A 72,089-nucleotide genomic window follows, 5' to 3' on the forward strand; every position below is an offset into this window, starting at 1 on the left:
TAAGATAATTTAGTTTATATGTTTCTAAACACAACCTAAATAATAACTAAGTTTTAGCTTTGTTATAGATAAGTACCTTATTTAAAAAAAAGATTTTAAAACTTCAATTTTCAATTTGTTCCACTTATACACCTCAAAGTTAAATACTGTTTCATTTCTATAAGAAAATTTCTTTTTGACCTGTAATGTTGTTTCTGAGGTAAAAATAAAAGGTTTTATTTTTTGGTTTCTCTTTTATTGATGATTTGGAAAAAGTAAGGGCTATTTGTTTAATAACTCATTTGACCTATATTCAACCCTTTTACCTATTTATATTTCCCACTATTTATGTATATTTTAAATTTTTATAAATCATGCACAAAGATGTTAGAATGTTATTAGTAGTTTTATCTTTATAAATTTATAAATATAAATATATAGAAAGGTAAAATTTTCAAATCAATTGAAAATAGTACATTTTTGCTTTTAGAAAAAATCGTCGTCTTACAAACAAAAAAAGACTTCTTTCTAGAAAAAAAAAATGCAATAATCAACTTTAGATTAAAATATAAAACTTTATAAAAAAAACTTTTATTTATAAATAATCGCAAAAACTCGTTTTAGATTGAAAAAAACAGAACGTTTAATTTTACGAAGGAATTAAAGGAAACTTAGTTGTTTTTTTTATTCATCATTATGTAAAGGCATTAATTAAATTAGTTATGATCTACAAGTTTTTGAACATGAAATTTATTTTTATTAACATGCTAAAATATTATTAAATTGGGAAAGCTCTCAAGTGTTTAGTTAAAGAAACCTAAAACTTAGTTAATATTTACTAATATACTAACCTTTTCTGTCAATACCTTGAAGAATATATGTTGATTAGTAAATGGACTAACTAACTTTTTTTGTGAAGATTACTCATGTTGGAGAATATATACATCTTTTTTTGTAAGAAACAGGCTCTATTTATTTTTAATACATACAAAAAGCTAATAATAGTTCATTATATAATCACCATGCTTTAAATACAAGTATGACATATACAACTACACCAGCTAATCCTTAAATTATCTTAGACAAGTTCTAGCCATTTGTTTAATCCCACCATATAACGCACACATATTTTTTCTTTGAAAACATGTAATTAAAATATGATGAATATTTAGTTTGAGTAAACTAATGTATTTGATCGACAATAGATGAATACGCTTCGTTGAAATTAAGGTATCGAAATCATAAATAAATATTTGTTTGTAGTTTGTGATGACATGTCATATGTTCAAAAACTCAAAATAACTATATATACAACACTTGTTCCAAAAAAAAACTATATATACAACATGAATGTAAACATGGAACCAGAGTAACAAACTAAGAAGCCCAACATACCCATATGCTACATACTCCAAAGTCAAACAAAGCCACTATGTTATGTTCTTTAGAAAGTATCCACATCAATGTCCCAACAACCACTAAATTCTGACTTTTTTTTTTTTTTTTTTTTTTTTTTTTATTTTTTTAACACTTACAGCAACTATGTAGTAATACCTTGATTTAGAACTTATAAATTAATTAAATAGCTTTTGGATCTATCTTAAAACCGTGTAAAAGTCATTTTAGCACATGGCATAAGACTTTCGATGCCATCCAATTATTCATTATCTATTCAATATGAGAAAAACGATTATAAGCTGTCACTTAAACCTTCTTACTTTTCTATCAATGTCGGACGAGTTATTACACATATCATATTTGTATTTGTAATTATTGTGATTGATTTTATTTAAAAAACATATTATTAGTATAGGAATCTCAAAAACTTAGACATTTTAATCTTTGTAAAATTGTAACAATGGTGTCTAGAATGTAACTTTTAAGATAAACATTGTAGCTATAGAACTTGGGATGTAAATCGAGTACAACTAATACAAATGCTCATTACTCTTTATTTAGTTAGCGATATGTTTAATTAAAATAGTACTCAATATATACAATAGGACACCATTACACACCATTGGTTGGGAACTGTTAGTGATTTGTATCTCTATTATTGAAGTGTAATGAGATGGACTTGTTGACTGATGTAATTCTAATAAATATTGAACAAGTAAGGGTGCCGTAGAGTATACATTTGTTTGAGTTTATTATGATTTGAAGTGCATTGGTACTTAGGGGTGAAGCCCCTAAACAACGGGGTTCGGGGGCAGCACCCCTGGTAGCGGGGTCCAAGGGGTGGCAACCCCTGACAGGGTCCAAGGGACAGAGCCCCTGGCTAGGGTCGAGATTGTGTTTTCAAACCCGATTTTTTGATCTTGTATTTAAACTCGATTTTATAGTAGTTAAGTTATGGTTTTGTAATCGCTTTATGACAATTTTCGCCAGTTTCAACCACGAGGTCATTCGTTCTTTGGTATACATATCATAATATTCATCATTCTTTGTTCAAGAACCACTGACTTTTATCCGGTTGAATTTTCGATTGTACCATCGAAATACTTCAATCTAAAATTGTATCACGACTCTCATTGAATCCAAGCAATTGAAACACCCAAGATTTCTAACATGAACAACTATGGGCTACATAATATTGAACTAATTAAGCTAAATACATACACAAATCATACAATCTAACCCCCCATCCCACATAATTTTATCAGGAGAAGTCTTACAAACGATTAAAATAGACTTGATGTTGTTAAAAAGAGAAGTGGAGAGACCCTTTTGTAAAAATGTCGGGGAACTGTGCGGTTGATGGAACATGTAAAACAAAAATATGAGTATGTGACCCAATGCAACTTGGTCTCGAACAAAGTGAATGTCAATTTTGATATGCTTTGTATGTTAATGTTGGACCAGATTCGAAAACATGTAGATTGCACTGATATTGTCACAATAGACAATGATGGTTTTAACTGTCGAACAATGGAGTTCACATAGAGGGTTACACAACCAACACATCACGACAACTGTATTTTCCACCCCACAGTACATGAATTATGCACTCCACCAAAAGATAAATCTTTGGCATTTTGAGGATCAAGAAACAAGATTTTCCCCATAAAAGGCAATATCTTGAGGTGGAGCATCGAGTGTTGGGACATTCGAACCAGTCAGCATTCGAGTAATTACAATACCTGTAGAGGTGGAGACACGAGGCTCAAAGTCTTGGTGAATGGTGCCTCCAAAGTATATCAATATGCGTCAATTGGGTGAATGTAAGGTACTGAAGTGCGCCTGCTAGACTCTGGTACAATGTAACATCAGCGTCACCTGCAAATTTAACATGTGGGTTTTCATGGGTTATACAGTACCATTTGGAGAAGAGACTCAGACATTGTACCTTGGATCCACACCTTAACAATGGAGTCGATCTTCATCCATTCCGATTCTACAGGTTTACGGTTTGGATCTGTTAGAATATCTAAGCCAATAACTAAATTAGTATATTCTTGAATTAGAAGCAAGGTCCTTTTTGGGCTGCCCTCAAAACCGATAACTGAATAAAATGACTTTTGGAGAGAGAGAGGATGATATGTTAATTTATTATATGATTAATAAATTGTAACAAATGATTTATTAATATATTATATGATTAATATATTAATTATAAATATTAATAATTAATTAAGAATTAATTGGAATTAATTTCGGGTTAATTACAATTAATTGGAAATGCAGGGACTAAACTGTAATTGTTTAATAGTTGAACAAAATATGGTTTCTAGAACCTTCTAATCATGGACTGTTTTTGCTAGGGATTTTAGGGTTTCTAGATTAATCATATTGGATAATTAAGGAGTTGGATAGTTACCTAATTCAAGATATTATTATTATATTCAAATTAGGGTTATCCAAGGCTTCCTCTTCAACTATAAATAGGACCCCTAGGGTCTCATATTTTCATCCACTCATTCTAACTCAAAAGAGCCAGAAATTTTCTCTAAGTCTCCCTTCTCCTCAAGTATTCTAGTTGCTAGGGTTTTGGGTACAATCCATTAGAGACATCCAAACTTTTGACGCTTGCTTTCCAAGTAACTATAAGTGGAATCAAGTTGATTATTTGCTATAATAATCAAGAGGTATGTCATTCTAATCTTTATATGATTTTTGATTTTCATAGGCTCTCTCTAGGATTTCTTGATATTCATTGTTTATTGCTATCAATAGAGAAAACATAGATTCAAAAATGGCTAGGGTTCTTGAAACCATAGCCTCCACCCTTAATTTTGAAATGCTATGGTTTCCCTCAGGGTTTCTACTTTCCTTAATTACAATTTTAAATGCCTTATGTTGGGTCTAAGTGTTGCGTCTTTGGGCTCGGTTAATAGTCCATATTGTTTACCCGGTTTGGGCCTGTCCAACCGTGGTTTATTATTAGGGTTAGCGTGTATAAATAATGCATGCATGTATAGCGTTAAAGGAGTCGTTCTCATTAATTATTTTGCATTGTAACCCTTACACACCTCTACAGTCGAAGTTCTTAATCGAGCTCTTCTGAGGTGTGAGATATTAATCATTCAGCACCATTTGATCCATTCTTGTGTTCTTCTCTTGATTGATATTGTTTTTCTGTTTAGAATCTGTCGATCTATAACGAAATAATTCTCACAATTGGTATTAGAGCAGGAGACTGTGTAATACATATGCATCTCTTCTGTTTGAAGAATCCATTAGGGTTTCCGCTTTTGTCGAAAACATAGAAGCTGTCTTCTTCTTGTCGACGGTGTATCTGTTGTTCGATAAAACCCTAGTCTTTACATTACAAGTATGATTCTAGCAGATTCAAGGAAAACGTTCATCATGTCTCATGATGACTCTCAAACAGCATAGGATCCACTACGAGGGTACCTATTCTCTATACTCAAGACTATGAAGTGTGGGCGCATCACTTTGAAGACTACGTCGTTGGATCCGAAGACAATGGCTATCTTATCTGGGAAGCAATCACATTGGGTCCGTTTGTTCACTCAGGAACGAACAGAACTATCAAGACTCAAAGAGAGTATAACCAACTCTTGGCTGACGTAGAGAAGATTCCTCAAGATGAAAAAGACAAGGTGTTATGCTACGTCAAAGCGATGAGGATGATCAAATTCGCTTTGCAATCCGACACTTTTCGTTTGGTAAGTTCGTGCACTACAGCTAAAGAGATATGGGATAGGTTGAAAGAACTATACTCAACTGATGAGGATCTAGAGCACTCGATCCAAACCCTACTGCTCTCTGAGTTCGGTGCTTTCGTACAAAAACCTGAAGAAAAACTGATTCAGATTTTCGATCGGTTCAACCATTTGCTCAGCAGGATGATGAAGTATGGTATTGAAAGGAAAGTGATCGAACAAAAAGTGACATTCATGAATGGATTGAGGCTCGAATGGATGGCAGTGGTCTCGACCGTGAAGGCTCGTGAGCAATTTAAATCATATTCACTGGCGAAACTAATGGGCATACTCAAATCTCATGAAAGCGAGGTGACAAAGGAAGCGAAGGTGGTTTCGGCTGTGGGTTCACTGGACCTTGTTTCCAAGAGAAAGAATGTAGCAGACGAAGAGGAGGAATCTGATATGTCAGAATGCGATCTGTCGATTGAAGAATATGCAATGATGGTTACAAACCCAAAGAAGTTCGCTCGCAAAAAGTTCCCAGTCAATAAGAACCGAACCTGGCAGGGAAGCTACAGTTCAGAAAAGGTGAAGGAAGAAACCAAGAACACTTCTCAAAAGGATGATGAAAAGACGGAAAGCAAGATTGTGGGGGACTCTGAGTACGATTGCAACTACTGTCATGGCAAGAATCACTTTGCCAAGGATTGCATGCTGAGGAAGATGGCTGAGAAGAAGGATGGTGAAGATGAAGAAGCGTACTACATGAGGAAGCTAGAAGAAATAAAGAAGAAGAAAGCAACTAACATTTCTACAAATGCTTTGATTGTGCAGGAACATGATGTTGATAATGAGTTTGGTGGAATAGAAGTCTGGTCTACAGACTCCGAAGATGAAGAGGTTCGCAGACCCTCGCATGGAAGAGCTTATGTGGCGAGAGGAGGAGTTGCTGAGTCGGCTGGGAGATGCTTAATGGTAACAACCGAAAGTAAGCATGAGGAAGCGAAAGAAGACAAATGCTTCGCTGCCAAGCCTATGAGTGAAAAGATCAGCGATTGCGATCAACTGATCAAGAAGGTACAATCCATCCTAGAATCATTTAAAATACCAGTAACAAACTACGAAAAAGAATTAAATGAATTAAAATTCAAATTTTCTAACTTAAGTGGTAGTCTTATGCAAACTCGCTTAGCAAATTCTAACCTAACTGACCAACTCAGCAGGGAGTCTTCCAAGAGTGAAGAAAGAAGGATGTGGATACAACAGAAGGAGTTAGAGTTAGTTAGGACTAGGGATGAACTCATTTATGCACAACGAGACAATTTGAAAAATTTAAAACAAAGAAATGTTTTCTGTTTGATTGCTAAACGCTTGTATACTAACATCACTCAGTTACATCTAGATTGTGAGATAGGTAAAAAGATTCATAAAATGATTTTGCCCTTCCTTGAATTTAAGGAAGACGAAGTCATTGCTGAATGTGAATCTATAATCTCATCAGATGAGATTTCAGTAACCTACAAATATGGACTGGACAAAATTGAATCATTCATCGAGTCCAAAGAACATAAGTGCATGCTTAAGGATTTACTGGACGAAAATGATAAGTTAAAAATCAAGACCGAGACTATACAGAAGTTTGACTCATCAAACGCCAAATTAAGTTCAGAAAATAAAATTAATTTAGAAACATCTTCTGAATTTGATGAGGATAGTGAGATGAGCGAAATCTCCGTAGAAGACGTGGTCGATTGTTCAAAATTTCTGAAGAGCGAACCTGAAGCAGCAAAACCACTCATATCTGAAAATTCGGTTGAGTACGCTCGGGTGTCAAAGGATAAGTCCACGAAACTCAAGGAAAAGGCCGTTATTTATCAGCAGGTACAAACTACACCAAACCAAGTGTATGCAGTCACGGGTGTAACTAAGAAACAAACGGCAGAGTTGACATCCATGGTTGACCAAGACAATGATGAAGGCTGCGATAACTACTTCTAGTCTGCTCCTATCGACAATGCAGATGAAACAGTGGGTCTGTCAGAGCAAACCTCATGGAGAGTTAAGGGACGATACATACCTGAACCCCTCAATAAGCCCTCAAACTTTGATAAACCCAGTACAAGTGGTACAAAAGAAATACCAAGCGAACCACTGAAAGATTCAACATCAACCGAAGCTCATGAGAAGAAAATGAAACCGAAGGCCAACGTTCACTTGACTCAAGAGCAACTTGCTGAACAGAAATGCCAGAGGAACAAAAGATACATGAAGAACCTCAATGAGAGAAAACAGTTTTGGCATTCCCAAAACCCCTCTATGTTCACTCTGAAAAAGCTTCTAATCTCAAGAAGGAAGCACAGGCCAAGTCTCCATCTTGCAACAACTTCCAGTCATGCAGTCAGGTAAACCGAACTTCTAGTTTCGGTCCCAATTCTAGTAGTCACAAGAACCGAAAGTCAGGTTTTGGTCCCAATTCTTACTACACCAAGAACCGAAAGTCCTGTTTCGGTCCCAACGCAAGTGTTCAGAACCAAACATCAGGTTTCAGTCCTAAATCTCATCCTCTTCACCCTCAACCAAAGTCCAACTCCGTGAAGGATATCAAAGGAAAGGGGAAGCTCGTCTCAGATTCTGAAGTCCAAAATACCAAAAAGGCAGCTAACCCTAGGACTCCAAAGAAAAATTCAACTGCAAAACCAACTAACAATAACCTACCCCAATTAAAGAAAAATAAAAATAAAATCAAAGTTTACACCATCAAACGAAAAGATGAAACCACATTAATAAAAAGAACATATTTGGTTGATCTTTCGGTTGCAATTCCCTACTCTGTAAAAGCTTCACCAGGGCCCAAGAAACTTTGAGTTCCTAAATCTGCTTAATTTTGCAGGTAATCAGTGACGAGCAGTTTGACGAAGAATGGTATATTGACAGTGGCTGCTCGCGTCACATGACAGGGAGGAGGGAAGAGCTTAGGGAGTTTCGGTCCCTTAAAGATGGTGGATGTGTTAAATATGGAAACAACTCATACGACACGATCAAAGGGTATGGGATGATCACCAACGGAGAATTCTCAATAAGAAAAGTAGCCTACGTGGAAGGACTGCAGCACAACCTCATCAGTGTCTCTCAACTAGCCGTGGGAACCGGTTTGAAAGTCTCATTCGATGATGAGGGCTCAGAGATAATTGAAAAACGAACGAAGAAAGTTCTGTTGAAATCTGAGCGAAAAGGGGAAATGTATCCTCTAAATCTCAGCCCGATAAAAGGAAAGCCTGCAATATGCTTGCTATCGAAGGCGAACTCAGATGAAAGTTGGTTGTGGCATCGACGTCTATCGCATCTGAACTTCAAAGATATTAATAAATTGGTGCTTGGGTATCACGTGCGTGGACTTCCTGTTCTTAAATTCGACAAAGAACACCTGTGCGCAACATGCGAGTTGGGCAAACAAAGCTGAAAGAGTCACCCTTATCGCATCAATACAAAGATCATCGAACCACTTGAACTACTGCACATCGACTTATGTGGTCCTTCGGCTATCGAAAGCTTCGGTGCTAGTAAGTTTATACTTGTTATAGTAGATGATTTTTCTCGCTTCACCTGGGTTTTCTTTCTTAAACAAAAATCAGAAGCCACTCCCAAGCTGAAGATATTTATCAAGCAAGTGGAACTGCAGCTGCGAAAGGTGGTAAGGAACATAAGAAGTGACAATGGTCTAGAGTTCAAAAATAAAGACTTTGAAGATTTTCTGGCTGAAAAGGGAGTCACTCACAACTTCTCTGCTCCCTATACTCCACAACAGAATGGGATCGTTGAAAGGCGAAACCGTTCTTTGTGTGAAGCAGCCCGATGATGGGTTTTGAGCATTCTAACACTCCTAAGTGTACATGCAACCCTAAATACCTTGGATCTATGTTTTCTCTATTATACATGCAAATATGATTATCCAAGGTATTATCCTAACTAGCATACCAAAACATTGATACTAGGATACTAAAATAGATAGAATACATACCTTGTTGTTGTTGCTTGACTCCATGAAGCTTGAGAGCCTAGTGCCCCAAGTGTAACACCTCAAATGGTTTACACAACATCATGAACTCTTGGAATAACCATGAGAAGAAGACATACATGTTCAAATCGGCTAGCCTTCAAAATATGTATCACTAGTGCCAATTTCTTGAACTAAAGGGGTTCTTATATAGTGTGGCTATTAGGGTTACACCATGTAACTCATGACTTTACCCATTCCTTATGCTCCATGGGTTTTAACCTCCATGGAGTATCCATGGATCACCACATGGGTTAAACCCAACATAAAGGAATCTTGGATCATAAGCCCACATATATAAGAATGAATGATTTACACAATCAATCCCCATATATTTAATTAGTCTCTTTTTGATCACTAAATTAAGTCCAAATTAATTCTTGATCAATACTAATTAAATAACATGATTTCATATTAATATATTAGAACTTATAATATATTAATATGTCACAAAATGTCTTTTCCTCATAAACGGTCTATCCAAATGTTCCGATGCCATGCAACCCAAATGGACCATGCCGAGTCGGGTCAAGTACATACCAATTATAGTTATGGACTTAGACACTAATCCAACAGTCTCCCACTTGGATAAGTCTAAAACTATTATTGCGTATGACTTCAGGAACCAACTGGCAATCGTAGCTCTCAAAAGCCGCTGTCGAACTCTGACCTTGTAGATGAACTCTGACCTTTGTCAATGACTTGTCCATTAGATAAGGGATCATATATTCCTCCATTCTAGATATCATATGGACTGAGACATGGATTATAATCATTCTCTCTGTCCATTTGTTGTTTCCCGATTTCCGATTTATGACGACTGACTAATTGAACAAATCAAATCAGTCCTGGCTCTGCCGAGCACTTCCATTTGTCATCATCAAATCATCGAGGGGCCCACATATATCGCTTTTATCCCGAAGGTAAAAGGAATGGATAAACTTCGACTCATATGGCTTGTTCTACTACTTGTTGAATCATACACAAAGGCACGTTTTATAACACCGAGTTACCGAATGCATTTTCGTGCAATCAATGTACAACCAACTCATAGTAACAACTCATATCTCTAGGTTTGAAGAATATAAGATATTATCGTCTCATGATCACTCGTGATAAAATCCATGAAGTGATTCCAATGAGCGCGGGTTGAATCCAATACTTAGAACTTATGAGCACTCATGAGTGTTGTAGCCCCTTGTCCAACATCTTAGACCTCTACAAGCCAACCCATGACAATCTTGATTCATATCTACTTCCAACATATGACCGACTGTGGATAGTTTGAATAACTTAGTCAATCAGGAAGAACGACCTAGTTATTCTGGAAGTCAAAACATGCAAAATGAAACACACTAATAATAGAATCTAATATGGTATCAAAACCTATGAACATAAATAAAACACCTTTTATTTATCACCATATGATTACACATTATTAATTGTATACTGTTTCAGATATCAACTTTATTCTTGAATTTAAAACAATAGTTGTCCCATGCTCCAAGCATGTACACTATGTTTTCTTAACACTAGTCATGCCATACACCAAGTATGCATACTATGTTTGTCTATGATCTTCACTTTGTGAATTAGATCAATTGAACATAACTCCAATGATCCTCTTTCACAGTCCCAAATCCTTACTGCAAATGCAAGAATTCCAAATTCATGCCATTTACTGAAATCTGTTAGATTCTAAACTTATATGCATTGATCCTCCTATAATGATTATGCACAGAGTCAGAAAGACTTGACAACAACCATTACAGAGCATTCCAAGGAGATCAACTCCTTGGAAACATCCTTCTTGCATTAAGTTTCCTAATCTTACACAGATTGAATAATTTCCAACTTTGAAACATTTCCATATTCCATTTTGACTATCACTTCTGAACAAGAGTTGCCTCCTTACAGATTATGTCAATATGGTCCTTCCAGAATTAACACTATACTTCCAACTGTCCTTGAGCAACCAATCTTTGGTAAACCTTAGATTGTCCTCGACAATTGCTTAATCCTTTTAGTCATATCCAGTTCTAGACCTTTTCCCTTCTTAATGCCCCAGGCATTTGGAAAATTTTAGAAAGGGTAAATATAGCACATGTAATCGATCCTATATCCGAAGCATATGAGACACGAGTCATGATGTCTCACATAAAGACTAAACCAGTCTTTTGCTATAACATTTCCATTTCTATTTGCCAAGTTCTCATAATTCAGATTATGAAAAGGGATGTCGTAATCATAATCGAATTTTAGAACGCAAATAATGGACCCATATATAGAATTTCCTTATGTTGAGTCATTCCAACATGAAATTCATATATATATCCTTGACTAAATACGACTTAAAACCTCAATCTAAGCTTTTAGAATTGAAATGAAGTATAATTTCCTCTCCCTTAATTATAGCAAAACAACTTTTTCAACCCCTGCAGCCTCACGAATTGAAACTTTTGTTTTCTATAATTAACATTGCTAACTTGCAATCTTTATCATAATTATCATGCTCCCACTAACATGATGATTATTAGCATAACACTCATGCTCCCACTAGCTTTGACATGTAATCAGAAATCAGCTGGACTTCTAGAAATCAATACTTTATTGACTTTCTTACCAAAGTTCAGATTTCTGATACTAGATTGCTTTGATAAAACTTTAACAATATCATACACCTTATCTTAGATAGCTCACAGGTGTGTCTAAACAATTTTAAGAACTATGAAAAGGGATGCCATAATCATAGTCTCGATTATTTAGACCTTTACCACTTCTCACAAGTCCATGTTAGTGTGCTGGTTAACCACACACGCTCCACTAACGACTTTGAGAATGCAAATATCACAATTGCTATCTAGCTAAAATCTACTTAGTGAAAGTGTTTCCTCACCATCATTTTCATGAATCGGAGAGAAACCTTATGACACTTAGATTTTATGGTGTATGAGTTCCTATCCATATGAATTTTGTCAAAACCATAATCACAAGACAAGGTTACTGACAAATCCACACTTATATGGATTAAACTTGTGCAATCTTAAATTCTTGCCATTTGGCAGCTCAAGGGCCTGCCATTGCTTCCAAGTAGCTGTGCAACCAATTGAGAACTCTCAGAACTCCTATGCAAAGCCAACTTGAATAGGCACAGACATGTCGACACGATAGGTTATAAACCTCAAGTCGTGTGCTAGTGAAGAACTTCAGGTTTTATTCTTGATTAGTTCTTGAGACTTTCAAGACCTTTAAGACTCCCACTGTCCTTTTGACATATAAGACTTTCTTGTCAGATATTCAAGAGATAGTGTGGATTCTAATCAAGACAAACACTTCACACAATTGGCCTTAGTTGGTCTTTGTTTTATCCAAAACATCACAACTTACCAATTTCAAATGTACAAGAGTAGAAAACTTTTACTCTTACATTTGACAAGTGTTTTAAACCTTCTTTAAGACATGTCACTCAAGTTACAATCTTAGAGTATAACTCTAAGAATTGTTTTTGGAACGAAGTATAAATCATCTTCTTGATTTAACCACTTCAACAATTCATAGCTCCTCTTCTTAGCTACCAGAATGCACTTAGAGGATGAATTGTGATAAGGTCTCTTAATCATTAAGATGATTATATAACATGATACTAAAGTACTCTCCCATCTTTTCAGATTTGAGAAACTTTTATCTTTCTGCCTAAGTTGATTCTTCTTATTCGCTCTGCCATACATTGAAACCTTTTCCAATGTCTCAGAATTACACTTAAGCTTGTAAGTATAACCATATTTACTGAATTTTAGTAAATAATGACGAATAGTCTTAACGATTATTTGTGGTGGGCTTGATCAGTGCACAAGAATGTGTACTCGATCATTTACTTGACTCACACATCTATGTGAACAAGTAGTTAGTCTTAATTTTTCCAATGCTTGAAAGTTCTTATTCATCATGCTATACAACTTGCATGATTCCAAGTTTCTATCCAACTGAAACTTAGGTGATGAGAATCTTTCCTTATTTGGTAAATTTAGACACTACCACAAATGAAAGAATCAAATTCATATTTCCACTCTTGCTCTTAATGGAATCTTATAAGCAACAAAAGTTTTCACAAATGCCATTGTAAGGATATTTTAAAATAAATAAAATCAAAATTTTTTTTCTTTTATTTTAAAACTTTGCGGAAAAACTATCCTTACAATGCAAAAGCACATGAAAACTTTGTTGTTATTTATTCCTAAGCAATATATCATAACTCTTAAGAAGTAGCTCAAGAATCCGATCTTCAAACTATGCGATAGAAATCCATCTATGCCATCAGATTCAGCATATTCTTTCTTTAAGTTTCTTCACTTTTTCTTTGATTCTTAAAACATCAACATGTGACCCAGTCACATCATGTATCAAGAATCTCAGAATAGAAACTTAGCAGAGTTAGATAGTGGACTTTACCCGAAGTAGAGTCAAACTTATTGACTTTAATATCCTTAGGTAAATTTGGCAGCTTCGCAACCAATGCCCCTTTCTTTGGCAATAGACCCTTGATAATGAGACTATCTCAGACTTAGCCGTTCTCTTTACCATTTGGTCAACCGAGTTGACTATGGCCGATCCCTTTCCATTGGGAAGAGAGAGCTTTACTGGATATCCAATGTCATCATTGTCAATGTCCATAAAGTTTTAGGAAGTTGATCTTAGCAAATAGATAAGATCATTAAGGGTCTTGTCATAGTCTGTTTCATAGGAGTCCCAAAGGAACTCACTATGTGACTTAGAAAATAGTTGAGTCACCAACTTTCTCAAGACTTTGACACCCAACTCTCCCGGCTTGTCAATATCTGACTACATCTCCAAGATGTGATCATATATAGACCTTTGCTTGAGTGACCTTAAACTTTTCAGGAACTTGTGGGTTAGGGAGAATAATTGGAGGAGGTGAAAGAAGTATGATTTCCATGGGACATCATCTTCATTTAGGAAAGCTTGTTTCAAGAGATTTGGGAAGTTCATATTTTGGGAGATATTCAAGAGAGTTGATTTAAAGTCCTTAATATAACACCCAATATGAAATATTAAGGCTAGGACCCAACAACCTATTTATAACTGGAAGAGGGATGCTGTAATCCAAGTTATAAAATAGTTGAAGGTAGGTAAATGACGATTTACCAATTTCCACCATGAAAAACGAAATATAATTAAGTTTTAATTGGATTTGAAACTCCTAGATCTTTTGAGATACATTGAACTTTCAATGGCATGTTTGAATCTCGATTGTGCCCTCTCAAGTTTGTGACTGGGATGCCGAGGATCACAAACAAGGTGTGAATAACCATGCAAATTGACTTGGTACCCTTAACTTTATCACCTAATCGATGTGCCGGTTAACCACACACGCTCCACCGATCTATAATAGAGTCACGTTACCCTTTGCCACTCTTACTAGTCCTTATTAGTGTGCCGGTTAACCACACACGCTCCACTAATGACTTGGTAAGGTACAAAGTGTAATTTCATGGGTTAGCACCTTTTCACATTTTCCTAAGTAACTAAGATTGGGAATGTACAAGTGTTTAGTTACTTAGTATTTATCATTAATACTTTTAATGAAGGGAGAAATATAGTCCTTTCCTACCCGTTCGGCTAACGACCCTCCACCAGTCAAGGAAGCGGTGGGTGAGAGTGGACACCCATTAAACTGCCATTTTATAGGCAGTAACCTTATACCCCCTTATAGACCGGCTTCGTGAATGAGGCCTACTAACGGTAAGATTGACTTTATCTTATACATATCTATATAATTAAAATTATAATAATAGTATAAGGGTTTGAATTTTAACTTTTAAAATTCTAAGGGCTAACTTGGAATTAAAGTATTCATAAGAGAAAACTTTTCAAATTCCAAAACTTGAGGGCAAGTTTTGAAACTATTCAAAACTAATTAATTCCATAACTTATGTGTTTAAAGTAGTTTTAATTAAAAAAAAAAACTCTTCAAGTTCCATAACTTGAGGACAAGTTATGGAAGACTTTAAACTAATAAAAGAATGTAACTTTTCTTTATTTTGTAATTTATGGAATTAATTAAGGTTACACATTTTATTACTTAATGAAGTGACTCTTGAACCTCCATAACTTGAGGACAAGACTCTTCATTTTTGTAACCATTACTAACTTTTATGAGTTTTATGAAACTTAAATGTGACTTTTCATATAACTTGAGGACAAGTTACAAAAACACATTTTAGAATCAACTCTTAGATTAAAATGGATTGAAAACACATAATCAAATAACTTTTCTATTAATCTAAGCAACTCATAAGAACAAGATAATTTAATCAATCTTTTTCATGTAATTAGCCTAATCACTAAACTAATACAAAACATGAATCTATTGACAATTATCTTTGAAATTGGATTAGTATGAACATTACCACATCAAAAGCAGGATTATAGGTTCAAAAACAGCTTATGGTAATGTTCCTAGTCCATTTCTAGCCAAAAAACTCGAAGATATGCTGTCAGTGGCTCCTACTCGTCGAGTGTATCAACCTACTCGCCGAGTAGGATGATTTTCTTCATGGACTCGGCGAGTTCATCAGTGGACTCGGCGAGTCCAGTGCCCAGAATGCCCGAAATTCGACTTTTTCAACATTTTTCAGCAATTTGCATCAAGTATTATTGAAAACAAGCCTAGGCTCTGATACCACTGATGGGTTTTGAGCATTCTAACACTCCTAAGTGTACATGCAACCCTAAATACCTTGGATCTATGTTTTCTCTATTATACATGCAAATATGATTATCCAAGGTATTATCCTAACTAGCATACCAAAACATTGATACTAGGATACTAAAATAGATAGAATACATACCTTGTTGTTGTTGCTTGACTCCATGAAGCTTGAGAGCCTAGTGCCCCAAGTGTGACACCTCAAATGGTTCACACAACATCATGAACTCTTGGAATAACCATGAGAAGAAGACATACATGTTCAAATCGGCTAGCCCTCAAAATATGTATCACTAGTGCCAATTTCTTGAACTAAAGGGGTTCTTATATAGTGTGGCTATTAGGGTTACACCATGTAACTCATGACTTTACCCATTCCTTATGCTCCATGGGTTTTAACCTCCATGGAGTATCCATGGATCACCACATGGGTTAAACCCAACATAAAGGAATCTTGGATCATAAGCCCACATATATAAGAATGAATGATTTACACAATCAATCCCCATATATTTAATTAGTCTCTTTTTGATCACTAAATTAAGTCCAAATTAATTCTTTATCAATACTAATTAAATAACATGATTTCATATTAATATATTAGAACTTATAATATATTAATATGTCACAAAATGTCTTTTCCTCATAAACGGTCTATCCAAATGTTCCGATGCCATGCAACCCAAATGGACCATGCCGAGTCGGGTCAAGTACATACCAATTATAGTTATGGACTTAGACACTAATCCAACAGTCTCCCACTTGGATAAGTCTAAAACTATTATTGCGTATGACTTCAGGAACCAACTGGCAATCGTAGCTCTCAAAAGCCGCTGTCGAACTCTGACCTTGTAGATGAACTCTGACCTTTGTCAATGACTTGTCCATTAGATAAGGGATCATATATTCCTCCATTCTAGATATCATATGGACTGAGACATGGATTATAATCATTCTCTCTGTCCATTTGTTGTTTCCCGATTTCCGATTTATGACGACTGACTAATTGAACAAATCAAATCAGTCCTGGCTCTGCCGAGCACTTCCATTTGTCATCATCAAATCATCGAGGGGCCCACATATATCGCTTTTATCCCGAAGGTAAAAGGAATGGATAAACTTCGACTCATATGGCTTGTTCTACTACTTGTTGAATCATACACAAAGGCACGTTTTATAACACCGAGTTACCGAATGCGTTTTCGTGCAATCAATGTACAACCAACTCATAGTAACAACTCATATCTCTAGGTTTGAAGAATATAAGATATTATCGTCTCATGATCACTCGTGATAAAATCCATGAAGTGATTCCAATGAGTGCGGGTTGAATCCAATACTCAGAACTTATGAGCACTCATGAGTGTTGTAGCCCCTTGTCCAACATCTTAGACCTCTACAAGCCAACCCATGACAATCTTGATTCATATCTACTTCCAACATATGACCGACTGTGGATAGTTTGAATAACTTAGTCAATCAGGAAGAACGACCTAGTTATTCTGGAAGTCAAAACATGCAAAATGAAACACAATAATAATAGAATCTAATATGGTATCAAAACCTATGAACATAAATAAAACACCTTTTATTTATCACCATATGATTACACATTATTCATTGTATACTGTTTCAGCTATAAACTTTATTCTTGAATTTAAAACAATAGTTGTCCCATGCTCCAAGCATGTACACTATGTTTTCTTAACACTAGTCATGCCATACACCAAGTATACATACTATGTTTGTCTATGATCTTCACTTTGTGAATTAGATCAATTGAACATAACTCCAATGATCCTCTTTCACAGTCCCAAATCCTTACTGCAAATGCAAGAATTCCAAATTCATGCCATTTACTGAAATCTGTTAGATTCTAAACTTATATGCATTGATCCTCCTGTAATGATTATGCACAGAGTCAGAAAGACTTGACAACAACCATTACAGAGCATTCCAAGGAGATCAACTCCTTGGAAACATCCTTCTTGCATTAAGTTTCCTAATCTTACACAGATTGAATAATTTCCAACTTTGAAACATTTCCATATTCCATTTTGACTATCACTTCTGAACAAGAGTTGCCTCCTTACAGATTATGTCAATATGGTCCTTCCAGAATTAACACTATACTTCCAACTGTCCTTGAGCAACCAATCTTTGGTAAACCTTAGATTGTCCTCGACAATTGCTTAATCCTTTTAGTCATATCCAGTTCTAGAACTTTTCCCTTCTTAATTCCCCAGGCATTTGGAAAATTTTAGAAAGGATAAATATAGCACATGTAATCGATCCTATATCCGAAGCATATGGGACACGAGTCATGATGTCTCACATAAAGACTAAACCAGTCTTTTGCTATCACATTTCCATTTCTATTTGCCAAGTTCTCATAATTCAGATTATGAAAAGGGATGCCGTAATCATAATCGAATTTTAGAACGCAAATAATGGACCCATATATAGAATTTCCTTATGTTGAGTCATTCCAACATGAAATTCATATATATATCCTTGACTAAATACGACTTAAAACCTCAATCTAAGCTTTTAGAATTGAAATGAAGTAAAATTTCCTCTCCCTTAATTATAGCAAAACAACTTTTTCAACCCCTGCAGCCTCACGAATTGAAACTTTTGTTTTCTATAATTAACATTGCTAACTTGCAATCTTTATCATAATTATCATGCTCCCACTAACATGATGATTATTAGCATAACACTCATGCTCCCACTAGCTTTGACATGTAATCAGAAATCAGCTGGACTTCTAGAAATCAATACTTTATTGACTTTCTTACCAAAGTTCAGATTTTTGATACTAGATTGCCTTGATAAAACTTTATCAATATTATACACCTTATCTTAGATAGCTCACAAGTGTGTCTAAACAATTTTAAGAACTATGAAAAGGGATGCCATAATCATAGTCTCGATTGTTTAGACCTTTACCACTTCTCACAAGTCCATGTTAGTGTGCTGGTTAACCACACACGCTCGACTAACGACTTTGAGAATGCAAATATCACAATTGCTATCTAGCTAAAATCTACTTAGTGAAAGTGTTTCCTCACCATCATTTTCATGAATCGGAGAGAAACCTTATGACACTTAGATTTTATGGTGTATGAGTTCCTATCCATATGAATTTTGTCAAAACCATAATCACAAGACAAGGTTACTGACAAATCCACACTTATATGGATTAAACTTGTGCAATCTTAAATTCTTGCCATTTGGCAGCTCAAGGGCCTGCCATTGCTTCCAAGTAGCTGTGCAACCAATTGAGAACTCTCAGAACTCCTATGCAAAGCCAACTTGAATAGGCACAGACATGTCGACACGATAGGTTATAAACCTCAAGTCGTGTGCTAGTGAAGAACTTCAGGTTTTATTCTTGATTAGTTCTTGAGACTTTCAAGACCTTTAAGACTCCCACTGTCCTTTTGACATATAAGACTTTCTTGTCAGATATTCAAGAGATAGTGTGGATTCTAATCAAGACAAACACTTCACACAATTGGCCTTAGTTGGTCTTTGTTTTATCCAAAACATCACAACTTACCAATTTCAAATGTACAAGAGTAGAAAACTTTTACTCTTACATTTGACAAGTGTTTTAAACCTTCTTTAAGACATGTCACTCAAGTTACAATCTTAAAGTATAACTCTAAGAATTGTTTTTGGAACGAAGTATAAATCATCTTCTTGATTTAACCACTTCAACAATTCATAGCTCCTCTTCTTAGCTACCAGAATGCACTTAGAGGATGAATTGTGATAAGGTCTCTTAATCATTAAGATGATTATATAACATGATACTAAAGTACTCTCCCATCTTTTCAGATTTGAGAAACTTTTATCTTTCTGCCTAAGTTGATTCTTCTTATTCGCTCTGCCATACATTGAAACCTTTTCCAATGTCTCAGAATTACACTTAAGCTTGTAAGTATAACCATATTTACTGAATTTTAGTAAATAATGACGAATAGTCTTAACGATTATTTGTGGTGGGCTTGATCAGTGCACAAGAATGTGTACTCGATCATTTACTTGACTCACACATCTATGTGAACAAGTAGTTAGTCTTAATTTTTCCAATGCTTGAAAGTTCTTATTCATCATGCTATACAACTTGCATGATTCCAAGTTTCTATCCAACTGAAACTTAGGTGATGAGAATCTTTCCTTATTTGGTAAATTTAGACACTACCACAAATGAAAGAATCAAATTCATATTTCCACTCTTGCTCTTAATGGAATCTTATAAGCAACAAAAGTTTTCACAAATGCCATTGTAAGGATATTTTAAAATAAATAAAATCAAAATTTTTTTTTTCTTTTATTTTAAAACTTTGCGGAAAAACTATCCTTACAATGCAAAAGCACATGAAAACTTTTTTGTTATTTATTCCTAAGCAACATATCATAACTCTTAAGAAGTAGCTCAAGAATCCGATCTTCAAACTATGCGATAGAAATCCATCTATGCCATCAGATTCAGCATATTCTTTCTTTAAGTTTCTTCACTTTTTCTTTGATTCTTAAAACATCAACATGTGACCCAGTCACATCATGTATCAAGAATCTCAGAATAGAAACTTAGCAGAGTTAGATAGTGGACTTTACCCGAAGTAGAGTCAAACTTATTGACTTTAATATCCTTAGGTAAATTTGGCAGCTTCGCAACCAATGCCCCTTTCTTTGGCAATAGACCCTTGATAATGAGACTATCTCAGACTTAGCCGTTCTCTTTACCATTTGGTCAACCGAGTTGACTATGGCCGATCCCTTTCCATTGGGAAGAGAGAGCTTTACTGGATATCCAATGTCATCATTGTCAATGTCCATAAAGTTTTAGGAAGTTGATCTTAGCAAATAGATAAGATCATTAAGGGTCTTGTCATAGTCTGTTTCATAGGAGTCCCAAAGGAACTCACTATGTGACTTAGAAAATAGTTGAGTCACCAACTTTCTCAAGACTTTGACACCCAACTCTCCCGGCTTGTCAATATCTGACTACATCTCCAAGATGTGATCATATATAGACCTTTGCTTGAGTGACCTTAAACTTTTCAGGAACTTGTGGGTTAGGGAGAATAATTGGAGGAGGTGAAAGAAGTATGATTTCCATGGGACATCATCTTCATTTAGGAAAGCTTGTTTCAAGAGATTTGGGAAGTTCATATTTTGGGAGATATTCAAGAGAGTTGATTTAAAGTCCTTAATATAACACCCAATATGAAATATTAAGGCTAGGACCCAACAACCTATTTATAACTGGAAGAGGGATGCTGTAATCCAAGTTATAAAATAGTTGAAGGTAGGTAAATGACGATTTACCAATTTCCACCATGAAAAACGAAATATAATTAAGTTTTAATTGGATTTGAAACTCCTAGATCTTTTGAGATACATTGAACTTTCAATGGCATGTTTGAATCTCGATTGTGCCCTCTCAAGTTTTTGACTGGGATGCCGAGGATCACAAACAAGGTGTGAATAACCATGCAAATTGACTTGGTACCCTTAACTTTATCACCTAATCGATGTGCCGGTTAACCACACACGCTCCACCGATCTATAATAGAGTCACGTTACCCTTTGCCACTCTTACTAGTCCTTATTAGTGTGCCGGTTAACCACACACGCTCCACTAATGACTTGGTAAGGTACAAAGTGTAATTTCATGGGTTAGCACCTTTTCACATTTTCCTAAGTAACTAAGATTGGGAATGTACAAGTGTTTAGTTACTTAGTATTTATCATTAATACTTTTAATGAAGGGAGAATTATAGTCCTTTCCTACCCGTTCGGCTAACGACCCTCCACCAGTCAAGGAAGCGGTGGGTGAGAGTGGACACCCATTAAACTGCCATTTTATAGGCAGTAACCTTATACCCCCTTATAGACCGGCTTCGTGAATGAGGCCTACTAACGGTAAGATTGACTTTATCTTATACATATCTATATAATTAAAATTATAATAATAGTATAAGGGTTTGAATTTTAACTTTTAAAATTCTAAGGGCTAACTTGGAATTAAAGTATTCATAAGAGAAAACTTTTCAAATTCCAAAACTTGAGGGCAAGTTTTGAAACTATTCAAAACTAATTAATTCCATAACTTATGTGTTTAAAGTAGTTTTGATTAAAAAAAAAACTCTTCAAGTTCCATAACTTGAGGACAAGTTATGGAAGACTTTAAACTAATAAAAGAATGTAACTTTTCTTTATTTTGTAATTTATGGAATTAATTAAGGTTACACATTTTATTACTTAATGAAGTGACTCTTGAACCTCCATAACTTGAGGACAAGACTCTCCATTTTTGTAACCATTACCAACTTTTATGAGTTTTATGAAACTTAAATGTGACTTTTCATATAACTTGAGGACAAGTTACAAAAACACATTTTAGAATCAACTCTTAGATTAAAATGGATTGAAAACACATAATCAAATAACTTTTCTATTAATCTAAGCAACTCATAAGAACAAGATAATTTAATCAATCTTTTTCATGTAATTAGCCTAATCACTAAACTAATACAAAACATGAATCTATTGACAATTATCTTTGAAATTGGATTAGTATGAACATTACCACATCAAAAACAGGATTATAGGTTCAAAAACAGCTTATGGTAATGTTCCTAGTCCATTTCTAGCCAAAAAACTCGAAGATATGCTGTCAGTGGCTCCTACTCGTCGAGTGTATCAACCTACTCGCCGAGTAGGATGATTTTCTTCATGGACTCGGCGAGTTCATCAGTGGACTCGGCGAGTCCAGTGCCCAGAATGCCCGAAATTCGACTTTTTCAACATTTTTCAGCAATTTGCATCAAGTATTATTGAAAACAAGCCTAGGCTCTGATACCACTGATGGGTTTTGAGCATTCTAACACTCCTAAGTGTACATGCAACCCTAAATACCTTGGATCTATGTTTTCTCTATTATACATGCAAATATGATTATCCAAGGTATTATCCTAACTAGCATACCAAAACATTGATACTAGGATACTAAAATAGATAGAATACATACCTTGTTGTTGTTGCTTGACTCCATGAAGCTTGAGAGCCTAGTGCCCCAAGTGTGACACCTCAAATGGTTCACACAACATCATGAACTCTTGGAATAACCATGAGAAGAAGACATACATGTTCAAATCGGCTAGCCCTCAAAATATGTATCACTAGTGCCAATTTCTTGAACTAAAGGGGTTCTTATATAGTGTGGCTATTAGGGTTACACCATGTAACTCATGACTTTACCCATTCCTTATGCTCCATGGGTTTTAACCTCCATGGAGTATCCATGGATCACCACATGGGTTAAACCCAACATAAAGGAATCTTGGATCATAAGCCCACATATATAAGAATGAATGATTTACACAATCAATCCCCATATATTTAATTAATCTCTTTTTGATCACTAAATTAAGTCCAAATTAATTCTTTATCAATACTAATTAAATAACATGATTTCATATTAATATATTAGAACTTATAATATATTAATATGTCACAAAATGTCTTTTCCTCATAAACGGTCTATCCAAATGTTCCGATGCCATGCAACCCAAATGGACCATGCCGAGTCGGGTCAAGTACATACCAATTATAGTTATGGACTTAGACACTAATCCAACAGTCTCCCACTTGGATAAGTCTAAAACTATTATTGCGTATGACTTCAGGAACCAACTGGCAATCGTAGCTCTCAAAAGCCGCTGTCGAACTCTGACCTTGTAGATGAACTCTGACCTTTGTCAATGACTTGTCCATTAGATAAGGGATCATATATTCCTCCATTCTAGATATCATATGGACTGAGACATGGATTATAATCATTCTCTCTGTCCATTTGTTGTTTCCCGATTTCCGATTTATGACGATTGACTAATTGAACAAATCAAATCAGTCCTGGCTCGGCCGAGCACTTCCATTTGTCATCATCAAATCATCGAGGGGCCCACAGATATCGCTTTTATCCCGAAGGTAAAAGGAATGGATAAACTTCGACTCATATGGCTTGTTCTACTACTTGTTGAATCATACACAAAGGCACATTTTATAACACCGAGTTACCGAATGCGTTTTCGTGCAATCAATGTACAACCAACTCATAGTAACAACTCATATCTCTAGGTTTGAAGAATATAAGATATTATCGTCTCATGATCACTCGTGATAAAATCCATGAAGTGATTCCAATGAGTGCGGGTTGAATCCAATACTCAGAACTTATGAGCACTCATGAGTGTTGTAGCCCCTTGTCCAACATCTTAGACCTCTACAAGCCAACCCATGACAATCTTGATTCATATCTACTTCCAACATATGACCGACTGTGGATAGTTTGAATAACTTAGTCAATCAGGAAGAACGACCTAGTTATTCTGGAAGTCAAAACATGCAAAATGAAACACAATAATAATAGAATCTAATATGGTATCAAAACCTATGAACATAAATAAAACACCTTTTATTTATCACCATATGATTACACATTATTCATTGTATACTGTTTCAGCTATAAACTTTATTCTTGATATTAAAACAATAGTTGTCCCATGCTCCAAGCATGTACACTATGTTTTCTTAACACTAGTCATGCCATTCACCAAGTATACATACTATGTTTGTCTATGATCTTCACTTTATGAATTAGATCAATTGAACATAACTCCAATGATCCTCTTTCACAGTCCCAAATCCTTACTGCAAATGCAAGAATTCCAAATTCATGCCATTTACTGAAATCTGTTAGATTCTAAACTTATATGCATTGATCCTCCTATAATGATTATGCACAGAGTCAGAAAGACTTGACAACAACCATTACAGAGCATTCCAAGGAGATCAACTCCTTGGAAACATCCTTCTTGCATTAAGTTTCCTAATCTTACACAGATTGAATAATTTCCAACTTTGAAACATTTCCATATTCCATTTTGACTATCACTTCTGAACAAGAGTTGCCTCCTTACAGATTATGTCAATATGGTCCTTCCAGAATTAACACTATACTTCCAACTGTCCTTGAGCAACCAATCTTTGGTAAACCTTAGATTGTCCTCGACAATTGCTTAATCCTTTTAGTCATATCCAGTTCTAGACCTTTTCCCTTCTTAATGCCCCAGGCATTTGGAAAATTTTAGAAAGGATAAATATAGCACATGTAATCGATCCTATATCCGAAGCATATGGGACACGAGTCATGATGTCTCACATAAAGACTAAACCAGTCTTTTGCTATAACATTTCCATTTCTATTTGCCAAGTTCTCATAATTCAGATTATGAAAAGGGATGCCGTAATCATAATCGAATTTTAGAACGCAAATAATGGACCCATATATAGAATTTCCTTATGTTGAGTCATTCCAACATGAAATTCATATATATATCCTTGACTAAATACGACTTAAAACCTCAATCTAAGCTTTTAGAATTGAAATGAAGTATAATTTCCTCTCCCTTAATTATAGCAAAACAACTTTTTCAACCCCTGCAGCCTCACGAATTGAAACTTTTGTTTTCTATAATTAACATTGCTAACTTGCAATCTTTATCATAATTATCATGCTCCCACTAACATGATGATTATTAGCATAACACTCATGCTCCCACTAGCTTTGACATGTAATCAGAAATCAGCTGGACTTCTAGAAATCAATACTTTATTGACTTTCTTACCAAAGTTCAGATTTCTGATACTAGATTGCTTTGATAAAACTTTAACAATATCATACACCTTATCTTAGATAGCTCACAGGTGTGTCTAAACAATTTTAAGAACTATGAAAAGGGATGCCATAATCATAGTCTCGATTATTTAGACCTTTACCACTTCTCACAAGTCCATGTTAGTGTGCTGGTTAACCACACACGCTCCACTAACGACTTTGAGAATGCAAATATCACAATTGCTATCTAGCTAAAATCTACTTAGTGAAAGTGTTTCCTCACCATCATTTTCATGAATCGGAGAGAAACCTTATGACACTTAGATTTTATGGTGTATGAGTTCCTATCCATATGAATTTTGTCAAAACCATAATCACAAGACAAGGTTACTGACAAATCCACACTTATATGGATTAAACTTGTGCAATCTTAAATTCTTGCCATTTGGCAGCTCAAGGGCCTGCCATTGCTTCCAAGTAGCTGTGCAACCAATTGAGAACTCTCAGAACTCCTATGCAAAGCCAACTTGAATAGGCACAGACATGTCGACACGATAGGTTATAAACCTCAAGTCGTGTGCTAGTGAAGAACTTCATGTTTTATTCTTGATTAGTTCTTGAGACTTTCAAGACCTTTAAGACTCCCACTGTCCTTTTGACATATAAGACTTTCTTGTCAGATATTCAAGAGATAGTGTGGATTCTAATCAAGACAAACACTTCACACAATTGGCCTTAGTTGGTCTTTGTTTTATCCAAAACATCACAACTTACCAATTTCAAATGTACAAGAGTAGAAAACTTTTACTCTTACATTTGACAAGTGTTTTAAACCTTCTTTAAGACATGTCACTCAAGTTACAATCTTAGAGTATAACTCTAAGAATTGTTTTTGGAACGAAGTATAAATCATCTTCTTGATTTAACCACTTCAACAATTCATAGCTCCTCTTCTTAGCTACCAGAATGCACTTAGAGGATGAATTGTGATAAGGTCTCTTAATCATTAAGATGATTATATAACATGATACTAAAGTACTCTCCCATCTTTTCAGATTTGAGAAACTTTTATCTTTCTGCCTAAGTTGATTCTTCTTATTCGCTCTGCCATACATTGAAACCTTTTCCAATGTCTCAGAATTACACTTAAGCTTGTAAGTATAACCATATTTACTGAATTTTAGTAAATAATGACGAATAGTCTTAACGATTATTTGTGGTGGGCTTGATCAGTGCACAAGAATGTGTACTCGATCATTTACTTGACTCACACATCTATGTGAACAAGTAGTTAGTCTTAATTTTTCCAATGCTTGAAAGTTCTTATTCATCATGCTATACAACTTGCATGATTCCAAGTTTCTATCCAACTGAAACTTAGGTGATGAGAATCTTTCCTTATTTGGTAAATTTAGACACTACCACAAATGAAAGAATCAAATTCATATTTCCACTCTTGCTCTTAATGGAATCTTATAAGCAACAAAAGTTTTCACAAATGCCATTGTAAGGATATTTTAAAATAAATAAAATCAAAATTTTTTTTCTTTTATTTTAAAACTTTGCGGAAAAACTATCCTTACAATGCAAAAGCACATGAAAACTTTGTTGTTATTTATTCCTAAGCAATATATCATAACTCTTAAGAAGTAGCTCAAGAATCCGATCTTCAAACTATGCGATAGAAATCCATCTATGCCATCAGATTCAGCATATTCTTTCTTTAAGTTTCTTCACTTTTTCTTTGATTCTTAAAACATCAACATGTGACCCAGTCACATCATGTATCAAGAATCTCAGAATAGAAACTTAGCAGAGTTAGATAGTGGACTTTACCCGAAGTAGAGTCAAACTTATTGACTTTAATATCCTTAGGTAAATTTGGCAGCTTCGCAACCAATGCCCCTTTCTTTGGCAATAGACCCTTGATAATGAGACTATCTCAGACTTAGCCGTTCTCTTTACCATTTGGTCAACCGAGTTGACTATGGCCGATCCCTTTCCATTGGGAAGAGAGAGCTTTACTGGATATCCAATGTCATCATTGTCAATGTCCATAAAGTTTTAGGAAGTTGATCTTAGCAAATAGATAAGATCATTAAGGGTCTTGTCATAGTCTGTTTCATAGGAGTCCCAAAGGAACTCACTATGTGACTTAGAAAATAGTTGAGTCACCAACTTTCTCAAGACTTTGACACCCAACTCTCCCGGCTTGTCAATATCTGACTACATCTCCAAGATGTGATCATATATAGACCTTTGCTTGAGTGACCTTAAACTTTTCAGGAACTTGTGGGTTAGGGAGAATAATTGGAGGAGGTGAAAGAAGTATGATTTCCATGGGACATCATCTTCATTTAGGAAAGCTTGTTTCAAGAGATTTGGGAAGTTCATATTTTGGGAGATATTCAAGAGAGTTGATTTAAAGTCCTTAATATAACACCCAATATGAAATATTAAGGCTAGGACCCAACAACCTATTTATAACTGGAAGAGGGATGCTGTAATCCAAGTTATAAAATAGTTGAAGGTAGGTAAATGACGATTTACCAATTTCCACCATGAAAAACGAAATATAATTAAGTTTTAATTGGATTTGAAACTCCTAGATCTTTTGAGATACATTGAACTTTCAATGGCATGTTTGAATCTCGATTGTGCCCTCTCAAGTTTGTGACTGGGATGCCGAGGATCACAAACAAGGTGTGAATAACCATGCAAATTGACTTGGTACCCTTAACTTTATCACCTAATCGATGTGCCGGTTAACCACACACGCTCCACCGATCTATAATAGAGTCACGTTACCCTTTGCCACTCTTACTAGTCCTTATTAGTGTGCCGGTTAACCACACACGCTCCACTAATGACTTGGTAAGGTACAAAGTGTAATTTCATGGGTTAGCACCTTTTCACATTTTCCTAAGTAACTAAGATTGGGAATGTACAAGTGTTTAGTTACTTAGTATTTATCATTAATACTTTTAATGAATGGAGAATTATAGTCCTTTCCTACCCGTTCGGCTAACGACCCTCCACCAGTCAAGGAAGCGGTGGGTGAGAGTGGACACCCATTAAATTGCCATTTTATAGGCAGTAACCTTATACCCCCTTATAGACCGGCTTCGTGAATGAGGCCTACTAACGGTAAGATTGACTTTATCTTATACATGTCTATATAATTAAAATTATAATAATAGTATAAGGGTTTGAATTTTAACTTTTAAAATTCTAAGGGCTAACTTGGAATTAAAGTATTCATAAGAGAAAACTTTTCAAATTCCAAAACTTGAGGGCAAGTTTTGAAACTATTCAAAACTAATTAATTCCATAACTTATGTGTTTAAAGTAGTTTTGATTAAAAAAAAAAAAATCTTCAAGTTCCATAACTTGAGGACAAGTTATGGAAGACTTTAAACTAATAAAAGAATGTAACTTTTCTTTATTTTGTAATTTATGGAATTAATTAAGGTTACACATTTTATTACTTAATGAAGTGACTCTTGAACCTCCATAACTTGATGACAAGACTCTTCATTTTTGTAACCATTACCAACTTTTATGAGTTTTATGAAACTTAAATGTGACTTTTCATATAACTTGAGGACAAGTTACAAAAACACATTTTAGAATCAACTCTTAGATTAAAATGGATTGAAAACACATAATCAAATAACTTTTCTATTAATCTAAGCAACTCATAAGAACAAGATAATTTAATCAATCTTTTTCATGTAATTAGCCTAATCACTAAGCTAATACAAAACATGAATCTATTGACAATTATCTTTGAAATTGGATTAGTATGAACATTACCACATCAAAAACAGGATTATAGGTTCAAAAACAGCTTATGGTAATGTTCCTAGTCCATTTCTAGCCAAAAAACTCGAAGATATGCTGTCAGTGGCTCCTACTCGTCGAGTGTATCAACCTACTCGCCGAGTAGGATGATTTTCTTCATGGACTCGGCGAGTTCATCAGTGGACTCGGCGAGTCCAGTGCCCAGAATGCCCGAAATTCGACTTTTTCAACATTTTTCAGCAATTTGCATCAAGTATTATTGAAAACAAGCCTAGGCTCTGATACCACTGATGGGTTTTGAGCATTCTAACACTCCTAAGTGTACATGCAACCCTAAATACCTTGGATCTATGTTTTCTCTATTATACATGCAAATATGATTATCCAAGGTATTATCCTAACTAGCATACCAAAACATTGATACTAGGATACTAAAATAGATAGAATACATACCTTGTTGTTGTTGCTTGACTCCATGAAGCTTGAGAGCCTAGTGCCCCAAGTGTGACACCTCAAATGGTTCACACAACATCATGAACTCTTGGAATAACCATGAGAAGAAGACATACATGTTCAAATCGGCTAGCCCTCAAAATATGTATCACTAGTGCCAATTTCTTGAACTAAAGGGGTTCTTATATAGTGTGGCTATTAGGGTTACACCATGTAACTCATGACTTTACCCATTCCTTATGCTCCATGGGTTTTAACCTCCATGGAGTATCCATGGATCACCACATGGGTTAAACCCAACATAAAGGAATCTTGGATCATAAGCCCACATATATAAGAATGAATGATTTACACAATCAATCCCCATATATTTAATTAGTCTCTTTTTGATCACTAAATTAAGTCCAAATTAATTCTTGATCAATACTAATTAAATAACATGATTTCATATTAATATATTAGAACTTATAATATATTAATATGTCACAAAATGTCTTTTCCTCATAAACGGTCTATCCAAATGTTCCGATGCCATGCAACCCAAATGGACCATGCCGAGTCGGGTCAAGTACATACCAATTATAGTTATGGACTTAGACACTAATCCAACAGTCTCCCACTTGGATAAGTCTAAAACTATTATTGCGTATGACTTCAGGAACCAACTGGCAATCGTAGCTCTCAAAAGCCGCTGTCGAACTCTGACCTTGTAGATGAACTCTGACCTTTGTCAATGACTTGTCCATTAGATAAGGGATCATATATTCCTCCATTCTAGATATCATATGGACTGAGACATGGATTATAATCATTCTCTCTGTCCATTTGTTGTTTCCCGATTTCCGATTTATGACGATTGACTAATTGAACAAATCAAATCAGTCCTGGCTCGGCCGAGCACTTCCATTTGTCATCATCAAATCATCGAGGGGCCCACAGATATCGCTTTTATCCCGAAGGTAAAAGGAATGGATAAACTTCGACTCATATGGCTTGTTCTACTACTTGTTGAATCATACACAAAGGCACGTTTTATAACACCGAGTTACCGAATGCGTTTTCGTGCAATCAATGTACAACCAACTCATAGTAACAACTCATATCTCTAGGTTTGAAGAATATAAGATATTATCGTCTCATGATCACTCGTGATAAAATCCATGAAGTGATTCCAATGAGTGCGGGTTGAATCCAATACTCAGAACTTATGAGCACTCATGAGTGTTGTAGCCCCTTGTCCAACATCTTAGACCTCTACAAGCCAACCCATGACAATCTTGATTCATATCTACTTCCAACATATGACCGACTGTGGATAGTTTGAATAACTTAGTCAATCAGGAAGAACGACCTAGTTATTCTGGAAGTCAAAACATGCAAAATGAAACACAATAATAATAGAATCTAATATGGTATCAAAACCTATGAACATAAATAAAACACCTTTTATTTATCACCATATGATTACACATTATTCATTGTATATTGTTTCAGCTATAAACTTTATTCTTGAATTTAAAACAATAGTTGTCCCATGCTCCAAGCATGTACACTATGTTTTCTTAACACTAGTCATGCCATACACCAAGTATACATACTATGTTTGTCTATGATCTTCACTTTGTGAATTAGATCAATTGAACATAACTCCAATGATCCTCTTTCACAGTCCCAAATCCTTACTGCAAATGCAAGAATTCCAAATTCATGCCATTTACTGAAATCTGTTAGATTCTAAACTTATATGCATTGATCCTCCTGTAATGATTATGCACAGAGTCAGAAAGACTTGACAACAACCATTACAGAGCATTCCAAGGAGATCAACTCCTTGGAAACATCCTTCTTGCATTAAGTTTCCTAATCTTACACAGATTGAATAATTTCCAACTTTGAAACATTTCCATATTCCATTTTGACTATCACTTCTGAACAAGAGTTGCCTCCTTACAGATTATGTCAATATGGTCCTTCCAGAATTAACACTATACTTCCAACTGTCCTTGAGCAACCAATCTTTGGTAAACCTTAGATTGTCCTCGACAATTGCTTAATCCTTTTAGTCATATCCAGTTCTAGACCTTTTCCCTTCTTAATGCCCCAGGCATTTGGAAAATTTTAGAAAGGATAAATATAGCACATGTAATCGATCCTATATCCGAAGCATATGGGACACGAGTCATGATGTCTCACATAAAGACTAAACCAGTCTTTTGCTATAACATTTCCATTTCTATTTGCCAAGTTCTCATAATTCAGATTATGAAAAGGGATGCCGTAATCATAATCGAATTTTAGAACGCAAATAATGGACCCATATATAGAATTTCCTTATGTTGAGTCATTCCAACATGAAATTCATATATATATCCTTGACTAAATACGACTTAAAACCTCAATCTAAGCTTTTAGAATTGAAATGAAGTATAATTTCCTCTCCCTTAATTATAGCAAAACAACTTTTTCAACCCCTGCAGCCTCACAAATTGAAACTTTTGTTTTCTATAATTAACATTGCTAACTTGCAATCTTTATCATAATTATCATGCTCCCACTAACATGATGATTATTAGCATAACACTCATGCTCCCACTAGCTTTGACATGTAATCAGAAATCAGCTGGACTTCTAGAAATCAATACTTTATTGACTTTCTTACCAAAGTTCAGATTTCTGATACTAGATTGCTTTGATAAAACTTTATCAATATCATACACCTTATCTTAGATAGCTCACAGGTGTGTCTAAACAATTTTAAGAACTATGAAAAGGGATGCCATAATCATAGTCTCGATTGTTTAGACCTTTACCACTTCTCACAAGTCCATGTTAGTGTGCTGGTTAACCACACACGCTCCACTAACGACTTTGAGAATGCAAATATCACAATTGCTATCTAGCTAAAATCTACTTAGTGAAAGTGTTTCCTCACCATCATTTTCATGAATCGGAGAGAAACCTTATGACACTTAGATTTTATGGTGTATGAGTTCCTATCCATATGAATTTTGTCAAAACCATAATCACAAGACAAGGTTACTGACAAATCCACACTTATATGGATTAAACTTGTGCAATCTTAAATTCTTGCCATTTGGCAGCTCAAGGGCCTGCCATTGCTTCCAAGTAGATGTGCAACCAATTGAGAACTCTCAGAACTCCTATGCAAAGCCAACTTGAATAGGCACAGACATGTCGACACGATAGGTTATAAACCTCAAGTCGTGTGCTAGTGAAGAACTTCAGGTTTTATTCTTGATTAGTTCTTGAGACTTTCAAGACCTTTAAGACTCCCACTGTCCTTTTGACATATAAGACTTTCTTGTCAGATATTCAAGAGATAGTGTGGATTCTAATCAAGACAAACACTTCACACAATTGGCCTTAGTTGGTCTTTGTTTTATCCAAAACATCACAACTTACCAATTTCAAATGTACAAGAGTAGAAAACTTTTACTCTTACATTTGACAAGTGTTTTAAACCTTCTTTAAGACATGTCACTCAAGTTACAATCTTAAAGTATAACTCTAAGAATTGTTTTTGGAACGAAGTATAAATCATCTTCTTGATTTAACCACTTCAACAATTCATAGCTCCTCTTCTTAGCTACCAGAATGCACTTAGAGGATGAATTGTGATAAGGTCTCTTAATCATTAAGATGATTATATAACATGATACTAAAGTACTCTCCCATCTTTTCAGATTTGAGAAACTTTTATCTTTCTGCCTAAGTTGATTCTTCTTATTCGCTCTGCCATACATTGAAACCTTTTCCAATGTCTCAGAATTACACTTAAGCTTGTAAGTATAACCATATTTACTGAATTTTAGTAAATAATGACGAATAGTCTTAACGATTATTTGTGGTGGGCTTGATCAGTGCACAAGAATGTGTACTCGATCATTTACTTGACTCACACATCTATGTGAACAAGTAGTTAGTCTTAATTTTTCCAATGCTTGAAAGTTCTTATTCATCATGCTATACAACTTGCATGATTCCAAGTTTCTATCCAACTGAAACTTAGGTGATGAGAATCTTTCCTTATTTGGTAAATTTAGACACTACCACAAATGAAAGAATCAAATTCATATTTCCACTCTTGCTCTTAATGGAATCTTATAAGCAACAAAAGTTTTCACAAATGCCATTGTAAGGATATTTTAAAATAAATAAAATCAAAATTTTTTTTCTTTTATTTTAAAACTTTGCGGAAAAACTATCCTTACAATGCAAAAGCACATGAAAACTTTGTTGTTATTTATTCCTAAGCAATATATCATAACTCTTAAGAAGTAGCTCAAGAATCCGATCTTCAAACTATGCGATAGAAATCCATCTATGCCATCAGATTCAGCATATTCTTTCTTTAAGTTTCTTCACTTTTTCTTTGATTCTTAAAACATCAACATGTGACCCAGTCACATCATGTATCAAGAATCTCAGAATAGAAACTTAGCAGAGTTAGATAGTGGACTTTACCCGAAGTAGAGTCAAACTTATTGACTTTAATATCCTTAGGTAAATTTGGCAGCTTCGCAACCAATGCCCCTTTCTTTGGCAATAGACCCTTGATAATGAGACTATCTCAGACTTAGCCGTTCTCTTTACCATTTGGTCAACCGAGTTGACTATGGCCGATCCCTTTCCATTGGGAAGAGAGAGCTTTACTGGATATCCAATGTCATCATTGTCAATGTCCATAAAGTTTTAGGAAGTTGATCTTAGCAAATAGATAAGATCATTAAGGGTCTTGTCATAGTCTGTTTCATAGGAGTCCCAAAGGAACTCACTATGTGACTTAGAAAATAGTTGAGTCACCAACTTTCTCAAGACTTTGACACCCAACTCTCCCGGCTTGTCAATATCTGACTACATCTCCAAGATGTGATCATATATAGACCTTTGCTTGAGTGACCTTAAACTTTTCAGGAACTTGTGGGTTAGGGAGAATAATTGGAGGAGGTGAAAGAAGTATGATTTCCATGGGACATCATCTTCATTTAGGAAAGCTTGTTTCAAGAGATTTGGGAAGTTCATATTTTGGGAGATATTCAAGAGAGTTGATTTAAAGTCCTTAATATAACACCCAATATGAAATATTAAGGCTAGGACCCAACAACCTATTTATAACTGGAAGAGGGATGCTGTAATCCAAGTTATAAAATAGTTGAAGGTAGGTAAATGACGATTTACCAATTTCCACCATGAAAAACGAAATATAATTAAGTTTTAATTGGATTTGAAACTCCTAGATCTTTTGAGATACATTGAACTTTCAATGGCATGTTTGAATCTCGATTGTGCCCTCTCAAGTTTGTGACTGGGATGCCGAGGATCACAAACAAGGTGTGAATAACCATGCAAATTGACTTGGTACCCTTAACTTTATCACCTAATCGATGTGCCGGTTAACCACACACGCTCCACCGATCTATAATAGAGTCACGTTACCCTTTGCCACTCTTACTAGTCCTTATTAGTGTGCCGGTTAACCACACACGCTCCACTAATGACTTGGTAAGGTACAAAGTGTAATTTCATGGGTTAGCACCTTTTCACATTTTCCTAAGTAACTAAGATTGGGAATGTACAAGTGTTTAGTTACTTAGTATTTATCATTAATACTTTTAATGAAGGGAGAATTATAGTCCTTTCCTACCCGTTCGGCTAACGACCCTCCACCAGTCAAGGAAGCGGTGGGTGAGAGTGGACACCCATTAAACTGCCATTTTATAGGCAGTAACCTTATACCCCCTTATAGACCGGCTTCGTGAATGAGGCCTACTAACAGTAAGATTGACTTTATCTTATACATATCTATATAATTAAAATTATAATAATAGTATAAGGGTTTGAATTTTAACTTTTAAAATTCTAAGGGCTAACTTGGAATTAAAGTATTCATAAGAGAAAACTTTTCAAATTCCAAAACTTGATGGCAAGTTTTGAAACTATTCAAAACTAATTAATTCCATAACTTATGTGTTTAAAGTAGTTTTAATTAAAAAAAAAACTCTTCAAGTTCCATAACTTGAGGACAAGTTATGGAAGACTTTAAACTAATAAAAGAATGTAACTTTTCTTTATTTTGTAATTTATGGAATTAATTAAGGTTACACATTTTATTACTTAATGAAGTGACTCTTGAACCTCCATAACTTGAGGACAAGACTCTTCATTTTTGTAACCATTACCAACTTTTATGAGTTTTATGAAACTTAAATGTGACTTTTCATATAACTTGAGGACAAGTTACAAAAACACATTTTAGAATCAACTCTTAGATTAAAATGGATTGAAAACACATAATCAAATAACTTTTCTATTAATCTAAGCAACTCATAAGAACAAGATAATTTAATCAATCTTTTTCATGTAATTAGCCTAATCACTAAACTAATACAAAACATGAATCTATTGACAATTATCTTTGAAATTGGATTAGTATGAACATTACCACATCAAAAACAGGATTATAGGTTCAAAAACAGCTTATGGTAATGTTCCTAGTCCATTTCTAGCCAAAAAACTCGAAGATATGCTGTCAGGGGCTCCTACTCGTCGAGTGTATCAACCTACTCGCCGAGTAGGATGATGTTCTTCATGGACTCGGCGAGTTCATCAGTGGATTCGGCGAGTCCAGTGCCCAGAATGCCCGAAATTCGACTTTTTCAACATTTTTCAGCAATTTGCATCAAGTATTATTGAAAACAAGCCTAGGCTCTGATACCACTGATGGGTTTTGAGCATTCTAACACTCCTAAGTGTACACGCAACCCTAAATACCTTGGATCTATGTTTTCTCTATTATACATGCAAATATGATTATCCAAGGTATTATCCTAACTAGCATACCAAAACATTGATACTAGGATACTAAAATAGATAGAATACATACCTTGTTGTTGTTGCTTGACTCCATGAAGCTTGAGAGCCTAGTGCCCCAAGTGTGACACCTCAAATGGTTCACACAACATCATGAACTCTTGGAATAACCATGAGAAGAAGACATACATGTTCAAATCGGCTAGCCCTCAAAATATGTATCACTAGTGCCAATTTCTTGAACTAAAGGGGTTCTTATATAATGTGGCTATTAGGGTTACACCATGTAACTCATGACTTTACCCATTCCTTATGCTCCATGGGTTTTAACCTCCATGGAGTATCCATGGATCACCACATGGGTTAAGCCCAACATAAAGGAATCTTGGATCATAAGCCCACATATATAAGAATGAATGATTTACACAATCAATCCCCATATATTTAATTAGTCTCTTTTTGATCACTAAATTAAGTCCAAATTAATTCTTGATCAATACTAATTAAATAACATGATTTCATATTAATATATTAGAACTTATAATATATTAATATGTCACAAAATGTCTTTTCCTCATAAACGGTCTATCCAAATGTTCCGATGCCATGCAACCCAAATGGACCATGCCGAGTCGGGTCAAGTACATACCAATTATAGTTATGGACTTAGACACTAATCCAACACCCGAACCATGCTAAGCTTCGCTTCTCTTCCACTATACTTCTGGGCTGATGCAATTGCTGCTGCATGTTACACACATAACCGATCCTTCCTAAACAAACGGTTTTCCATCACTCCATACGAGATTTTGAATGATCGTAAGCCCAATGTAAAGTTTTTCCACGTGTTCGGTTCACGATGTTTTATTTTCAATTCCAAAGAGAATCGAAACAAATTTCATGTTAAGGCGGACGAAGGGATCTTTCGTGGTTATTCGCTTACTTCAAAAGCATATAGGGTTTTGAATAAACACTCGAAAAAGATTGAAGAAACCTATTATGTTACTTTTGATGACAATTACGTAAAGAAAATTCAAGCAACCGAAAGTCCAACGCAGGACATCTTTTCAGAATCAGGCCAGGTCTCGGTTCCAATTTCCAATCTATTTGAAGAGTACATGCTGCTCTTTGATGAACCAGAGAAGGCGATCGACTCAGAAGCAAAAGCAGCAGATAACAAAATCGACAACTTGAAGAAGATTATCGACGAAGCTGCAAAAGAACTGGGTAGAGAGCCTCAACAGCCATCCGAGAACCAACCTTCCAGCAAACCTCCAGAATCTAGCAAACGTTTAGTTCCATCTGACCCTCCAAATACAAGATCTACAATCCAGGGGGAGGGTTCATCTACCCCAAAAACGACCAACATGCCTTTCCAGGGGGAGAATACTGACCCTGACATGGGATTCGGTTCGCCATTTGAGGGGGAGAATGAAAATGCAAATGACGAAGGCAATCTGTCAGAACTAGAAGAAGAAGTCAATGCTGAGCTGGATCCTGCCTATGATCCAAACTACCCTCCTCTCATAAAATGGATAAAGGATCATCCTAAAACTCAAATTATTGGTGAATCATCTGAGGGTGTTCTCATACGCTCTCAAATGAAGGCGAAGCAAACTGCTTTATTCTCTCAAGTAGAATTCTGCATGTTTAATTCGTTTGTCTCTAAAATTGTACCGAAGACGGTAAATGCTGCTCTTGATCACTCTGATTGGGTGCAAGCTATGCAAGACGAACTCCATGAGTTTGAAAGAAACTGAGTTTGGAGGCTGATTCCCACACCAAAGGATGCATCTGTAGTCGGTTTGAAATGGGTGTTTAGAAATAAATTAGATAAAGAGGGTAATGTCATTCGTAACAAAGTGAGGCTGGTGGTGAAAGGATATTGTCAGGAAGAAGGGATTAACTATGAAGAGACCTTCGCTCCTGTAGCAAGGTTGGAATCAGTGAGAATCTTTCTGGCATATGCTGCACATAAAAACTTCGAAGTTTTCCAAATAGATGTTGTTGGAACTAAGTTCTCTTAGGATCGTATGATTCTATGCAAGCTAATGATTAAGAATGTAATAAGGAACACAAGAATGGCACTGAATATGTCGTATGATTAACACTTCAACACCTCAGAAGAGCTCGATGAAGAACTTCGACTGTAGAGGTGTTTAGGGTTACAATAATAATCTTAATTATTCTCCTTAATACGCATACATGCATGCATATTTATAGTAAACCCTATTAACTAATCTAGAAAATCACGGATGGACAGGCCCAATCCGGATACAAAACCTAAGGTCCAAGACGCAACACAAATTGACTCAACAATCTCCCCCTTTGCGTCTTTGGAACCGAGACCTCAATCCTGTTTAATAACAAAAGCCTTATTCACAGTTCTAAACACCTTCGGTATAACGGCTAAAAGATGGTAACGAAACGTAATATACCACCGAAGCATGTCTGTAAAATTCTTCTTATCAACCTCTGAATTCTGCTTGCATCTATGAATGATGTTGATGATATGCTCCAAGCAGTCTGTTGAAAATAGATGCTTATCAACCAGAGCAAACAAAAACCTATGAGCTTCACCTTTCGTAAACATGACAGTAAGATTTGTTGAATCTATCTGACCCATTTTCATCTTGTTCACATCCCCTGGTTTCAGTGTAGGCTTGACAGTCGGCTTCTTAATCATAACTCTTGCTATCTCCTGATCCATAGTAGCAACTTCATGGATGTAGGAGGCCAACATTCTCTTCAGATGTTCTAAAATAGGCTCATATTCCTTAGGATTAGTGAGCAGAATGTTGAACAGCAAAATCCAGTCATGGGGATTGAGATTAGGAAGATCTGCTAGAGAGATAGTTGACACCGTGTTCGCCAAACCACGAGTGATTTTGAAATTAACTTTAACAAATCTCCCAGCAGGTGAGGGTTTGAGTACCTTGACTGTAATGATCTTCTGTGCACTACAAGTCAGGTACTGCGGTTGCCCATACTTCAAGTAGAAGTCTATCAACTCTCGGTCAACCTTAGGATGGGGAAAAGGAACCTCAACAGTCGCATCAAAGCAATGAAATGTGAAAGCTTTTCTGGTAATCGGCTATGTCGAACTGCGAGTCCTTGGAGTTATCACAATCAAACGAAGCAACCGGTTCCAACCAATAGACAGAAGGAAACTCTATCGCCTGATTGATAAGTGTCTCTTTTGTCCACAAGGGAAACAAAGCCTTCTTGCAGTTCAAGGCATTTTCTTCTTCTTTGTTTCTCCTTTCCCTCAACTCTGCTTCTTTAGCAATTTTCAGAGTTTCATCCAGCTTTCTGTCTCTTTTCTTTCGTTGGAGAGCTTCAGCAATGGTTTCTTCTACATCACTATCACTTTCATCAATGGTCTCTTTTGACTTTGCTCGTGAACCAGAACCTGAAGCTACATTATCCTTCAGTTCGGTTGTTACTTTCGGTTGAGCACCTTCTGTTTTCACAATGACTCTCGGTTGAACAACCCGAGCACTACTTTCTCCCCCTTGTTTTGGAGGTACGAATCCCTCCGAAACACCCTTCATTGAATGTGAGATGATTGCGAATTGTAAGAGTAAGAATAGGATCATGAGCACCAAGAAAATTTGTCAACATGTCCTGCACCTCACCTGCACAACTCTTATACACAGACCGTTGTGTCTTCAATAAAGAGATTTCTTTCTCAGCATGGGCTAGCTGCACTTTCTGGACTTCAATGGTGGCTTTGTGTTTGGCCAGATCCTCCTTCAAGGCACTTTCGGTTGCCAGATTAGCATGAAGAGCATCAAAACGAGAATCCATTGATTGTAAGAAAGAAGTGGTCTCGGTTTGGAGTGAGGAGCGTACAACTTCAAACTTAGTGCTTTCTTCTTGAAAGGACTGAGCATAGGAGTCCACAGAGGATTGTACCTTTGCTGCATTGGTGTCAGCATGAGCTTTCAAAGAGTCAAGAAAGATCTGAGTTGTGTGAACAACCTCAGTAACCTCTGTTGTTGCCTTTTTTACAGGAAGAGGTGGACGCATCAACTGCCTTAGTAGATTTCTCAATGGAATTTGTGTATTGGTCGATGGCAGTTTCTAAAAAGGCTTTAAGAACCACACCACCATAAGCTTTGCTATCGTCAAGCAATCGGTCCAGCTTGTCATGAATGCTCTGTAAATCTTGACTTGTAACTGGAGCATCATTAGCATCATCAGTCGGAAGCCTGTAAGGACTGAAGTAGGTAGAGTCAAATTCATCATTCTCTCCCCCAAGAGTAGCACCAGAATCAGTTGATTGTGTTGGTGAAAGAGGTTTAGGGATGATAGGAGTTTCTGTTGCAGTAGTAGCCCCCGTATCAGATACGGTGACGCCTACTGTGGGGTTAGGAATGGTAGTGGTTGTGGATTCTGTAATGATTGGAGATGATAAAGGAATGGTGGATATAGGAACAGATGTAATGGGAGGTGGTGGTGGTAAAGTCGTTTCGGGAGATGGGACGGGTGGAGTAACAATAGGAACAGAGAGAGAAATGGTCTGTTTTGGTGATTGAGGTAGTGTGGGAATTCTGTTGTGATTGGAAGATTCGGTTGGAATAGGAGAACGGGGAGGAGTGTTCCCTCTCGGTGAGTCATGGTGAATCTCTTCTTCCGCAATGTCCTCATCGGCATGATCTGTGCGTGGGGGAGTGGGACTCTTAGACCTTCGAGCCATCTTCTTAATCTTCTTCTTCTTCTTTTGTTGAGAAGAATCCCCTTCAGTAGACTTTCATTTTGAAGACGTGGAGGACTTAGACTTTCTTTCCTCAGTGGGTTCTTTCTTTGAGATCCTTTCCCTCGGTTGGTAGGTTTGTCCAAGGCATCCAGGGCAGCCTGCTGGTCTGGAGAAAGGACCCTCGGTCCAGAGGGAGGAAGTTTCCGATAGTCAGCCATAACATTGCTCTTTTCTGCAACGCTTCGATACATAGATTCAGGAATAGATCCATTATGAGGAAACTTGATTGGATCCGAGATGATGATCTTCTTTGTGTGGAAGGTAGCAATAGATGCAAGGAGAGCATCCTTCATCACCGAAATCTCCAAAGAATTAATCGCTTTCCTCGTAATCAGAGTCCAAAATCTTCCACAAGAGATTTCAGAATGCCTCGTTGATGTGTTAAGGCTCTGCACCACCTGAGACCATATTATTGACCCATAATCAAGATTGATCCCGTTATAAAGGCCATAAAGAAGGGTAAGGAAACCCTTGCTGGTACCGTCTGAACCACCACATCGTTCTGCTAATCCCTTAATCAGTAGAGTGAGCAGACCATTCCATTGAGACGGTAAACATGACTTCTTCACTTTGGTAATCGTGATGAGCACATCAGTATACCCCATCTCATAGAGCATTGAAAATAACTGTGTCGTCGTTATAAAGTCTGGTGAGATGACAGAAGAATCGACAGCAATATTCAAAATCGAACAAAACTTCACCTTCGAAATAGATGCCTTCTTATCGTGGATGGCAAAGTAAATACGATCTTTGTTTTTGTCATAAGACGCTGTAGAATAGACCTGCGATAATAACGACATTGGAACAGCTTCGACTTGGGTTAAGGCTAAAACCAGGGGTGAATACTTCAAACATTCCACCACATGCAGCATTTATGCATCATACAAGAACGGTTTAAGTTCAATGATCATATTTTGGTTTGGCTTAATGGTGAGTAAAGATGAAGATGCCGTCTGATCATGAATTGATGAAGAAGTCGCCATTGTTAATCGAAGAAGGAAGAAGATGAACAGTTTGCGCTTTATTGGTTTTTCAGAGAAAAAATGTTGCCAGTAAAAGACAAATAAAATTGGAAACCCTTTATATACCATTGCCAGGAGAGAGAAAAATCATGATGATAATGACGTGATCACTAAAACGTCGCCTGAAAAAGCGCGAAGTGATAGTGTGGTTACTCCCAGGTATACGTCAGCACGCATGGGTAAAGAGACCGTTCAAATTCACGCGCCTAAATCTTATCTTCAATCGTCGTTTGAAATTCCATGATAACCCCTTGTTTGGCTCCAATAGATAGAACAAAATTCAAACCAATCAGTAACCAGAATGTGGGAAAACTGAAAATTTTCGTGCATTAGTTGTGAGAAAGATAAAGAAAGAAAGCAAATGTGTATGGGATGTGAGTGATGTCTCATTACTAGACAGAAAGCAGAGGATTCCGGGCAATAATCGCTTCCTTCAAAGTCAAGAGAGACTTGAAGTGCTTGTGTGGTTTCCCGAATGATACGATCAACTGTTTGTTAATAAACATTGAAAGGATTCTTTTATAGATTAGGCTTAGGGTAGCTTATCTTAAACCGAACTTCGAGTCTTAACATAAAACCGAACGTTGGAAGAAGTACCTGTGAGACCGATGTGGTCTGTTGAACAGGTAGGTTGGATATATTATATAGTGACTAAAGAGGTAGCAGAAATCTCAAAAAAAATAAACTGGATCTCTTTGGGAAGAAACGCCTTGTTAGTAGACAATTTCATAAAAGACCACGCAAAAATAAAAAGAGATTTCATTAGGTAACTAGTAAGTTCTTGAATAATTAATTCACCGTCAATTCATTATTGGTGTTGGATATTGGGTTTCACTCAGTACGTGGTATACGTATCTAAGATCACAAACACAGATGTTGTGTAACCATAAACCTCAGTGGTAAGGACCGAGAGTCTCAAGGGTTACAATGGTGAATTGAGAGGAGATGGAGAATATAAGGGAGGTGACTATAGAACCGAAAGTACCTTCTGCTATATATGCGTGACAAAGCAGAGAAACTCTTAACTCAAATAAGAAGAGTAAGGTAGCTCTAGACTGAGTTGCAGTTAATGGCCTAATTGGGAAGAAACAATAGGTATAGATCGAATCATTAAGGCATGCTCATAGTCGTAGAGGCTTGGGTCAACATGCAGCATCATGCTTCTAGGGAACCTTAACTAGTTTGTACTGAAATTAAATATACCTGCCTTAGATTCACATTCTGTTGTACTGGTACTCTTGTCACCTAATAAAAATAAGAAACACACCACACATACCAACCAAACAGACAAACGAAACAAACAAAGAAAATATTTGTGAATTTTTAGAATTTTCTGAAAAAGAATAAAAACAGAAAGATAAAATATTTTTGGATTTTTAAAATTTTCTGAAAAAGAATAAAAATAGAAAGATAAAATACGAGAGAAAAGAGTGTACAAGATATACAACCGATACCTTATCGTAAATGAGTGAAGCGAAATAGACCGAACAATCGGTTCATGTCGGTTCCTTAAAATTCTAGAGCCGAAATAGACCGAGCGGTCGGTTCATTTCGGTTCCTGAATTTTATGGAGCCGAAATAGACCGAGCGTTCGGTTCATTTCGGTTCCTTAAAATTCTAGAGCCGAAATAGACCGAGCGGTCGGTTCATTTCGGTTCCTGAATTTTATGGAGCCGAAATAGACCGAGCGTTCGCTCCATTTCGCTTGTCTAATTTTTAGTGAGAGATTTGAGGATTCGGTGCTGACTCTCCTTCCATCATGCCCAAGCCTTGTAAAATTTTGTTAAAGGTAGCTTCGGGTAAGGCTTTAGTGAAGATGTCAGCCAGTTGATCAGTAGATCGAACAAAGTGTACTTCCACGTTCCCATCTTCTACATGATCCTTGATGAAATGATATCTAAGAGCAATGTGCTTAGTTTTTGAGTGTTGCACTGGATTGTGACAAATCCTTATTGCACTTTCTGAGTCACAATAGAGAGGTATCTTCTTCATACTTAGCCCATAGTCTCTCAGTTGACTTTGAATCCATACCACTTGAGAAGTGCAAGATGCTGCAGCAATATATTTAGCTTTGGCTGTGGATAGAGAAACACAAGTTTGCTTTTTGGACTGCCAGCAAACAAGTTTCCCGTCAAGAAATTGGCATCCACCAGTAGTGCTCTTTCTGTCCAGTCCACATCCTCCTAGATCAGCATCAGAAAAGGCTTGAATGAAGAATCCAGATCTAGCAGGATACCAGTGACCGAGAGATGAGGTTCGCCTTAGATAACGAAAAATGTTCTTAACTGCCACCATGTGAGGTTCTCTTGGATTGGCTTGAAACCTGGCACAGTAACAAACAGAAAACATAATATCCGGTCTACTAGCTGTTAGATACATAAGGGACCCTATCATTTGACGATATAGTGTTATGTCCACAACAGGTTTTTCCAGAGATGGAGTTAACTTAGTGCCAAATTCCATAGGAACCTTCACTTTTGAATCACCCTGCATTCCGAATTTTGTCAGTAAGTTCTTTGTATAGGCCTCCTGGTTGATAAATATGCCGTCTGGTCCCTGTCTAATATTCAAACCAAGGAAAAAATTAATTGGACCCATTGCGCTCATTTCAAATTTAGTCTCCATCAACTTCCTAAATTCAGCTGTTAAGCTGGGATTCGTGGAGCCGAAGATGATATCATCAACATAAATCTGAACAATCATTAGATGTTCGCCTTCCTTCTTACGAAAGAAGGTTGGGTCAACCGAACCTTGTTTAAATTTCGACAATTTCAAGAAGCGAGTTAGTGTTTCATACCAGGCCCTCGGTGCTTGCTTTAATCCATAGACAACTTTATCCAGCACATAGCAATGATCAGGGTATTTTTCGTTCACAAAACCCGGCGGTTGCTCAACATAGACTGTTTCTTCTAATTCTCCATTCAAGAAAGCGCATTTGACGTCCATTTGGAAAACTTTGAAGTTTTTATGAGCAGCATATGCCAAAAAGATTCTGACTGATTCCAACCTAGCTACTGGAGCGAAGGTTTCCTCATAATCTATCCCTTCCTCGTGACAATAGCCTTTCACCACCAACCGCGCCTTGTTGCGAATGACATTCCCCTCTTTATCTAACTTGTTTCTGAAGACCCATTTCAAGCCAACCACAGAGAATCCTTTGGGGTGGGAATCAGCTTCCAAACTCGATTGCGTTCGAACTCATGAAGCTCATCCTGCATTGCCTGGACCCAATCGGAATGATTAAGTGCAGCACTTACGGTTTTCGGTTCAACCTTTGAAATGAACGAATTAAACATGCAAAATTCAACTTTTGAGAATAATGCAGTTTGTTTCGCTTTGAGTTGAGAACGAGTAAGAACGTTCTCAGAAGTTTCACCAATGATCTGTGCTTTGGGATGGTCTTTGGTCCATTTTGCTAACGGTGGATAGTTTGGATCATATGCTGGATTCAGTTCAGCCTCCACTTCTACTTCGAATTCTGATTGATCGTCATCACCTTTGACATGTGTATCTTCTTTCTCCCCCTTGACAGGCGAAGTGTCACCTGAGGCTGTGTCAGAGTTAGTATTTCCTGTGGAAGTTGGTTTCTCCCCCTCAATTGAACTACTACTTGTTGATTTTGGATCTGTACTTTCCCCTTCACCCGGACCTTTATGTGTTAGGGAGGGAATTGGATTCTCCCCCTCAACCAAGACTTGGGTTGTCTTTGGTGCTGTCGAGCTCTCCCCCTTGAACATTGAGTTATTGTTTGGAGAGTCAGTTGATGACGTAGCACCCTTAGGGTCACTTGCCATCTCTTTAGCAGCTTCGTCTATGACCTTTTTGAGATTATCGATTTTGTTATTTGCTGCTTTCGCCTCGGAGTTAATTGCTTTCTCCGGTTCATCAAATAGCCGAATGTATTCCTCGAATAAGTTGGATATTGGAACTGAGACTTGGCCAGATTCTGGGAATATTTCACCTAGGTCACTTTCAGTCCGCTGAACCTTCTTCATATAATTATCATCAAAGGTGACATAATAAGTCTCTTCAATCCTTTTGGAGCGTTTATTCAGCACTCTGTATGCTTTTGATGACAGAGAATAACCCAGAAATATGCCTTCATCGGCTTTGACATCGAACTTGTTGCGGTTCTCCTTTGAATTGAAAATAAAGCATCTTGAACCGAAAATATGGAAAAATTTAACATTCGGTTTCCTATAGTTTAAGATCTCATATGGAGTTAATGAGAATCTTTTATTGAGCAAGGACCGATTCTGAGTGTAACAGGCAGTGGCAATTGCATCAGCCCAAAAGTATAATGGTAGGGAAGCGAAACTGAGCAAGGTTCTGGCTGCCTCGCATAACAAACGATTTCGTCTTTCAACAATCCCATTCTGCTGTGGTGTATAAGGGGCCGAAAATTTTTGAGTTATCCCCTTATCAGCCAGAAAGTCCTCAAAATCCTTGTTCTTGAATTCCAGACCATTGTCACTTCTGATGTTCCTCACCGTCTTCCTCAGCTGTACTTCCACTTGCTTGATGAATGTCTTCAATTTGGGAGTTGCATCTGATTTCTGCTTAAGAAAGAAAACCCAAGTGAAGCGTGAAAAATCATCTACAATATCTAGAATGTACTTACTACCACCAATGCTCTCAATAGCTGAAGGTCCACACAAGTCAATGTGCAATAGTTCAAGAGCTTCAACTATCTTCGTATTTATTCGTGTGGGGTGGCTCTTTCTACTCTGTTTGCCCATTTCACATGCAGCACATAAATGCTCTTTATCGAATTTGAGAAGGGGAAGGCCTCGAACGTGATCACCAAGCACTAATTTGTTGATGTCTTTGAAGTTTAGATGCGAGAGGCGTCGATGCCATAACCAGCTTTCATCGGTATTTGCCTTTGACAGCAGACAAATAGCTGGTGTACCTCGAATCGGGTTTAGATTCAGAGGGTACATTTCTCCCTTGCGTTCAGATTTCAGCAGAACCTTCTTGGATTGTTTTTCAATTATCTCAGACCCCTCATCATCAAATGATACCTTCAAACCTGTGCCCACAACTAATTGTGACACGCTGATGAGGTTGTGCTGCAATCCTTCTACATACGCTACTTTCCTAATTGAGAATTCGCCATTGGTTATCATGCCATACCCTTTGATTGTGCCATAGGAATTGTTTCCATACTTTACACACCCACCATCTTTCAGGGACTGAAACTCCCTCAACTCTTCCTTCCTCCTTGTCATGTGACGCGAGCAACCACTATCTATGTACCATTCATCATCGAACTGCTCGTCACTGATTACCTGCAGATTCAAGCGGATTTAGGAGCCAAAAGTTTCTTGGGTCCTTGTGAATCTTTCACAGAAAAAGGAATTACAGCAGAAATATCAACCAAATATGTTCTTTTTACTAAAGTGGTTTGATCTTTTCTTTTAGTTGTGTACACCTTGATTTTAGTTTTATCTTCTTTAATGTTTGGTGCATTGGTTGGTGTGTTGTTAGATGGTTTATTATTTTTCTTTTGACTTTTAGGGTTAGCTGATGATTTCTTATTACCCAACCCAGAGTTTGGTACTAGCTTTCTCTTTCCTTTCATGTCCTTTAATGAATTTGTTTTCCTTTGGGTCTTTGAGGGACTGAAACTAGGTTTATTACCGAAACTTGGTTTAGGACCGAAACTGGGTTTAGGACCGAAACTAGGTTTATGACCGAAACTTGGCTTAGGACCGAAACTGGGTTTAGGACCGAAACAGGACTTGGAACAGTAGGAGTTTGGACTGAAATTTTCCTTTAATTTCTCCTTTCCTTTTTCCATTGATCCTTTCTTGGGAGGCTCATAGTTGGAGTTTTGAGAATTCCAGTGCCTTTTTCGTTCATTTAGATTCTTAGCATATCTTTGATTTCTCAAGCGTTTCTGCTCAGCATGCTCCCTCTGAGATTTGTGGACATTGAAGCTGGTCTTTGGCTTCTCCTTTTGAGTTTCGGTTGTCTTGTTGGACAGTTTTGATTCTTCACCTTTCTTGGTTAGAACTTTCGGTTCTTCCATTGGTTCCTCAGGGATTTCTTTGGTTCCACTTGTGCTTGGTTTGTCGAAATTGGAGGGTGTGTTGATGGGTTCAGCAATGTATCTTCCTCTAACCCTCCATGTAGTCTTCTCAGATAGCCCCTCGGTTTCGTCTGCGTTGTCAATGGGGGCAGACCAGAAGTAGTCTTCGCACCCTTCAGCATTATCTTTATCGACCAAGATCCTTAACTCTGTAGTTTGCATTGGAGTGACACCTGTAACTGCGTATACCTGATTTGGCACAGTCTGAACCTTTTGATAGACCACGGCCTTTTCCTTGAGTTTCTGTTTCTGATCTTTTGACAGAGGAGCGAATTCAACCGAGTTTTCTGATATTAATGGTTTTTCATTCTTGGTTTCATTCCTCATAAACTCAGAGCAGTCAACTTCGTCCTCTACTGAGATTACACTCATCTCGCTTTCCTCATCAAATTCAGACGTATTACCTAAGTCTATTTTATTTTCATCGACAAGTTTGGCGTTTGAACGATCAATTGTTTGAATAGTTTCAGATTTAATTTTTAGCCTATCATTTTCATCTAAGATATCTTTTAGCATACTTTTGTGTTCCTTAGAATCAATGAAGGATTCTATCTTGTCCAGACCAAGCCTATAAGACATGGATGTCTCTTCGGAGGACACTTCTGATTCACATTCTGCTATTATCTCATCTTCCTTAAATTCAAGAAAGGGAAATATCATTTTATGAATTTTCTTTCCAATTTCACAACTTAAATGTAATTGAGCAATATTAGTATATAAACGCTTAGCTATTAAACAAAAAATATTTCTTTGTTTTAAAAACTTTAAATTGTCTCTTTGCAAATAAATACTTTCGTCCCTAGCTCTAACTAACTCTGCTTCCTTCAGCTCAATCCACATTCTTCTTTCCTCACTTTTTGAAGACACCCTGCTGAGTTGGTCAGTTAGGTTAGAATTCGCTAAGCGAGTTTGTATGAGGCTGCTACTTAGGTTAGAAAATTTAAAGTTTAATTCATTCAATTCTTCTACATAATATGTTTTTGGAATTTTAAGTGATTCAAGAATAGATTGTACCTTTTTGATCAGCCGATCGCAGTCGTTGATCTTCTCACTCACTGGTTTGGCTGCAAAACACTTGTTCTCGGTCAGGTTCGGTTCCTTATCTGCACTTTCGGTTGATGGCCCAGCAGTGACAATTAAACACCTTCCAGCCGAACCTTCTTCTTTTGCCACAAAGCCTTTCCATGAGTAGGCCTTCTAACCTCTTCATCTTCAGAGTCGGTTGACCACACTTCTACGCCACCGAACTCATCTTTCCCAGCATTCTCCTGTACAATCAAGGCATTCATTGAGCTGTTAGTCGCCTTCTTCTTCTTGACTTCTTCTAACTTGCGCATATAGTACGCCTCATCATATTCACCCTCTCTTTTCTCAGCCATTTTTCTTAACATGCAATCTTTGGCAAAATGGTTCTTGCCGTGACAGAAATTGCAGTCGTATCCAGAGTTTCCTGCAAGCTTACTCTCCTTCTTTTCATCATCCTTTTGAGAGGAGTTATTTGCTTCATCTTTCACCTTCTCTGAGCTGTAACTTCCCTGCCAGTTTTGGTTCTTGTTGACGGGGAATTTTCTTCTTGCATACTTCTTCGGATTGGATATCATCAAAGCATATTCCTCGCTAGTCAGATCACACTCAGACATATCAGTCTCTTCTTCATCTTCTGGGATACTTTTGCCTTTTGAGACAAGAGCCAGAGATCCCATGCCAGAAACAACTTTCGATTCTTTGGTTACCAAATTTTCATGGGACTTGAGTATTCCCACCAGTTTCGCCAGAGAGTAGGATTTGAACTGTTCATGTGCTTTCACAGTTGATACAACAGCCATCCATTCTGGTCTCAGCCCGTTCATAAAAGTTACTTTCTGCTCAATTAACTTCCTCTCTATACCATGCTTGATCATCTTACTCAGAAGATGATTGAACCGATCAAAAGTCTGTATGAGCTTCTCTTCAGATTTCTGTTCAAAGACTCCAAATTCTGACAGCAGCAGAGTTTGAATGGAGTGTTCCAAATCTTCATCAGTCGAATAGAGTTCTTTCAACCTATCCCAGATTTCTTTGGCCGTTGTGCATGAACCAACCAACCGAAAGGTGTCAGATTGCAAGGCGAATCTGATCATCCTCATAGCCTTCACGTTACATAGCACCTTATCTTTCTCATCCTGTGGCATATTCTCTACATCCGTCACCAGCTTGTTATAGTCCTTTTGGGACTTGACAGTTGTGTTTGTTGCTGAATGAACAAATGGCCCAAGTGTGATTGCTTCCCAGATAAGATAGCCATTATCTTCAGATCCAACCACGTAGTCTTCGAAGTGATGATCCCATACTTCGTAGTCTTGAGTGTAAAGAATGGGTATTCTTGTTGTGGATCCAATGCTGTTTGAGATGTTGATTGGGTTCGTTTGTGAATCTTCGTGAGACATGGTGGGCTGCTAGAATCAAACCTATAAACTAGAGATTAGGGTTTTTATCTAAAACAGAGGAGCCGTCGATATGAAGAAGACGACTTCTATTTGTACGATAAAAGCAGAAACGCAAAAGTATTCTGAATACAGAAGGAATGTGTATTGATCACACAGTCTCCTGCTCTGATACCAATTGTTGGAACTAAGTTCTCTTAGGATCGTATGATTCTATGCAAGCTAATGATTAAGAATGTAATAAGGAACACAAGAATGGCACTGAATATGTCGTATGATTAACACTTCAACACCTCAGAAGAGCTCGATGAAGAACTTCGACTGTAGAGGTGTTTAGGGTTACAATAATAATCTTAATTACTCTCCTTAATACGCATACATGCATGCATATTTATAGTAAACCCTATTAACTAATCTAGAAAATCACGGATGGACAGGCCCAATCCGGATACAAAACCTAAGGTCCAAGACGCAACACAAATTGACTCAACATATGTAAAATGTGCTTTCTTGAATGGAGAACTAGAAGAAACGGTATACGTTGAGCAACCACCCGGATTCGTGAACGAGAAGTATCCTGATCACTGCTACATACTGGATAAAGCAGTATATGGTTTGAAGCAAGCCCCGAGAGCCTGGTATGAAACTTTAACATGTTTTCTAAAAATGTCAAAATTCAAACAAGGTTCGGTCGACCCAACCTTCTTTCGTAAGAAAGAAGGTGAACACTTAATGATTGTTCAAATTTACGTCGATGACATCATCTTCGGCTCCACGAATCCTAGCTTAATAACTGAATTCAGGAAGTTCATGGAGACTAAGTTTGAAATGAGCGCAATGGGTCCGATTAACTTTTTTCCTTGGGCTGAATATAAGACAGGGACCAGAAGGCGTCTTCATCAATCAGGAAGCATACACGAAGACTCTGCTGACAAAGTTCAGCATGACGGGAGACTCCAAAGTAAAGGTTCCAATGGCATTTGGCACGAAGCTGACTCCATCTCTTGAGAAACCGGCTGTTGATGTGACTCTCTATCGTCAAATGATAGGGTCACTAATGTATCTAACGGCTAGTAGGCCAGACATAATGTTTTCTGTCTGTTATTGTGCCAGGTTTCAAGCAAATCCAAGAGAACCTCATATGATTGCAGTGAAAAATATCTTTCGGTATTTGAAGCGAACCTCGTCTCTCGGTCTTTGGTATCCTGCAAAATCGGGCTTCTTTGTTCAAGCTTTTTCTGACGCTGATCTTGGTGGATGTGGATTGGACCGAAAGAGCACAACCGGCGGATGCCAGTTCCTTGATGTCAAACTCATCAGCTGGCAGTTAAAGAAAGAAACCTGTGTGTCTCTTTCCACAGTCGAAGCTGAGTATATCGCTGCAGCATCCTCTACATCACAAGTCATTTGGATACAAAGCCAACTTAGAGATTATGGCTTAAGCATGAAGAAGATTCCTCTCTATTGTGACTCTGAAAGTGCGATTCGAATATGTCACAATCCAGTGCAACACTCCAAGACTAAACATATTGCACTAAGATACCACTTTATCAAGGACCACGTTGAAGATGGTAATGTTGAAGTTCACTTCGTTTGGTCCTCAGATCAACTGGCTGACATCTTCACTAAGGCCTTACCAGAAGCAAGCTTTAACAAGATACTCCAAGGCTTGGGAATGATGGAAGCTGAGTCTGTACTAAAACCTCTTTCTACTCTCTAAAATTTGAAGAAGCGAAATAGAGCGAACGCTCGGCCCATTTCGGCTCTAGAAATTTTTGGAACCGAAATGAATCGAACGCTCGGTCCATTTCGGCTCTAGAAATTTTTGGAACCGAAATGAACCGAACGCTCGGTCTATTTCGGCTCTGGAAAATTTTTGGAACCGAAATGAACCGAACGCTCGGTCTATTTCGGCTCTAGAAAATTTTTGGAACCGAAATGAACCGAACGCTCGGTCTATTTCGGCTCTAGAATTTTCAGGAACCGAAATGACCCGATCGATCGGTCCATTTCGTTTCATCTTTTCTAAGGTATGGTTTCGTTTGTATATTTGTGTAAAGTTTTCTTATTCTTTCGCGTGTTTATATTCAGAATTTATTTTTCTTTTCTATTTTTATTCTTTTTTTCAGAAACTGCAAAAATCCAAAAATATTTTCTTTTCTGTTTTATATATATATATATATATATATATATATATATATATATATATATATATATATATATATATATATATATATATATATATACTTTTTCAGAAAAATTCAAAAACTACAAAAATACTTCTATTTGGTTTTAGTATTATCTATCAATTCTCACCATGATTCAAGATTAATAGATGCGAAACACTATGGCATTGGGGGCAGGTATGACATTCTTATCCTTGTACTAGTTAAGTGTCCCTAGAAGCATGCTGCTGCATGTAGACCGAAGCCTCCAAGACTCTGAGTAAAGCCTTAATGATTCGAAATACACCATTCGTTTCTACCAAAGCAGGCTGCTAAAATCACTCAAGTCATGAGCTACCTTACTCTTCTCATAACGAGTTAAGAGTTTTCTGCTTAGTCACACATATAGCAGAGGTACTTTTGGTTCCTTAACCATCTCTTCACACTTCTCCATTAAGTTTCGCTTCATAAAAGTAACCCTTGAGACTCTCAACAATTGCCACTGAGGTTTATGGTTACACAATCTCTGTGTTAATGATCTTAGATACGTTCACTACGTGCTAAGTGAAACCCAATATCCAATACCTTGAATGAATTGACGGTGAACGCTAAAATGTTCAAGCTATTACTTGTTACATCACGAAATCTCCTTTTATTTTTGAGTGATCTTTATGAAACTGTCTAACACCAAGACGTTTCTTCCCAAAAGATCCAGTTTCTTTTTGTTTTTGAGATTTCTTATTATAATCCGTCACTTTATATATTCTCCAACCTACTTGTTCAACAGATCACATCGGTCTCACAAGTACTTCATCCAACTTTCGGTCTTATTTCAAGTATCGATGTTCGGTTGAAGATAGACTACCTACTAGAGCCTATAGTTCAATAAATGCCTTTCAATGTTTCTTTACAAACATTTGATCGTATTTCACGGGAAACCACATAGGCACTTCTAAGTCTCTCTTGACGTTGAAGGAAGCGATTCGTGCCCGGGATCCACTGTTTCGTGTCTAATTAGACATCACTTAAATCCCACACATATTTTGCTTTATTTCTTTTTTATTGGCACACTCTTGCACGAAGATCTTTATGATTTTCCAAATTCTAGTTCGTGGTACTAATGACACTATTCCAGACTTGTGTTTTCGGCTCTAACAGGAATGATGGTTCACCTTAATATGGAGCGACGGTTCCTTTATGGAAAGCGAAAGGAGGAGTCTTGTTTGTTGTGGTATGCACTGGCATATGAAGAGGCGTTAATGGATAAGATCTGAATTGGGCGCGTGAATTTGAAACGGTTCCTACATCCACGCATGCTGACGTATATCTACGGAAACCAAGCTGTCACATCGCGCTTTTTCAGGCGACGTTTCAGAGATCGTATCATCATCACAACGGATATTTTCTCTCTCCTAGAAACGGTATAAAAAGGGGTTTCTCACACCTACCGTACATCCTTACCTTCTTCAACCTCTCTCTCGAACGCAACTGGCGATAAACAACTGTTCATCTTCTTCATCACTACAACAATGGCGGAAGCTTCCTCTCATCAAGATCAAACTGCTTCATCAAATTTGCTTAAGATAAAGCCCAATCAGAATCTTATCATTCAACTGGACCCTTTTCTTTATGATTCGTATATGCTTCACGTTGTAAAGTGTCTCAAGTATTCCCCATAGGTGATAGCTCTTACACAGGTCGAATCAGTTCCCATGTCCCTTCTATCACAGGTCTATTTTACTGCTTCCTATGACAAACACAAGGAACGGATATACTTCGACATCTTTGATCAATGAACCTCTGTGTCCAAAGCACGCTTTTGTTCATTGCTAGGGCTTGCCGCAGATGCTTCTGTAATCTCACCGGATTTCATAACAACAACACAGTTGTTTTCAATGTTCTACGACATGGGATACACGGATGTTCTAACTACGATAACAAAATTCAAAAAGTCCTGTTTTCCACCTCAGTGGAATGGTCTGCTTACACTTCTTTATAAGGGATTAGCAGAAAGGGTTGCCGGGTTCGATTGGGCGAGTAAATGTTTCATGACAATCCTGTATGGTATCTACAATGGCATCAATTTGGATTATGGTTCTCTAATTTAGTCACAACTAGTGCAGAGCCTCAACTCCTCGTCTAGAGATTCTGAGATTTCGTGTGCTCGTTTTTGGACTTTAGTCACTCGAAGAGCCATTGAGACCTTTAACATTCCAGTCATGGCGGATGCTTTGTCGTCATCTATTGCTACTTTTCACACGGTCGAAATCATTGTGGCTGACCCTACCAAGTACCCATATATTGGTTCAATTCCTGAAACAATGAGTCGATGTGTCACTAGTGAAAGTAGAGTAATGGCTGAATATAGGAAATTACCTCCTTCGGGTCCACGCCAACTCACTCCGGAGATGCAGAGTGCTTTGGAGGTTGCTGACAAACCTGCCAAGAGAGGGAAGAAACAGGAAAATAAGAAAGCTGAGACCGAAGGTCCCTCATCTCCTAAAAAGTGTAAGGTTGATAAAGCTGCACCTTCGGCTCCCAAAAAGAAGAAGATCAAGCAAATGGCGAAGCGACCGAAGGCACATACACCTTCTGATTCCAATGAAGAGGAACAACCAGATAATGAAGAAGAGGAAGTTCAACACGAAGGCATACCAAGGGGAAATACTCCTCCCAGATCTCCAACTCCTGAGGTTCAGGTTCATGTTCCTACTCCTCCTCCTTCTCCAAAAAAAACTACAGTACCAATCTCGGTTGCTCCCATTCCACTACCTGTCACTTCTCAACCCACTACCACTGCTCCACTACCACCACCAATTTTTTCTCAAGCTACAACAACCACAACCACTGGCCCTTCGGTAAGTGTCAACATATCTGATACGGGGGCACATACCGTTACCATTGATAACCCAGTTACCACCAAACCTCTTTCACCTTCCCAATCAACAGACTCTGACCCTATTTTGGGAGGTGAAGACTTTGAGTTTGACTCCAATTACTACAGTCTGTATCGACTACCAAGCGAGGATGAGGATGATTATCCAGTGACAAAACAACATTTTCAAGCTCTTAATAATAAGCTTGACAAGTTAATTGGTTCCTCTACAACTTATTCTGAAGTTGTTTTGAAAGCTTTTCTTGATACTACTCTTCAGCAATATACAGAATCGATTGACAAATCCACAAAGGCTGTGAATGCTTCCACATCTACCTGCAAGCAAGCAACAACAGAAGTCACAAATCTTGTTCATGAGTCAAAGATCTTTTTGGAATCACTCAAAGCCCATGCTGATTCCAATGCTGCGACAGTTAACGCTTGTGTTGATTCTCTTTCCAAGTCCCTTCAGGAAGAAAAAGCAAAGTTTGATTCTGTTCGAATTTAATTCCAAGCCGATCATTCTTCTCTTCTCAGTACGGTCAACTCTCGCCTTGAGAAGCTTCAGGCTGACCTGGCCACCAAACAGACGGTTAAGGATGAACTTGCTCAAAAGACTACCCAACTTGAAGTCCAATCAGCTCATTTTGCTCATGCTCAGACGGAAGTTGCATCCCTCAAGGCTGAGCGGGCTGTTCTTAAAAGTTGTGCTGGGGATGTTCTCTCAATTCTCAGTAATATTGTTAATGCTCATGATCCGGTTCTAACGCTTACAATCTGTAATCACTTGACTGCAAGACTTCTTCCTGCCATTCAGCTGTTAAGTCAGATTCAGGGTGTTACGGAGTCTATGGTCCCTCCGCAACAAGGGGGAGAAGGTGCTGAAATTCCTCCAATTCCACCGAAAGTCATTATTCAAACCGAACCGAAGGTTAATGTAGCTTCGGGTTCTGGTGGAAAAGAAAAATTGAAGGAAGTTGTGGAAGATAGTGATGATGATGAAGAAGAAACAATTGCCGAGGCTTTAAAGAAGAAGAAAAGGGATAAAGAGATCAACGAGAATCTGAAAATAGCCACAGAGGAAGAAGAGAAAGAGCGAAAGGAGAAAGAAGCTCAAGACGCTCTGGTTTGCAAGCAGGCTCTCTTTCCCATTTGGACACGGGAAAGATTGATCAAGGAAGCGATTGAGTCTCCTAGCACTCACTGGTTGGAGCCTGTTGCCTCGTTCGATTGTGACAACACGAGGGATTCTCAATTCGATATGCCTATCACCTGTAGGGCGTTTGTATTCCACTGTTTTGACTCAACGGTTGAAGTCCCTTCACCTCATCCACAGGTTGATCAAGATTTAATTGATTATTATCTTGAATTTGCTCAACCCCAATACTTGACATGGAGTGCTCAGAAAATAACCTCTGTCAAGGTATTGAAACTTGCTGGTCCCAGAAAATTCATTAATGTTACGTTCAGGGTGACCCGAGGTTCTGATAACTTGGTTCATATGATTTCCTTGGCTGATCTTCCAAACCTGAACCCACATGATTGGATTCTGCTGTTCAACATTCTACTTACCAATAAACAGCAGTATGAGCCGATCCTCGATCACATTAAGAGAATGTTGGCTTCCTACATCCATGAAGTTGCTAAGATGGATCAGGAGGTTGCAAATGTTTTGAGGAAGAAGCCCATTATGAAGCCTATCGGGAAGCCAAGTGATTTAAACAAGATGAAGATGGGCAAGATTGATCCGGTGCATCACACTGTAATGTTCACTAGAGGCGAAGGTGAAAAATTTCTTTTCGCTCTAGTTGACAAACACCTGTTCTCCACAACTTGTTTGGAGCATGTGCTTGATATAACTCACAGGTGTAAACTAAACAGTGATTCGGATAAAAAGAACTTCTCTGACATGCTTCAGTGGTATATAGCATTTCGTCACACTCTTTTGGCCATCATACCGAATGTATTCAAGACAATAAAGATGTCTACACTCACTCAGCCGAAGTAGTCTCTCGCCTCTAATTGACGCAAAGGGGGAGATTGTTGGGTCTAAGTGTTGCGTCTTTGGGCTCGGTTAATAGTCCATATTGTTTACCCGGTTTGGGCCTGTCCAACCGTGGTTTATTATTAGGGTTAGCATGTATAAATAATGCATGCATGTATAGCATTAAAGGAGTCGTTCTCATTAATTATTTTGCATTGTAACCCTTACACACCTCTACAGTCAAAGTTCTTAATCGAGCTCTTTTGAGGTGTGAGAGATTAATCATTCAGCACCATTTGATCCATTCTTGTGTTCTTCTCTTGATTGATATTGTTTTTCTGTTTAGAATCTGTCGATCTATAACGGAATAATTCTCACACCTTAAAATTTGGATAATTAAAACTTGGTAACCCTTATCCCATATTTCGATAATTAGAAGGGTTAAAGGATTATAATTAAATTTGAATTGTTTTATTAATCGTTTAATTGAAGATAATTATTTAATCCCAATGATTTAAATTTGAATTATTCTATTAAGAGAAAATTACAAAATAGCCATTTTTCCTAATCTTTTTTTTTTGTAGAAAATAGCCAAAAAACCAAGATTACAAAAATAGCCACTAAAATCGCAGATGCATTAGGGTCATCTGAGATTTTGCCTTCTCATCTGTAAACGTACAAGTTGTTAAAGCAGGCTCGTGCAGTGGGGAGTTATATGTTCGCAGATAGACCTGTCCATCTGTGAACATGGGAGGCCGTCTGCGATTTTAGCCTTTTCAAGGTATAAATACCTTAATTTTTTTGGAGCACTCATTTTTCTTGATTTTTGTTAGGGAAAAGTCTCTTGGACGGACTTTTCCAAGTGAAAACAATTGTTGACGCACAATACAAAAGTACAACTTAATGATGCATCAGAAATCAGTTTTATAACACAAATCATATTTATATCACAATTGTCTAACATATTTACATAATACTTGCATCAAAAATCAGTTGGCTAGAAATATAAAGTATGAAAACCGAATGTACAACCTCATAATTGCAAAGGTACATCTTCAAGATGCATCATAAATCAGTTTTTTTAACACAAATCATATTATTATCACATTCTATAACATAGCTCCCTTCGAGAGTCTTTCCCCCCAAAAGAATCAAGAAAAATGAATGCTTAAAAAAAATTAAGGTATTTATACAATGAAAAAGCTAAAATCACAGATGGTCCCATGTTCACAGATGGATATGTCCATCTGCGGATGTACAACTTTCTTATACACAACACCGCTTTAACAACTTGTATGTTCGCAGACGAGAATGCAAAATCGTAGATGACCCTAATCCATCTACGATTTTAGTGGCTATTTTTGTAATCTTGGGTTTTTGTGGCTATTTTGTACAAAGGGGTTAGGAAAAATGGCTATTTTTGTAATTTTCTCTTTTATTAATTGTTTAATTGAAGATAATTATTTAAATCCCTAATGATTTAAATTAATTTAATTGGTTAATTAAAGGATAACTGGTAAATCATTAATAGTTTAAAATTTAACTATTAAAAGTTTAATTTGAAAATTAATTTTAAACCCTAGTATTTTGAAAAGTTTTAAAATACACCTTATACTATGTATGATTAAATGTTTAATATATTATATGTACAAGACAAGTCAGTCAAATTAATAGTAAGCCTCATTCACGAAGCCATACTCTAAGTGGGGTTATAAGGAAACGACCTATAAAATGACCGTTGAATAGGTGTCCACTCTTACCCACTGCTCCCTTGTATGTGGAGGGTCGTTAGTCGAACGGGTTTGATAGGACATAACCTCTAAAAGTATGATGTTATGAAGTAACAAAACCTTTTATTAATCTTAACTCTATTTACTTTAGGATAAAATGTGAAATGTATGCTAATCCATGAAAACGCACATCACTCTTTATATGTCGTTAGTGGAGCGTGTGTGGTTAACCAACACACTAATTTGGGACTATAAAGTTAAGTGATGGATATATCAAAAATTATAATTGTTGATGGAGCGTGTGTGGTTTACAGACACATCAATTTAAGATGATAAATGACCTCGAGGTTGTCGAGCGGGTTTGCATGGTTATTCACATCTTATTTGTGATCCCCGGTATCCTAATCACAAATTAAAGAGCATAATTTGAGATTAAACATGCCATTGATAAGATTCAATGAAGCTCAAATGATATAGGAATTTCATGTTAGATTGAAATTGGTAAATATGTACTACCTACCTTAATAAATTCACAATTAGATTACGACATCCCTCTTCTTTGTTTTAAATTGTATTTTGGATCCTAGCCGTGAATATTTATTTTTGGGTTAAAATATTAAGGATTTATATCACTAACTAAAACTATGTTTCTTTATATAGATGTCTGGAACCTGTGATCATGCTACTACTCAAACCGCCCCCTCCAACTCAAACTTCTCCCTACTCTCGATTCTATCAAAATAGAAGCTTACTGGTTCTAACTACATGGACTGGATGCGAAACATGAAGATGACTCTTCGATACGAGGGAAAAGAATATGTTCTAAAAAATCCTCTCGTTTAAATCGATCATTCCATCGCTACTCTTGAGAAAATTGTTTCATAACAACAAACACTCTGATGATGCCACTAAGGTCGCTTGCATCGTGGTGGCCACTATGGCACCAGAACTAGCCAAGTTCTATGAGGACTACTGGCTATATGAGATGAGCCTCGACCTTGCGGGAAAGTTCCACAAGAAGGCGAGATAAGAGCGCTACGAAGTGGTCAAGTCTCCTATAGCATGCAAGATTAAGGAAGGAGAATTTGTTTGTGCTCACATACAAAAGATATAAAGATACGTGGAGCAGCTGCAAAGGCTCAATGTATTGTTTGACGAGGAGTTGGCCATTGACATGGTCCTTAACTCTTTGCCTCCTAGTTATGATAAGTTTGTTCTAACTTATCATTTGAACAACATGGATACGACATTGACCCAACTGCATAACTTGTTGCAAATTGACGAGTCAGGGATGAAGAAAAATCATGCTCCTTCTGCAACAAGCGCTCCTGTCCTGGCCATTGGATATGGAAAAGGGAAAAAGAGGAAGGCTCCTTCCCAATCCAACAGGAAAGGGAAGGCTCATGCTGGAGGGTATATCAGTGGGACCAAGACGAAGCCTAACTTTGATGTCTCTACGATCAGTGACCCAAAAGAGGCCACTTGCTTCAATTATGGCGAAAAGGGTCATTGGAGAAGAATCTTCCCTAAATACTTGCAGGACTTGAAAAATGGAAAGATAAAGGTGTCCTTATCAGTTATTTACACTCTCCAAGTCAATAACACACAAATTTCTCATTCTTGGGTCCTTGACACAGGATGTGGTCTCTACATTTGTTCTGATTTGTAGGGTCTAAGCGAAAGTGAGGAAGTGGAGCATAGGAAGCTCAATATGATCATGGGGAATAGGCAATATTAACCTATTACCAAGATTGGGGCATATGGGCTTATGCTTAGTAGTGATGTTAGGATTGATTTCTTGAATTGTTGTTATTCGTCAGACATGACACGAAACATTATTTCATTTCATGCATTGTTTAGACAAGGTTTTAAATATTCTTTTGATAATGATATTGGTTCAATTTTCGCTTTCAAAAATGGTGTTTTCATGTTTGAAGCTTTAACTTGTAATGGAGTGTATGAAATTGTGACTTGTGTTGATAACTTAGGCAATAGTGTATTTCATATTCATTCGTCTAATGGTATAGACAAAGCATGTTTGTAGCATTGTCGTCTTGGGCATATAAACACGAAACACATCGTCCAACTCTAAAATGATGGAGCGTTGCAATCATTTGATCTTAGGACAGATGATGAATCCGAATCTTTTCTAGTAGGCAAGATGAGAAAGTCACCTTTCACTGGTAGATGTGAAAGAGGTGAAGGATTGTTAGACGGAATCCATACGGATGTATGTGGCCCATTCAGATCCACCATAAGAGATTCTAATCAATATTACATGACATTTACGGATGATTATAGTAGATATGGTTATATCTACTTAATCAAACACAAATCGAAAACCTTTGAAAAGTTCAAAGAGTTTAAGCATGAAGTCGAGAATCAATTGGGCAGGAAGATAAAGATGATCAAATATGACAGAGGTGGTGAGTATCTTAGTATCGTTCCACGACTATCTTAAGGAATGTGGAATTATTTCACAATTGACTTGTAACGTCCCAAAAATACCGAGTGAAAATTTCATTTTAAATAAGCCAAAACCATTCATTCATTATACCAAAAGACAATCTGAGTAAAAGTATTCTCAAAACATCAGAGTAAAATCATAAACAATCAATGCAAAATAAATCTCCAGGGGATGCAATGCGATTAAGTCGGGCTCTTCCTTTTGAAACCAGATGTACCGGAAAAAAATTTAAACATAAACCATAAGCTCAAATCTTAGCGAGTTCCCCCAAAATGCCATATATCAAACAAGAACGGGCTCCGCAAAACATATATGCTTCGGTCCCCGCCCATGTGTTCGGGCCCCACCCATATCATTCGGGCCCCGCCATTATAAAACATACATAATCAGGCCCCACCCACATAAAACATACATACACATGCAATAGTCACAAAGACAACTAGCATCATATAATCAAGTGGGTCGACATTGGTGCCTTCGACCCACGACTACAGTAAAGAGACTCACCTCGTAATGCAACTAAAAAATAACTTGTTCTCAAAACCCCAAAATAGGTGCTAAACGCCACCTAGATAATCACACAAGGTAAACCCTTAATCAACCTTTCTAAAATTGGTAATTTGACCAAAAGTTAACAAGTTAAAAGTCAACCCTCAAAGTCAACGGTAAAAGGTCAAGGTCAGTAGTCCAAAATTCCAATTCAATGAAATGCCCATCGTAGCTATCCCTTAGTCACGTCATGGCACCGAATAAGACAAAACAGTCACGAATAAACTCGTCGCCACGCCGTGGACCTTCCTTGGCTATGCCGTGGTTTCCGGTCAGAAACGTTTTTCTTCAATAAGAGCTTAATCCATAAGGAATAAATCTAAAATCATCAGATCTAATTCCTAATAGCTTCATAATGAATGAATTTCCAACATTATCCATTAGGATGGTCCAAACCACCAAGATCTAGAATTTAAGTCTCAAAGGGACCTAAAAATGCATCTTTCTCTACTTAATCCATTAAGTCCAAGTCTCTAACCTTCAGATCTGAATCAACATGATGTTTAGATGGATAAAGTTTCCAACTTTATCCATAACAATGTCACAAAATTTCAAGTGTTGATACATAAAGTGACCCTCTTAAACTTGACGATCCGCAACCATTTTTCCTACCGCAATCAGTTCTGTCAACTCCAATCTCTTTTGCTACCACAACCTCATTCTGAAGATGTGTACCGCAGTTTCCCATCCACAATGAAGATCTTAGTTACATTATCTGACTTGTCTTATATGCATTACTTTATCCAGTGAACCTTGCATGGTCACGTTAAGTCAGAAGTTTATTATTTGTTTATTTCCAATATAACTTTTTGAGACTCTATAAATAGAGTCTTCATCTTCATGTAACAAATACCTCTTGAACATATTTGAAAATCTTTGAATACACATCTCTTCTTATCTTCTATCTCTTATCTTCCTATTATCAATCTCAAGATCTTTCTGAACTTTCACTCTGAATATTAAGATCGTGTTCTTATCTAGTCTTCGAGACTCCCTTCACTTTAACTGATCTCATTTACTAACTTGTGTTTGAATGAAAACCTAGTTAAGAATCAGTTTAGTGTTTACTTGATATATAACTTGTTGTTATTATGTTTCCTTTACTTTTCGCACTTTACATTCCTGCAACTAACTATCTAACAAATCTAACTTCTTATTATTGTTGACCTCTTATGATCCTTTGAGATTAACTTATTCCGCAATCTTAACTTGTACTAATGTTTGTTCAAGTGTTTCTCAAAAGTTTTTCTCTCAACAATTGGTATCAGAGCCAAAGTGGTTGATTTTTAAACAAAACTCTGATTTTGAAAAGCCTTCTATACCACTGAAGCTCATCTTTTTCGAAAAAAAAACGAACAAAAAAAAAACAAAGGAAATATGGCACAAGCTTTATCACTAAACGTTTCCAATAGTGTTGGAGGTTCGAACAGAGCTCCAATACTCGTGGCAAAATGAATATCATCAATGGTCACAAAGGATGGAGAGGTATCTCAAAAGACTTGGAAGAGATGTATGGAGATCTGTGGAAGAAGGACCTCATGTCCCTATTCTTACTCCGGTTCAAGCCGACGGTGCTTAAGTTCAACTAGGTGGTGGTCAAGGAGCAATGAATCGACCAACCAAATACGATCTAGACAAAATGGGAAATGATGCCATTGCTTTCTACGAAATCTCCTGTGGTGTTGCTCCTGACAACTTTGACATTATCATCAACTATAAATCAGCAAAAGAAATCTGGGATGTGCTGAAGAATCTCAATCAAGGGTCAGAACAGGCACAAGATAAGAAACTCACCACTGCCCTAAATGAGTTTAACAACTTCAAAGCTCTTCCCGGAGAAAGCCTTGATGATTCATTCAAATGTTTCAATCTCATCATCACTAAATTGTCAAATGCTGGTACAGTCCGAAGTAACCATGAAACAAACCTTCAATTTCTCAATGATTTGTGTGACAACCATCAAATTCAAGTCAAAGTCAAAGTCAAAAGTCAACAAGTCAAACCGTTCAAACTTAACTAGTACTTGTATGTTAAAAGTTATTCCATGTATAAATATGTGCATTTGTATGTCAAGAATTCAAATGTCTTGGAGAATCTATGTGTTTAGCAATGTAAAAATCCTAAGAAGGGAGTTAAACGCATCAAAACACGACTATGGACCCTTTTGAGGACTTAAAACAATCATAAACGAAGCATAACGGGGTTCACGAACCTTGCATTGCAAGATTATACAATAAAAATGGCTAAAATCAAATCTCTCCCAAATCTCTCCCAAATCTCTCAAAATCTCTCTCAACTTTTTACAGTCATCCGGGTCATCCCGACCCTTAACTTGGCCAAAAACTGCTTGAATCGGGAAGTTATATCGAAAAACAACTAATTAGGGCCGAAACCCCTCTTAGGAACCGAACCCTCTAAGAAGCGAAACTAAGAGGACCGAAGCTCCTCAGGACCGAACCTTCCCTCTCGGACCGAACCTCGCATAGACCGAATACAGCCGAACCCTCGGTCCATTTCGGTCCCTCCTCACCTTCGGTTCCCTCCTCACCTTCGGTTCGAAGTCAGAACCGAAACCTCCCACTCTTGGTTCCTTCTCCCTTCTCTCGGTTCTCACCTCCTAAGGACCGAACCTCGCAGGTTCGCTCCTAATTCCCGGGTTTCGACAACTTTCGCCTGTTAAGCCCGTTTTTGACGATTTTGACGGGGATTTTTCACCAAATTCATATTTTTATCATTTTAAACTCCCTAAACTCATATTTTATTTAATTCTCAGGGATTTATTAATTATAAATCATTATTTTGCATTAAGAAAAATATTCTACCCCACAAGTGGGTCAAGTGTGCCCACTTGTCTCCATGTGTCATCTTCTTATTTGTCCAACCCTATCCACATCACACAAACCAAGGCAAACATCCCCTCATCCTTGCAACTTTCTCCAGCAACACCTATATAAAGAAATCCCTGGAGGATTTCTTGGCTTACTTTGATCACTTTCAAACACTTATACACTTTTCTTACACCCTTCTTATCAAGTAAGAGAGCCTCTTTTCTCTCTACTTCCAGCCACTTTTTGGAAGTGTTCTTGAGCTACTACTTCACTTTTTGGTAAGTATTTCATCTAAAGTCAAGTGTTATTCCATGTTTTCATAACATCCTTGGATCATCTACCCACATTTTAACACCAAAGAATCGTTCTTAGGATCATCCAAACTCTCACGTGTTCATCAAGTGTTCTTGACTTGATACTCCTCGTCTTCGACCTTCCACTATTCAAGAATCACTCAAGGTGAGTTCATACCCCTACATTTTCCAGTTTTCTTTAGTTTTCAGGGGGGGGGAATACAAGTTAAAACACCAAAACATAATTAAAACTTAACTTGACAGCTTACAACAGAAAAGTTGTGACCTGTTCACGAACTGTTTTACCCAACTTAAAATTAATATTTTTCAAAACTGTTTAACATGCCAATAGTTCAGGTTTATACCTTTAAAATGACTACTTGCACAACTCCCTAAAATGTTTCTACAATTTATGGTGATTTTTACAAAACTGCCTATCACTGCATCCACAAAATCGGACCAGGTTGTGAAGATGAACATTTTCACACTGGTTTGAGACCACCAAAAATTATAGGAAAAGTTATGAACATAGTAGACTCTTTTTCCAAATTCTGAGAGTTTAGGGATTCAGTTTTTGACTTACAATTATTTTTCTATAAATATTCTAAAACAGTGACAGTTAAGGGTAAAAACCGTCAAAACAAGTTTAAGAGTTATTCACACCTTGTAACATGCTGAGCCAGGTGTGTAGAATTTACACTTAGTATTTTCAATGTCATTTTTATTGAAATACAAAGTCATGCATAACGAGTTTTCATTAAACATAAAACACTCTTGATAAACTATAATAGGTATAGTTTGAACACTTCATTTAACAAAGAAACACTAACACAATCGATTTACAAAACGGGTACTTTATTACAAATTACGTGAACTTGTTAATGAATAAATTTGTGAGTCATTCTTCTTCACGGTACCCTTAAGTACCATAGAAAAGTCTTGTAGTTATAATCAGAATCTCTTGGAGGGAGAGCGTGATAGTTGGTATAGATCTATATTGGGTCTGACAAACCCACACCTAAGCTGCTTGCAACAGCTAGACCGGCAGGTCTGGGGTGACAAGTGTCATAACATTCCGACGCCTGAAGAACGTCGAGTACGAGGTCTTCGAGTTTTAGCATGGTTATAACAACTCACATGGGGAATTAACAAACCACACAGTTCACGGGGATTTAAAGAGTTTTATTTAAATATAAAACCACACACATAAGTATGATGATTTACTTACATATACTAAGTCTTGGTTCAGATAAGACTACAACAAACCTTTTAGAAAATATTGGATTTTCTGGAAACAAACTTGTAACAAACTTTAAGGAACAACATCCATTTTTCATTCATAAACTGCTTATGAACTCACCAGATTTATGCTGATACTCTTTCAAAAACAACTTGTATTCTCAGGTATTCAGTAATACAGGTAACCACAAGATTTTTGAAGGCAAGACGCTAAGGCGCAAATTTCTTTTGAACTATTTTGACATCATATGTAATTTATTTGGAAACATGTATTTTTGCAACGATGTAACCTTTTAAATTATATTTATGATGATTGTGTTTACTTTCTTCACTATGGTTATGATACTGAGCATGACGTCCTCCGCCCCCGAACTTTTCCGCCGTTCCGTTTTGGGGGTGTGACCGTTTGGGAAGACATTGGTCTACTGCTAACATGATTGTGCAAGGTGATAGGAAGATTCATACTCTGTCATTGTTAAAACTGTATGGAGAACTCCAGGCACAAGAATCAACAATACTAAAAGATTATGCTGATCTTGGTGGTCCACTTGCCCTAATAGCTCAAGCCCCACAAACCAAAACCCCACAATACTCATACCCTGCTGAATCATCCTACCCTCTTTCATATGACAACACACCACAATCATATGAACCAGATGTTGAATATGATGATGAAGAAGAATTCCAAAATGCCATTGCCTTGGTAATCCAACAATTCAACAGGCTACCACCATATTCAATTCGGAAGAATCAGCAGTTTACTAAACCACTGTTCAACAGGAACTTCAATCCTCAAAACAACCACACAAGATATCCCCGAAACTCACACCATCCACCGCAACCACATAATGTACACCAAACAAAAGAAGTACCTCATTCCAACAAACCATCAGACTCCGGTACCATAGCTGAAGAAAAGACTGAAGTCATCATTTGTCACAAATGCAATAAGGAGAATCACTTTGCCAAAGGCTGTAAGGCAAACGTAGTCAAGGACAAGGCATTCTACCTTAGAATGGCCCAAGAAATGGAGAAAAAAGAAAGGGAAGGGCGTATGTTGCTCAAGTAAAAAGAGACCATCAAGTGTGGTCATCCGGAGATGAAGATGAAGAAGCTGACAACAAGATGAAAGGAAAAATATGCATGGTCGCAACTGCGGATGAAGACGGATCAACAAAGCTAGAAAGAAACTACTGCTACATGGCCAAAGATGGCACACTCAGCATCATCGAACAGGTAAAAATCATGATCCACTCTAATAATCTCAGCATGCATGAATGTGAACCATAATTAGAAAAACTTAATGACGCATATGCTGCCGTCCTTTCAGACTACAACAAAGCATTAGATGAAAAGAATATAGCAACCCAAGAGTTGTATCACGTGAGAGGAAGACTTGAGGATTGGATAAGAGACTTAAGGTTTCCATGCTAGAAAAGGATCTATTTTTAGGAAAGGATGCTAAATTTTTGTATAAAACTCAGTTAGATATTGCTAGATATTGCTTTAAATCAAAGGGACTTAGCCCAGAGAGAAAATGTACGTTTGAATCAATTAATAGACTTTTTAATGAATCTGAAGCAATTGAAAACTTAGTCAATAATGGATCCGTAGATAACACCTATAATTGGGGATGATCCAATGGGTTCTCTACCGCAGAGAACTCCATTCACCGGTTCAATGCTGAATGTCCATATGTCCCTCCAGATCGTCAATTTCATTACCCTGTCAATGACAAGACATTTCCCGAAGACATTCAATGTCACTTCTTCCTAAAACCTCTAATCAATTACCAGTCACTAACACCAATTGTCCCGATACTCAGTCATCTTTGGATGTAGATGAAGAAATTGTTATGGAAGGACCAGATTTATTAGTCAACTGTTCACCTTTGCCCTCCGCAAAGTCTCCCAATGATCAACCACCCTTGACTTACTCTGCGGTAATCCAGTCATCCTTACCGCAGACCGCAGTCAAAAGCACTGTGACCATCCAACCCATTTTTTATGAGTTACTAATCAAAAATTTCGAATATGGTCAATGTTCACAAAGTCCTGAATCGTCTAGTTCATACGATTCAAGTCCCCATTTCCAAAAACAATCAAATGTTTCCAGAAAACCGCAGTTGAATATTTCTGACTGCGGTTCTCCAAAAACTCAAGCAACATTGGCTTTCAAAGAGGAACTCAAGGCCCCAGGTAAAAAACGAGATAATAACCTCAAAAACAAAATTCTCAAACAAGTCAAAAGGACAAATCAAAAGAATTTTGAAAAACCCACTGCTGCAAAAAACCTTTCAAAAAACAATGCAGACAAGGATTCAGACAAAAGGGATTGTTCAGCAGCAAAAACGATTTCAAACACTCCTGTAAAATCCCAAAAGAGAGTCAAGTCTTTTCAAAGATATTCTTTTCAAAATTATTCATTGGACAATCCAAAATGAAAAGGGATTTTACCAACTCCTTCTTCTTTTAAGTCACTTCAATTTGTCAAAAGGACTAAACCTAGGAGTAATCCACGTGCCCAACCTTTTTCAAATTCCAAAGGCACAGTAGTCAGAACCCTCCCACGGACCGGTCACAAGACTCTTTCTACACTCTCCGGACCGTTGACCAAGTACGGTGTCTGGATGAATGAGAAAAATCTTTCCTTTGGATTTTATCATCTAAAAGAGTCATGTCTAGTCCAACCTCGTAACACTCAGAAAGCCTCAAAACACCCAGGACTAGGTCTAAAAGTTGACATGAAACCTGTTACTACAACCCACATGCATTCATCCAGTAAGAAAGCTCCACATGTAACTCTGGGCTCCAAACTTTTTTGGGTGCCCAAACTAACCGTTTAATTTTTCAGGCAATGTGCAAGGAGGAACAAGAAGAGGAGTGGTTAATTGACAGTTCCTGCTCCTTGCACATGACCGGAATGTTAGAATACCTTCGGGACTTCAGGCCTATCTGTAACGGTGGACACGTCACATTCGGAAACAATGCGAATGGAATCATCAGGGGTTATAATGTGGTAAGAACAAGAAAATTTTCAATTCAAAAGGTTGCTTACGTGGAATGCCTCAAGCATAATCTCATCAGTATAGGCCAACTATGCAAAGCAGGGCATAGGGTTGAATTTGATAATGAATACTGCTACTGTTGGGTTTTGAGTATTCTAACACTCCTATGGTGTACATGCAACCCTATAAACCTTGGATCTATGTTTTCTCTATTATACATGCAAATAATCAATATTCCAAGGTTTCATCCTAACTAGCATATTATGAAGCAACTATACTACAAAGTTCTAGTTAGATGACATACCTTTGATGTTGCTTGAAGTCTTGAACTTTAAGAGCTTAGCCCCAATAGTGTGGAAGCCTCAAGTGGAATCACAAATCACCAAAACACCTTGGAAGAACTTGAGAGAATATGTATGCTCACTAAAAACGACCTACAGTTTTTTTCACACACTTGTGCACATTTTGTGAGCCAAGGACCCCTTTATATATTATGGAGGATTAGGGTTACATCCATGTAAACCCTAATACCCATGACCTTTCATTTCTATAGGATCCATGGGTTAAAAACTCCATGGACTATCCATGAAAGCTTAGCCCAACCTAAATGAACTTGGCCCACTCCATATATATATATATATATATATATATATATATATATATATATATATATATATATATATATATATATATATAAGAGTCCATATTTAATTAGTTCCTTTTGACCACTAAATTAATTCTAAATTAATTCTTGATAAATACTAATTAAATAATATGATTCCATATTAATATATTAGAACTTATAATATATTAATATAAATCATAAAACATACTATTCTCAAAAGACTATCCATATAAATTGTTCCGGTGAAGTGCAACCCAAATGGACCATGCCAAGTCGGGTCAAGTACATACCAATTATAGTTATGGACTTAGACATTAATCCAACAGTCTGCCACTTGGATAAGTCTAAAACTATTATTGTGTATGACTCCAAAACCTAACTGGCAATCGTAGCTCTTAAAGCCGCTGTCGAACTCTGACCTAGTCAATGACTTGTCCATTAGATAAGGGATCATATATTCCTCCATTTTAGATATCATATGGACTGAGACATGGATTATTAATCATTCTCTCAGTCCATTTGTTGTTTCCCGATTTCCGATTTATGATGACTGACTGATTGAACAAATCAAATCAGTCTTGGCTTGGCCAAGCACTCACATGTGTCATCGCTAAATCGTCGAGGGGCCCACATATATCGCTTTTACCCTGAAGGTAAAAGGAATGGATAAACTTCAACTCATATGGCTTGTTCTACTACTTGTTGAATCATACACAAAGGCATGTTTTATAACATTGAGTTACCAATGCGTTTTCGTGCAATCAATATATAACCAACTCATAGTAACAACTCATATCTCTAGGTTTGAAGAATATAGGATATTATCGTCTCATGATCACTCGTGATAAAATCCATGAAGTGATTCCAATGAGCGTGAGTTGAATCCAATACTCAGAACTTATGAGCACTCATGAGTGTTGTAGCACCACTTTGTCCAACATCTTAGACCTCTACAAGCCAACCCATGACAGTCTTGATTCATATCTACTTCCAACATATGACCGACTGTGGATGGTTTGAATAACTTAGTCATTCAGGAAGAACGACCTTGTTATTCTGGAAGTCAAAACATGCAAAGTGAAACACAAGAATAATCGAATCCAATATGGTCTCATAACTTATGAATATAAATAGAACACCTTTTATTTATCACCATATTGATTACACATTATTCATTGCATATTGTTTCATACTATCAACTTTATACTTGAATTAAAACAATAGCGGTCCCATGCTCCGAGCATGTACACTATGTTTTCTAAACACTAGTCATGCCATACACCAAGTATGCACACTAAGTTTGTCTATGATCTTTACTTTGTGAAATAGATCGATTGAACATGATTCCAATGATTCTCATTTCACAGTCCCAA

This window comes from Lactuca virosa, chromosome 8, assembly GCF_052849685.1.
Source record: "Lactuca virosa cultivar CGN04683 chromosome 8, Lactuca_virosa_CGN04683_v6, whole genome shotgun sequence".
Lineage (NCBI taxonomy): Eukaryota > Viridiplantae > Streptophyta > Magnoliopsida > Asterales > Asteraceae > Lactuca > Lactuca virosa.